The 60,948-nt window shown below is 43.8% G+C and overlaps 3 protein-coding genes across 4 annotated transcripts; 1 reads left to right on the forward strand and 2 right to left on the reverse strand.

Annotated features, from left to right (window-relative positions):
* Nucleotides 1-5,085: 5,085 nt before the first annotated feature.
* LOC121583290 (prolactin-releasing peptide receptor-like) lies at nucleotides 5,086-6,689 on the forward strand. Its single transcript, XM_041899470.1, has 2 exons — nucleotides 5,086-5,531; nucleotides 5,747-6,689. The coding sequence occupies exons 1-2, from the start codon at nucleotides 5,086-5,088 to the stop codon at nucleotides 6,381-6,383; spliced, it is 1,083 nt and encodes a 360-aa protein (XP_041755404.1). The 3' UTR covers nucleotides 6,384-6,689.
* Nucleotides 6,690-28,224: 21,535 nt separating this feature from the next.
* On the reverse strand, nucleotides 28,225-31,138 carry brf2 (BRF2 RNA polymerase III transcription initiation factor subunit). Its single transcript, XM_041899469.2, has 4 exons — nucleotides 30,873-31,138; nucleotides 30,457-30,516; nucleotides 30,002-30,323; nucleotides 28,225-29,867 (listed from the first exon to the last, which is right to left on the reverse strand). Exons 1-4 carry the CDS (start codon nucleotides 31,027-31,029, stop codon nucleotides 28,997-28,999), a joined length of 1,410 nt encoding a protein of 469 aa, XP_041755403.1. The 5' UTR covers nucleotides 31,030-31,138; the 3' UTR covers nucleotides 28,225-28,996.
* A 319-nt stretch (nucleotides 31,139-31,457) lies between these two features.
* On the reverse strand, nucleotides 31,458-56,502 carry LOC121582382 (rab11 family-interacting protein 1). Of its 2 annotated transcripts, XM_041898124.2 has the most exons (6): nucleotides 55,997-56,502; nucleotides 49,356-49,789; nucleotides 47,208-49,233; nucleotides 44,063-45,709; nucleotides 42,993-43,107; nucleotides 31,458-32,927 (listed from the first exon to the last, which is right to left on the reverse strand). In XM_041898124.2, the coding sequence occupies exons 1-6, from the start codon at nucleotides 56,344-56,346 to the stop codon at nucleotides 32,730-32,732; spliced, it is 4,770 nt and encodes a 1,589-aa protein (XP_041754058.2). In that variant the 5' UTR covers nucleotides 56,347-56,502; the 3' UTR covers nucleotides 31,458-32,729. The 2 variants fall into 2 exon arrangements, with proteins under 2 accessions (XP_041754058.2, XP_041754059.1); XM_041898125.2 differs by lacking the exon at nucleotides 44,063-45,709 and having other exon boundaries at nucleotides 55,997-56,497.
* Between the last annotated feature and the right edge of the window lie 4,446 nt (nucleotides 56,503-60,948).

A 60,948-nucleotide genomic window follows, 5' to 3' on the forward strand; every position in this document is an offset into this window, starting at 1 on the left:
TTGGTAACAACCCAATAGTTTGGCAGTACACAAATAGGTACCCATGGAAACATGAAATACGTGTTATCAAATGATAAGTGAGGACCAGTGAAATGGAAACGGCATTACCTACACTTTGGGTAATACTGACCGACTTTTTCATTATACTGAAAGGTATGAAATAAGGTAAAACCCACCCAAGTCTAACCCAGGAAAGGAAATAGGAATTGTACGTGTTTAGTTTGCCTGTTCTGTTCCATTCTCCTCTGCTGTGTTTGAGAGAGGTATTAATGCTCTCAACCTGCACTTCAGACATGATGTGGGTTGGAGAGGTCTGAATAGACACAGACACAGATATCTAGACATCTTCGAAAAAAAGAGACAAAACACTGAAATAACAACAACATCCTTTAGTGCACTGAGTAAACAGGTAGGCTGTTCTCAGTGAAGAGAGGATTAATTATAAATGGTAGTCCTCTGTAGCTCAGCTGGTAGAGCACGGCGCTTGTAACGCCAAGGTAGTGGGTTCGATCCCCGGGACCACCCATACACAAAAATGTATGCACGCATGACTGTAAGTCGCTTTGGATAAAAGCGTCTGCTAAATGGCATATTATTATTATTATTATATTATATTATTATAAATCTGTCTGCAGCTCACAGAGATCATCTCCAGCCTGGCCTTCATCTTTGGTCTCCATATTTACAGATGTAGGATCTTCATGTGATCACTCGTTTGTTGCTGAGAATTTTCCTGCATGGCAGGAAATGCAAACTTGTACTGTACTAGAGGTTTAAAAAAGCTTCTAAAGTTTGTAATTTCCACTTAGAAATTTCAGGCTTGATTTGCCCTAACGAAAAGTATATCAACCCCTACAAAAATGTGGATTTCCTGTTGCTGCAGGATTATTTTCTTGCTGTAGCAAACTGGCTCAAATGAAGATCCTACATCTGCCTCAAAACATCCAAGTCATCCTGTGCAGGCAATTTGTCTATATTTCACAGATCAGTAGAGCAGAACAAGGCAGATTTAAAGCTATAATCCTTAGTTTCTTCATCCATTTTTGGACGTATAAATGTATGATATACTGTATACCCATTGAAGAATATAACTTATAAATGCCTAATGAGCGTAGTTCAACTGTCATACCACATCAGAACACAAAATATAAGATTGTTTTACTCCAATGTTTGTAAACAATGTAAATGTAAACACATACTGTATAGTCTCAAAACATGGTTAAAACTATAATTTTGATATCATGGATGGTCAGTCCTTGCATCCATAGCTCTGTCAATGAATTTGAGAGTGGTAACATTTCTCCAGGCTCATACCTCAGCTTTTTACCAAAACAGAGGTGGGGTGTCCGCTTTGTTATTGTTTCAATTAAGGACTCTAGCTTTAAACAGGCAAATGGAGTTCAACCTCTATCCTGTTGTAAAGTCTTACCAATCTATCTAGATTATATTGTACTTCATGGAAAACATGGGAGGCATGTTCCCAATAATTCATGAATATGCAAGTGCAAAACATTTCCTTGGAACATCTATGGGCCCTAAACCCCATCCTGGACTGACAATAGGTGAGCCAGGATTAGATTGCCATAGAATAGTTTATAAAATACACCTTTATTCATGTAATTTACTGTTGAGGCACATTGTGTATGTGCCTATATTCAAATGTGTCCCTTTCACCTGAGCATTGCAGTAACAGCTTGTATTTGCCAGGAGCATTCTCCAACCAACTGAACAATTTGGACAACAACTATGTCACCCTGCACATGGACGACTGACACAGGAGGACCACGTGGTGTCTGTAAGTAATGGACTTGAAGAGATAAATCTTGACCAATCAATTGGTTTTCTTCAGAACACATCCTGCTCTGTAACCAAGTTAATTTCCAGGATGCCCATTTTTTTCTGGCTATTATTTTATAGCCTATGGGCAGCCAATTACAGGTAGGCCTACAAAAATTATAATAAAATGTATAATTGAGTCTGACATTGGAGAAAATAAAATCTCCACCCCTGACTGGGAGATAACCGCCTGTCTCTCGCTCTCTCTCTCTTGCTCTCTCTTTCCATATCAGCAGCAGTGGCTCCGCAACGTGCTGTATACTCGCCACTGTTCAGGAAGGATATGAGTGTGTCGAGAGCGCACTTGACGGAGGTTCTCAGTCTTTCAAGGAGTTCACTTCACCTTTTGCTCGTCAGCACTTGAGGTACCATGCCTTTGATCAAATATATTTGTTTCCTTATTTTTAAAATAATAACGACTTACATTTTTACTTCATAAGCAAGGTAGCCGAAGAGTTTTAGGATAAGTTCATTTCTGATTTACTGTTATTAATTGCTATCATTACTTTACTATAAAACGTGTTTGATCAAGTGTTTTTTTCCCCAAAATAATTTGTTGTTGATATTAATCAGGATATTACTGTGGTTATCATTATGTTGTGTAGTAAGTTGTTGTTGTAGTAATAATAGAAGTGGTAGTAAAAGAAGTATAGAAAAAGTACACTAGTATTTTTTGACACGTTTATTAGAACAAGATTCCACATTGAATGAATGTCTAAACCTTTATTTCCTTCACCCTGCAGTTGTCCTTTTAGCAAATATGAAAAAAGATCCCTGGAAACAATTACTCCAAATTGAATAAAAATGACTAGCAGGCAAGAAATAATAAAATACATTAGTTCTCATGAACCCATACTTTATTGGAGCCCAAGAGGCCATTGGCATAAATATATTGGGAACAGATCTATTGAATGCAGGTTTTAAAATAATTGCATATTATTGAGTTGCAGCCAGGTAGCCACTAGATTTATTTCCAAAAATAGAATGCGTACATTTCACATTGCATCTCACATTGCGGAATCATATCCATCTTTATCCCTATATAGTTGTCTCTGTGGCTTAGACAATGGGTGTAATTCTTTTATGAATAATTGTCTAGATTCTCTACTTTGTCTCCAATCAGCCAACATCGTATGCCCTAAACTAGTGGAAGTGGGTACGCAGACCCACGAGCCACTGCGGCCCTCATGATAAGTAAAAAAAAATGTGTGGCCCCCACCCCTATCAAAGTTGCCCATCGCTGCATTATATCATGTTAATTGTATATATTCATCATTATAACACTCATTATTAACCAGAGGTACTTGTACATCAAATTGAGGGTCATGTAGGCATGTCAGCAATCTGAACTGTTTCATTTCATCAAAGCCAAAATTGTCAAAAATATTTTTTGAAATAGCTTCTTAGCAAAGAGCAATTTCTCAAGCAACAATTTAGCTAGGACTGTCTGGCAGTGATCTGAGTTAGGAGGGGAAAACCGAAAACTAGCTGTTATTGGCAGAGATTTGGAACTCTCTATCTTATTGGTCTATTAACCAATTTACCGCCTGGTGATGTCACCAGCATGCCAAAACTCCATCCCACCACAACAGGCTGAAATTTCAGGCAGTCTTTTCAAACAGCTCTTACACTAAAAGGGCATTATCATCATTTTCACAATTTCACAGTATTATTCCAGCCTCATAGTGTGGAAATATATATAAAACACAAGAAAATCACGTTTTTGACTGCACTGGGCTATGAAGTGGCCATGCATGCACTTCTACTATAAGATATTTTAACATCAGTTTTGTAGAAAATTCTTTACGTTTCACAAGAGCTTCCCCCCATAATGAAAAATACATTACAGACAAAAAAAGACTTTACAATTTACATACTCTACCGTTCAAAAGTTTGGGGTCACTTAGAAATGTCCTTGTTTTCGAAAGAAAATCAAATTTTTTGACCATTAAAATAACATCAAATTGATCAGAAATTGGCAATTTCTCGCATGGAATATCCTTAATTTCTCAGAACAAGAATAGACTTATGAGTTTCAGAAGAAAGTTATTCGTTACTGGCCATTTTGATCCTGTAATCGAACCCACGATTGCTGATGCTCCAGATACTCAACTAGTCTCAAGAAGGCCAGTTTTATTTCTTCTTTAATCAGCACAACAGTTTTCAGCTGTGCTAACATAATTGCAAAAGGGTTTTCTAATGATCAATTAGCCTTTTAAAATTATAAACTTGGATTAGCAAACACAACGTGCCATTGGAACACAGGACTGATGGTTGCTGATAATGGGCCTCTGTACGCCTATGTAGATATTCCATAAAAAATCTGCCGTTTCCAGCTACAATAGCCATTTACAACATTAACAATGTCTACACTGTATTTCTGATCAATTTGATGTTATTTTAAATGACAAAAAAATTGCTTTTCTTTAGAAAACAAGGATATTTCTAAGTGACCCCAAACTTTTGAATGGTAGTGTACATTAAAGAATATGAACATGTAGTTTGTGTGTGTGTGCATCTATCAGATACACATACAGAGTACATGTCAGTACATACACACAACAAGTAGGTCACATGGGGAGAGGCATTGTGCGGTGTGGTGTTGCTTTATTTGTTTTTTGAAACCAGGTTTGCTGTTCACTTGCGCTATATAAGATGGAAGGGAGTTCCTTGCACTCATGGCTCTGTATAATACTGTGCGTTTCCTTTAATTTGTTCTGGACCTGGGGACTGTGAAAAGTCCCCTGGTGGCATGTCTGGAGGGGTAAGTGATCTATTGAGTGTGTCTGTGTTGTGTGGTGACTACCTAGGGGTCATCTAAAACATGGCTGTTGGCCATCAATGATCACTTTAATAGTCTGGAGCATACCACAAGCATTAAACTCAACCATTAAACCATTCAAATATCATACGCGTAACCAATCATGGTGAGACTTTCATTTTCATGCAGCATAGAAGGAAATTAAGGAAAGGAAAAAGTAACATAAAAGAAAAAGTAGGTCAGTTTGGCTTTGTTAATGAATATATACTGTACATTAATGTATGATCTACTGTATAGCATTCACTTGTTTGAATGCCATTCATTTCCAGTTATGATGAATATACCGGTAGTTAAAACACATGAGCAATTATTGCTTATTGTTTGTCACTAAAACTTTCCCAACCCCTGTGCTCTGACTATTTCAGGGTAAGGTGCTAAGAGGCTGGTACCCAGGGCTCCCTACTGCTGTGCTGGTAATCAGATACAGTATGGACGGCAGTGGCTGGACTGGAGGTCTGCTGCCCTCTGTAAGAGAGGAGACAACAGAGGGGCACTCAGTCTTTGAGATGGCTGTTCAGAACGACTCGGCCAACCACAGCTCCCTGTTTGCAGATGTGGCTCTGCTGCAGAGCTTTAAGCTGCTCATCATCCCCTGCTACTCCCTGGTGGTGGTGGTGGGTGTGTTCGGGAACTACCTGCTGCTCTATGTCATCTGCCGCACCCGCAAGATGCACAATGTCACCAATTTCTTCATAGGGAACCTGGCCTTCTCAGACATGCTGATGTGTGTGACCTGTGTACCCTTCACCCTGGCCTATGCATTCAACCCTCGTGGCTGGGTGTTTGGGAGGTTCATGTGCTACCTGGTGTTCCTGATCCAGCCGGTTACCGTCTATGTGTCTGTCTTCACCCTCACCGCCATCGCTGTTGACAGGTGAGTGTACCCACTTTGACTCGAGAGAACGAAAAACCCATTGGTGTTCAAAGGACAGTTTCAAATGAAGTGAAACATGAAATGTGAAGAAAACCCCCCACAAAAAACACATCTGAAATAATGACATTGGAATTGTTGATCTATATCTATGATTTTTTTTAAACTCAATTAATTAAAATGAATACTGCTGTCCACTTACAGTATTTCCCTGCCAGGTACTACGCCACTGTGCATCCTCTGAAGAAGCGCACCTCTGTGTCCACCTGTGCTTACGTCCTGTCAGGGATCTGGCTGCTGTCCTGTGGCCTGGTGGCTCCGGCCGTGGCCCACACGTACCATGTGGAGTTCAGAGAGGAGGGCCTCACCATCTGTGAGGAGTTCTGGCTGGGGCAGGAGAAGGAGAGGCTGGCCTATGCCTACAGCACCCTGCTGGTAACCTACGTCCTGCCACTCTCCGCCGTCTGCACCTCCTATCTCTGCATCTCTTTCAAGCTGAGGAACTGCGTGGCACCGGGACATCGGTCCCGAGACCAGGCAGAGGCACAGCGAGCCCGAAAGCGGAAGATCTTCCGTCTGGTGGCGTTGGTGGTGGCGGCCTTCGGGGTGTGCTGGCTGCCCATCCATGTGTTCAACGTGCTGCGTGACATCGATATCCGCCTAATCAACAAGCGCCACTTCCTGCTCATTCAGCTGCTGTGCCACCTGTGTGCCATGAGCTCGTCCTGCTGTAACCCCTTCCTGTATGCCTGGCTGCATGACCGCTTTCGTACTGAGCTGCGCAAGATGTTCACCTGCCACCACCGCATCGGCATCCCCGCCAACCACTGTGCTATGGCCAGTGTGGTCCTCTGACTGTGCAGGGACAAGGAGATAGAAGAGACACAAGGCCTCTGATACCTGTGTAAGCATGTTGTAGGTCCAATTTCCTGATACTGTTCATGTTTGTTGTTGACCTAACGTAGACATGACAAGAGATCATCATGAACAATACAGGAAATCTTGGATTTACAGCTGATTACAGAGATATGAGGTGGTTTCCTCATCGTTCATAGGTAAACAAATCAATTGAACATACATTAGGTGATTGACTGGAGATAATCCATAAATGAGCAGATTGAACAACAATAAAAAGGTGAAATACAAGAGACAAAAAGAGCAAGAGAGGGGGAGAGAGAGAGAGAGAGAGAGAGAGAGAGAGAGAGAGAGAGAGAGAGAGAGAGAGAGAGGGAGAGAGAGAGAGAGAGAGTGGGGGGAGAGAGAGGGGGGAGGGAGAGAGAGAGAGAGAGAGAGAGAGAGAGAGAGAGAGAGAGAGAGAGAGAGAGAGAGAGAGAGAGAGAGAGAGAGAGAGAGAGAGAGAGAGAGAGAGAGCGCGAGAGAGAGAGAGAGAGAGAGAGAGAGAGGAGAAAAGAGGTGGCAGGACCACCAAACAGATTTCCGTTTGAAGTTTGGGAACATAAAAGGCAATTATGTATACAGTCAATGTTTAACTAATCTCAGTTACCCATAAGTAAAATTCTAGCGAAAGTTGTCACTTCCCGTCAATCTGTCCACGAGACATTAATGTTTAACACAAGGAGAACAGTAGCAAACAGGAAAATCTGAATCCACAAAATGTTGTCTATGCTCATAAGAGGTCTTGTAGATAATACCATTAGTTAAGTAATCATCACAATAGTTGCTACAGGAAGACATCTTCCATTCATCCAGATGGACAGCTGTCTGCTGAGGTTAGAGGGAAGCACTCACTGGACAGACAATACAATGTCAATGAACTCAGTGTCCTGTATGCTTCTGACTGCTGTGTTAATAGTCAACTGCAGGTTTGGCCCCCAGACTGGTCAGCCTGGTCTCATAGACTAGACGTAACATAGTAAATGTAAATCCGGAAGAACAAATTAGTATGATATGTTACGTTTGGTATGGTTACAAAAACGAAGGTAAGGTGGTTGGTCGGGGTGGATGGGTTCTAACGCAAATGTCTAGCAACCCAAGGATACGTGTTCGAACCTTACCACGGACAACTTTAGCAATTTAGCAACTTTGCAACTACTTACTACATTTTAGCTACTTTGCAACTACTTAGCATTTTAGCTTCCCATAACCCTAACCTTAACCCTTTAACCTAACTCATAACCCTCACCCTAACCTTAACCCTTTAACCTAACTCCTAACCCTAACCTAAACTTAACCCCTAACCCCTAGCTAACGTTAGCCACCTAGCTAACGTTAGCGTTAGCCACCTAGCCACCTAGCTAATGTTAGCCACAATAAATTGGAATTTGTAACATATGGTAAGTTTTGCAAATTCATAACATATTGTACGAATTGTAATTCATAACATATTGTACGAATGGCAATTCATAATGCATCATACGAATTGTAATTCGTAACATATCATACAAAATGGATAAAGGACATCCACAAATTAATACATACAAATACACAGAAGTAAAATACCACACTAATTTATTATCTCGGAAATACATTTACTATGTTACGTCTACCCCTGAGTCCAGGTTGGACTGGTATGTGGCAGTGGATGACAGAGTTGGGGGGCGGTGGGTGTGTGCACATCCCTGGAGCACTGCTGAATGATGTGAATACAGATATCTCTGTCTGCACCCTGTGAATAAACATGCTTAATAAAACAGTAGCTGAGCTTTGTTCCCCTATGGTTAAATTCCTCTTTTTATTGCAGTCTTCTCAGTCTCTTACATATCTTTGTTTCTGGGGAACGTACCACGCCTCTGAAAATAGTCATTCAGCATTTGCTAAGGTCATGCTTGCCACTGCATGATTGCATTATTGACTGATTACCATAACTCCAGAAAGTTTCACTGAGGTGTTGATTCTCATTGCTTTTTTAGACCAACAACAAGAAATATCCACACTTTCAATACATTTAAGCTAAATGTCATGGTGGTTTGCTGGAGTTGTTGTGTGTCCCTTTGTAATAAATGGCCTTCTGTGGTTTGTGTCATGCCATATAAAATCTGTGTCCTTATTAAGTGATTGCATGCAATTATGTGTAATATTCTGAATAAACAAACACTGAGAATTGGCCAATTGTTGATTGAATTCCCTTTGGAAGTGCTAATAAGCTTAAAGGGGCAGTGCACTCAAAAATGTGATTTTCAGGATATTTCCACACAAGAGTTTGAAATAACACAGAAATTGTGAAGATTATGATAATGCACTTTTTGTGTAAGAGCTGTTTGAATGCCTGGAATTTCTGCCTGTTCAGGTGGGATGGAGTTTTTGGCCCAGATCTGATCAGATTACATTTTTGATTTACATTTTAGTCATTTTAGCAGACGCTCTTATCCAGAGCGACTTACAGTTAGTGAGTGCATACATTTTTTATACTGGTCCCCCGTGGGAATCGAACCCACAACCCTGGCGTTGCAAGCGCCATGCTCTACCAACTGAGCTACAGTACTGACCAATGACCAGTCATCTTTTATTTGTATATGTACCCAAGGGGTAGCCTAAGCGGGGTATTATCAACCAGCTAATTATTAGAATCAGGTGCGCTAGATTGGAGTTGGAGCAAAAACCTACAGGATGGTAGCTCTCCAGGAACAGGTTTGGAGACCCCTGGTCTAGAGGATCCTATCCGCCAATCAGGGTTGTGTATGTAAATATGTTTACATTTGTATCAACACGCCCACATGATCAGACTGAGCATTTCAATGGCAGAGGCTCAGGGAAATAAATGATAAAAAATATATTTGTAGTTATTTTCATTAAATAAAAACCCAATGATTATTAGACATTATTAGTGATGATTAAAAAATAAAATTGAAAAGATGGTTAATGTATTACAGATGGCAAATGTCTTAATTAATAAAGACTTAATGAAATCACATAGACCAACACCACAGAACAATATTTACACAGGACTAATTCATATACACTTTAATTAGGCTATTCCACCAATAGAGTGCCTTTTGGGTAGTTTAATTTGGTAATTTATTTATTTCACAAAATTTTAGCATTCTGTCATAAAGAGCACCTGCTTTTACACTATGATTTGACCATTAGATGTTCAGTGTTTCTTGAAAAATAATTTTAAAAGGAATAGTTTCACCATATTAAAACGAGAGTTCAATTCACATAAAAGGGTTGACCTTAAAATGAGGGACAAATGTAAATTAATCACATGAAATACATTTACATTTTAGTCCTTTAGCAGATGCTCTTATCCAGAGTGACTTACAGTTAGTGCATTCATCTTAAGATACAGTGGGGGAAAAAAGTATTTAGTCAGCCACCAATTGTGCAAGTTCTCCCACTTAAAAAGATGAGAGAGGCCTGTAATTTTCATCATAGGTACACGTCAACTATGACAGACAAAATGAAAAAAAAAATTCTCCAGAAAGTCACATTGTAGGATTTTTAATGAATTTATTTGCAAATTATGGTGGAAAATAAGTATTTGGTCAATAACAAAAGTTTCTCAATACTTTGTTATATACCCTTTGTTGGCAATGACACAGGTCAAACGTTTTCTGTATATCTTCACAAGGTTTTCACACACTGTTGCTGGTATTTTGGCCCATTCCTCCATGCAGATCTCCTCTAGAGCAATGATGTTTTGGGGCTGTCGCTGGGCAACACAGACTTTCAACTCCCTCCAAAGATTTTCTATGGGGTTGAGATCTGGAGACTGGCTAGGCCACTCCAGGAACTTGAAATGCTTCTTACGAAGCCACTCCTTCGTTGCCCGGGCGGTGTGTTTGGGATCATTGTCATGCTGAAAGACCCAGCCACGTTTCATCTTCAATGCCCTTGCTGATGGAAGGAGGTTTTCACTCAAAATCTCACGATACATGGCCCCATTCATTCTTTCCTTTACACGGATCAGTCATCCTGGTCCCTTTGCAGAAAAACAGCCCCAAAGCATGATGTTTCCACCCCCATGCTTCACAGTAGGTATGGTGTTCTTTGGATGCAACTCAGCATTCTTTGTCCTCCAAACATGACGAGTTGAGTTTTTACCAAAAAGTTCTATTTTGGTTTCATCTGACCATATGACATTCTCCCAATCCTCTTCTGGATCATCCAAATGCACTCTAGCAAACTTCAGACGGGCCTGGACATGTACTGGCTTAAGCAGGGGGACACGTCTGGCACTGCAGGATTTGAGTCCCTGGCGGCGTAGTGTGTTACTGATGGTAGGCTTTGTTACTTTGGTCCCAGCTCTCTGCAGGTCATTCACTAGGTCCCCCCGTGTGGTTCTGGGATTTTTGCTCACCGTTCTTGTGATCATTTTGACCCCACGGGGTGAGATCTTGCGTGGAGCCCCAGATCGAGGGAGATTATCAGTGGTCTTGTATGTCTTCCATTTCCTAATAATTGCTCCCACAGTTGATTTCTTCAAACCAAGCTGCTTACCTTTTGCAGATTCAGTCTTCCCAGCCTGGTGCAGGTCCACAATTTTGTTTCTGGTGTCCTTTGACAGCTCTTTGGTCTTGGCCATAGTGGAGTTTGGAGTGTGACTGTTTGAGGTTGTGGACAGGTGTCTTTTATACTGATAACAAGTTCAAACAGGTGCCATTAATACAGGTAACGAGTGGAGGACAGAGGAGCCTCTTAAAGAAGAAGTTACAGGTCTGTGAGAGCCAGAAATCTTGCTTGTTTGTAGGTGACCAAATACTTATTTTCCACCATAATTTGCAAATCAATTAATAAAAAATCCTACAATGTGATTTTCTGGAATTTTTTTCCTCAATTTGTCTGTCATAGTTGACGTGTACCTATGGTGAAAATTACAGGCCTCTCTCATCTTTTTAAGTGGGAGAACTTGCACAATTGGTGGCTGACTAAATACTTTTTTCCCCCACTGTAGCTAGGTTGGACAACCACATATCTCAGTCATAGTAAGTACATTTTTCCTAAATAGAGTAGCAATCAGCAAAGTCAGTGCTAGTAGGGGGAAAAGTCAAGTGTTAGTTCAAGAAAGGCAAGTTGTTTGGGGGTGGGAGGGGATGGGGTGAGGAGGGGGTGCGAGGGGGGTTGCTGTGGGATTATTTATGATATTCTTTGAAGGAGCAGGGTTTCAGAGAATAGCTTTGACTGGGCTGAGCGGGAGCTGCCCTCCCATAGGGGTGGGATGGCCATGAGACCAGAGGTGGCAGAACGACTCGGGATGGGGTGTAGGGTTTGAGCATGGCCTGAACGTAAGGAGGGCCAGTTCTGCTGCTCCGTAGGCAAGTACCATGGTCTTGTAGTGGATGTGAGCTTCAACTGGAAGCCAGTGAAGTGTGCGGAGGACCAGGGTGACATGGGAGAACTTGGGAAAGTTGAATACCAAATAAAATAAAATAAAATTGTATTTGTCACATGCGCCGAATACAACCTTACCGTGAAATGCTTAGTTACAAGCCCTTAACCAACAATGCAGTTCAAGAAATAGAGTTAAGAAAATATTTACTAAATAAACTAAAGTATAAAAAAATATATATAAAAAGATAACACAATAAAATAACAATAACAAGGCTATATACAGGGGGTACCGGTACCGGGGGTACAGGTTAGTCGAGGTAATTTGTACAGGTAGGGTAAAGTGACTATGCATAAATAATAAACAGCGAGTAGCAGCAGTGTCAATGTAAATAGACCGGGTGGCCATTTGATTAATTGTTCAGCAGTCTTATGGCTTGGGGGTAGAAGCTGTTAAGGAGCCTTTTGGTCCTAGACTTGGCGCTCCGGTGCCGCTTGCCGTACGGTAGCAGAGAGAACAGTCTACGACTTGGGTGACTGGAGTCTTTGACAATTTTTTGGGCCTTCCTCTGACACCGCCTAGTATATAGGTCCTGGTTGGCAGGAAGCTTGGCCCCAGTGATGTACCGGGCCGTACGCACTACCCTCTGTAGTGCCTTACGGTCAGATGCCGAGCAGTTGCCATACCAGGCGGTGATGCAACCGGTCAGAATGCTCTCTATGGTGCAGCTGTATAACTTTTTGAGGATCTGGGGACCCATGCCAAATCTTTTCAGTCTCCTGAGGGGGAAAAGGTGTTGTTGTGCCCTCTTCACGACTGTCTTAGTGTGTTTGGACCATGATAGTTTGTTGGTGATATGGACACCAAGGAACTTGAAACTGTCGACCCGCTCCACTACAGCCCCGTCGATGTTAATGGGGGCCTGTTCAGCCCGCTTTTTCCTGTAGTCCACGATCAGCTCCTTTGTCTTGCTCACTCATTGAGGGAGAGGTTGTTATCCTGGCACCACACTGTCAGGTCTCTGTCTCTCATCATTGTCAGTGATCAGGCCTACCACTGTTGTGTCGTCAGCAAACGTAATGATGGTGTTGGAGACATGTTTGGCCACGCAGTCGTGGGTGAACAGGGAGTAGAGGAGGGGACTAAGCCCGCACCCCTGAGGGGCCCCAGTGTTGAGGATCAGCGTGGCAGATGTGTTGTTGCCTACCCTTACCACCTGGGGGTGGCCCGTCAGGAAGTGCGATTGAGATTGCATCATCTGTGGATCTGTTGGGGTGGTATGCGAATTAGAGTGGGTCTAGGGTTTCCGGGATGATGATGTTGATGTGAGCCATGACCAGCCTTTCAAAGCATTTCATGGCTACCGATGTGAGTGCTACGGGCGGTAATCATTTAGGCAGGTTACCTTTGCTTTATTGGGCACAGGGAATATGGTGATCTGCTTGAAACATGTAGGTATTACAGACTCGGTCAGGGAGAGGTTGAAAATGTCAATGAAGACATTTGCCAGTTGGTCCGCGCATGCTTTGAGTACACATCCTGGTAATGCATCTGGCCCGCGGCTTTGTGAATGTTGACCTGTTTAATGGTCTTGCTCACATCGGCTACGGAAAGCGTGATCACACAGTCGTCCAGAACAGCTGGTGCTCTCATGCATGCTTCAGTGTCGCTTGCCTCAAAGTGAGCATAAAAGGCATTTAGCTCGTCTGGTAGGCTTGCATCACTGGGCAGCTCGCGGCTGGGTTTCCCTTTGTAGTCCATAATAGTTTGCAAGCCCTGCCACATCCGACGAGTGTCAGAGCCGGTGTAGTAGGATTCAATCTTAGTCCTGTATTGACGCTTTGCCTGTTTGATGGTTCGTCTGAGGGCGTAGTGGTATTTCTTATAAGAGTCCGGATTAGTGTCCCGCTCCTTGAAAGCGGCAGCTCTAGCCTTTAGCTCGGTGCGGATGTTGCCTGTAATCCATGGCTTCTGGTTGGGTTATGTACAGTGGGGAGAACAAGTATTTGATACACTGCCGATTTTGCAGGTTTTCCTACTTACAAAGCATGTAGAGGTCTGTCATTTTTATCATAGGTACACTTCAACTGTGAGAGACGGAATCTAAAACAAAAATCCAGAAAACCACATTGAATGATTTTTAAGTAATTCATTTGCATTTTATTGCATGACATAAGTATTTAATACATCAGAAAAGCAGAACTTAATATTTGGTACAGAAACCTTTGTTTGCAATTACCGAGATCATATGTTTCCTGTAGGTCTTGACCAGGTTTGCAACACTGCAGCAGGGATTTTGGCCCACTCCTCCATACGGACCTTCTCCAGATCCTTCAGGTTTCGGGGCTGTCGCTGAGCAATACGGACTTTCAGCTCCCTCCAAAGATTTTCTATTGGGTTCAGGTCTGGAGACTGGCTAGGCCACTCTATGACCTTGAGATGCTTCTTACGGAGCCACTCCTTAGTTGCCCTGGCTGTGTGTTTCGGGTCGTTGTCATGCTGGAAGACCCAGCCACGACCCATCTTCAATGCTCTTACTGAGGGAAGGAGGTTGTTGGCCAAGATCTCGCGATACATGGCCCCATCCATCCTCCCCTCAATACGGTGCAGTCGTCCTGTCCCCTTTGCAGAAAAGCATCCCCAAAGAATGATGTTTCCAACTCCATGCTTCACGGTTGGGATGGTGTTCTTGGGGTTGTACTCATCCTTCTTCTTCCTCCAAACACGGCGAGTGGAGTTTAGACCAAAAAGCTCTATTTTGTCTCATCAGACCACATGACCTTCTCCCATTCCTCCTCTGGATCATCCAGATGGTCATTGGCAAACTTCAGACGGGCCTGGACATGCGCTGGCTTGAGCAGGGGGGACCTTGCGTGCGCTGCAGGATTTTAATCCATGACGGCGTAGTGTGTTACTAATGGTTTTCTTTGAGACTGTGGTCCCAGCTCTCTTCAGGTCATTGACCAGGTCCTGCCATGTAGTTCTGGGCTGATCCCTCACCTTCCTCATGATTATTGATGCCCCACGAGGTGAGATCGTGCATGGAGCCCCAGACCGAGGGTGATTGACCGTCATCTTGAACTTCTTCCATTTTCTAATAATTGCGCCAACAGTTGTTGCCTTCTCACCAAGCTGCTTGCCTATTGTCCTGTAGCCCATCCCAGCCTTGTGCAGGTCTACAATGTTATCCCTGATGTCCTTACACAGCTCTCTGGTCTTGGCCATTGTGGATGGGTTGGAGTCTGTTTGATTGAGTGTGTGGACAGGCGTCTTTTATACAGGTAACGAGTTCAAATAGGTGCAGTTAATACAGGTAATGAGTGGAGAACAGGAGGGCTTCTTAAAGAAAAACTAACAGGTCTGTGAGAGCCGGAATTCTTACTGGTTGGTAGGTGATCAAATACTTATGTCATGCAATAAAATGCAAATTAATTACTTAAAAATCATACAATGTGATTTTCTGGATTTTTGTTTTAGATTCCGTCTCTCACAGTTGAAGTGTACCTATGATAAAAATTACAGACCTCTACATGCTTTGTAAGTAGGAAAACCTGCAAAATCGGCAGTGTATCAAATACTTGTTGTCACGATCGTTACAGGAAGCGGACCAAGGCGCAGCGTTGAAAGCAAACATATTTATTATACGAATGATCACACGATCAAAACAACGAAACGTGACGTCCTTGGTTACATAAACAAACCAACACGGAACAAGAAACCACAACACAAAGTGAAAAGACAGACAGTTAAATATGGCTCCCAATCAGAGACAACCAGCTGACACTCGTTGCCTCTGATTGGGAGTCACTCAGGCCAACATAGATATACAAACATAGAATCACACAGCCTGGCTCAACATAACATAGTCCCCAGAGCCAGGGCGTGACAGTACCCCCAAAGGCGCGGACTCGACCGCGCCAAACAACCACAACAGGGGAGGGACCGGGTGGGCACTCCGCCTCGGCGGCGGATCCGGCTCCGGACATGACCCAGGCACGGGTTGTGCTGGACTGACGACGCCGCACCCCTGGCTTGGTGCGTGGAGGAGGAACGGGCCTTACCAGGCTGACGACGCACACCGTGAGGCTTGGTGCGTGGAGCAGGGACAGGCCGGACTGGGCTGACGAAGCACACCACCGACTTGGTGCGGGGAGCAGGAACGGGCCGAGCCGGGCTGACGAAGCGCACCACTGCCTTGGTGCGGGGTAAAGGAATGGGCCGGACCGGGCTGACGAAGCGCACCACTGCCTTGGCGCGGGGAGCAGGAATGGGCCGGACCGGGCTGACAAAGCGCACCCCTGACTTGGTGCGGGGAGCAGGAATGAGCCGGACCGGGCTGACGACGCGCACCACTGACTTGGTGCGGGGAGCTTGGATGGGCCGGACTGGGCTGGCGACGCGCACCACAGACTTGGTGCGGAGAGCAGGAACGGGCCGGACAGGGCTGACGAAACGCACCACAGACTTGGTGCGGGGAGCAGGAATGGGCCGGACTGGGCTGGTGACGCGCACCACAGACTTGGTGCGGGGAGCTTGGATGGGCCGGACTGGGCTGGCGACGCGCACCACAGACTTGGTGGGAGTGGCAGGAACAGGCCGGACCGTACTGGGAACACACACCACTGGCCCTACGTGGGGATCAGGAACAGGCCGGACCGGACTGGCAACACACGCCAGTACCTCTCGCCGTGCCTCTACAACCTCCTTCCCCCTGGTGACCAGTGACTCCCGTAACCTGGCGGCCTCTTCTGCCAACCCGCTGGACCGCTCTATCGCGGCCTCCTGCTGCCCCGACGTCGTGAGCCCCCCCCTGAAAATTTTCTGGGGGTCTCTCCTCCCCGTGGGCCAGGCCTCCATCGTTCTCGCCAGACTCTCACCCCACTGCTCCAAAGTCCAACCTCTCTCCTCTTCTCTTGGCTTGGCCCAGTCGAGACTCCTACTCCACTGCTCCCAAGTCCATCCTCTCTCTTCTTCACGCTGCTTGGTCCTGTTATGGTGGTTTCTTCTGTCACGATCGTTACAGGAAGCGGACCAAGGCGCAGCGTTGAAAGCAAACATATTTATTATACGAATGATCACACGATCAAAACAACGAAACGTGACGTCCTTGGTTACATAAACAAACCAACACGGAACAAGAAACCACAACACAAAGTGAAAAGACAGACAGTTAAATATGGCTCCCAATCAGAGACAACCAGCTGACACTCGTTGCCTCTGATTGGGAGTCACTCAGGCCAACATAGATATACAAACATAGAATCACACACCCTGGCTCAACATAACATAGTCCCCAGAGCCAGGGCGTGACACTTGTTCTCCCCACTGAATGTACAGTCACATTGGGGACGTCGTCGTCGATGCACTTATTGATGAAGCCGGTGACTGAGGTGGTATACTTCTCAATGCCATTGGATGAATCCCGGAACATATTCCAGTCTGTGCTAGCAAAACAGTCCTGTAGCGTAGCATCCGTGTCATCTGACCACTTCCGTATTGAGCGAGTCACTGGTACCTCCTGCTTTAGTTTTTGCTTGTAAGCAGGAATCAGGAGGATAGAATTATGGTCAGATTTGACAAATGGAGGGCGAGGGAAAGCTTGGTATGCGTCTCGGTGTGTGGAGTAAAGGTGGTCTAGAGTTTTTTTTCCTCTGGTTGCACATCTGACATGCTGGTAGAAATGAGGTCAAACGGATTTAAGTTTGCCTGCATTAAAGTCCCCGGCCACTAGGAGCGCCGCTTCTGGATGACCATTTTCTTGTTTGCTTAAGGCCTTATACAGCTCGTTGAGTGCGGTCTTAGTGCCAGCATCGGTTTGTGGTGGTAAATAGACGGCTACGAATAATATAGATGAGAACGCTCTTGGTAGATAGTGTGGTCTACAGCTTATCATGAAGTACTCTACCTCAGGCGAGCAATACCTTGAGACTTCTTTAATATTAGACATTGCGCACCAGCTTTTATTGACAAATAGACACACACATCCGCCCCTCGTCTTACCAGACGTAGCTGCTCTGTCCTGCCGAGGCACGGAAAACCCAGCCAGCTCTATATTATCCGTGTCGTCGTTCAGCCACAACTCTGCGAAACATAAGATATCACAGTTTTTAATGTCCCGTTGGTAGGATAGTCATAATCGTAGATCATCCAGTTGCACATTGGCCTATAGTCCGGATGGTCGTGAAGTTCTACTTACTCGCCTACGAATTCTCACAAGGCATCCAACCCTCCGCCCCCTTTTTCTCCGTCTTTTCTTCACACGAATGACGGGGATTTGGGCCTGGTCTCGAGAAAGCATTATATCCTTCGCGTCAGACTCGTAAAAAAAAAAATCTTGGTCCAGTTCGAGGTGAGTAATCGCTGTTCTGATGTCAAAAAGCTATTTTCGGTCATAAGAGACTGTAGCAGCAACATTACGTACAAAATAAGTAACAAACAAGGCGAAAAAACTAACAAAATAGCACTGTTGGTTAGGAGCCCGTAAAACTGCAGCCATCCCCTCCGGCGCCATTACTACCAGGCGGGCTGAGCTTACTGAGCTTGAGGTGGTGGGCCGACATCTAAGCTGAGATATCTGCCAGGCAAGCAGAGATGCGTGTCGCCACCTGGGTGTCAGAAGGGGAAAAGGAGAAAAGTAACTGAGTGTCATCCGCATTGCAATGATAGGAGAGACCATGCGAGGATATGACGGAGCTGAGTGACTTGGTGTATGGAGAGAAGAGGAGAAGGCCTAAAACCAAGCCCTGGGGACACCAGTAGTGAGAGTGAGTGGTGCAGACACAGATCCTCTCCACGTAGGTAGGATGCAATCCAAGAGTGTGCAGAACCTGAGACGCCCAGCCCTGAGAGGGTGGAAAGGAGGATCGAAGGCAGCGGATAGATCTAGGAGGATGAGAACAAAGGAGAAAGAGTCCGCTTTGGCAGTACGGAGAGCCTCCGTGACACAGACGAGCGCAGTCTTGGTTGAGTGACCTGTCTTGAAGCCTGACTGGTTAAGGTCAAGAAAATCATTCTGAGAGAGATAGCGAGACAGTTGGTCAGACACAGCACGCTCAAGTGTTTTGGAAAGAAAAGTAAGAAGGGATACTAGTGTGTAGTTTTTGACAGAGGGATTGAGTGTAGGTTTCTTGAGGAGGGGAGCGACTCTAGCCATTTTGAAGTCAGAGGGGACGCAGCCAGGGATGAGTTGATGAGGGAAGTGAGGAATGGGAGAAGGTCTCCAGAGATAGTCTGGAGAAGGGAGAAGGGAATGGGGTCGAGCAGGCAGGTTGTCGGGCGGCCGGTCCTCACTCATCTGGAGAGAGAGGGGAGAAAGAGGTCAAGGCGTAAGGTAGTTCTGTGTGAGTGGGCCAGTGGACTCAATAGGCTGAGTAAATAAGGAGCAGATGACATAAAACTTATTTTCAAAGTGGTTGACAAAGTCGTCCGCAGAGAGGGAATGGGGGGGGTGGAGGATTAAGGAGGGAGGAGAAGGTGGAAAAGAGTTTCCTAGGGTTAGAGGCAGAATCTTGAAATTGAAAGGTATAGAAAGTGGCTTTAGCAGCAGATACAGAGGAAGAAAAGTTAGAGGGGAGGGAATTAAAGGATGATAGGTCCTCCGGAAGTTTAGTTTTCCTCTATTTTCTGTAAACTCGCAATGAGTTACTCAGCCACAGAGCAGAAGGGGAGGGCCGAGCCGGCCAGGAGGAAAGGGGACAGTGCGAGTCATAGGATGAGGAAAGGGAGGAAAGTAGGGTCGAAGTGGCAGAATTAGGAGACAGGAGGGAGAAGGATTTAGCAGAAGGGAGAGATGATAGGATAGAAGAGGAGAGAGTAGTGGGAGAGAGATAAAAAATTGTGATGGCTCATGACCATCTGGGTAGGAGCTAAGTGGGCAGAGTTGGAAGAGAGAGAGACAGAAAAGGAAACAAAGTAGTGATCAGAAACCTGGAGGGGTCACTATTCCGGTGCCAGTGGCATGCATTGAAACACGTGGCTTTCTTTCGCAAAATAACTATGAATTAACTGACTTATTTTCAAATAATTGTCATCATATAACACCATATTAAAGTGTGGGACGTTCACTGTATTACAAGGAACAATTAGCAGGTCTATATTGCTCCAGCAGCTAGCATAATCTGTCTGTTCACAATTCACCTGTGAGAACATGGTGGCTCTCAACACCCGACAACAGTGAGAGTTGGCCGCTACTATTGAATCTCTTGCACTGCTCACTTCTAAAGTGGATACCTACTCAACTAAAGTGGAAAGTTTGGAGACAGCGGCCAATGTGACAAATGGGCGACTCCATGACTTGGAAACCGCATGAACTAAGCTAGAAGGGGAAATCAATCTCCTAAAAAAGAAAACAGAGTCACTCGGAAATCATTCCCTCATCACTGCGGGTCACAGCACATGCATGGTACTGTAGTAGGTTCTGGCTGGCACACATTTACATAAGTATTCAGACCCTTTACTCAGTACTTTGTTGAAGCACCTTTGGCAGCGATTACAGCCTTGAATCTTCTTGGGTATGACGCTACAAGCTTGGCACACCTGTATTTGGGGAGTGTCTCCCATTCTTCTCTGCAGATCCTCTCAAGCGCTGTCAGGTTAGATGGGGAGCGTTGCTGCACAGCTATTTTCAGGTCTCGCCAAAGATGTTTGATCGGGTTCAAGTCCAGGCTCTGGCTGGGCCACTCAAGGACATTCAAAGACTTGTCCCAAAGCCACTCCTGTGTTGTCTTGGCTGTGTCCTTAGGGTCGTTGTTCTGGTGGAAGGTGAACCGTCGCCCCAGTCTGAGGTCACGAGTGCTCTGGAGCATGTTTTCATCAAGGATCTCACTGTACTTTGCTCCGTTCATCTTTCCCTCGATCCTGACTAGTTGCCCAGTCCCTGCCGTTGAAAAACATCCCCACAGCATGATGCTGTCACCACTATGCTTCACCATAGGGATGGAGCCAGGTTTCCTCCAGACGTGACGCTTGGTATTCAGGCCAAAGAGTTCAATCTTGGTTTCACCAGACAGAGAATCTTGTTTCTCATGGTCTGAGAGTCTTGAGGTGCCTTTTGGCAAACTCCAAGCGAACTCCAAGCGGGCTGTCATGTGCCTTTTACTGAGGAGTGGCTTCTGTCTGGCCAATCTAACATAAATGCCTGATTGGTGGAGTGCTGCAGAGATGGTTGCCCTTCTGGAATGTTCTCCCATCTCCACAGAAGAACTCAGGCACTCTGTCAGAGTGACCATTGGGTTCTTGATCACGTACCTGACCAAGGCCCTTGTCAGTTTGGCCAGGAGGCCAGCTCTAGGAAGAGTCTTGGTGGTTTCAAACTTCTTCCATTTAAGAATGATGGAGGCCATTTTGTTCTTGGGGACCTTCAATGCTGCAAAAACGTTTTGCTACCCTTCCCCAGATCTGTGCCTCGACACAATCCTGTCTCGGAGCTCTATGGACAATTCCTTTACTCTGAGATGCACTGTCAACTGTCGGACCTTATATAGACAGGTGTGTGTCTTTCCAAATAATGTCCAATCAATTTAATTTACCACAGGTGGACTCAAATCAAGTTGTAGAAACATCTCAAGGATGATCAATGGAAACAGGTTGCAAGATGGCGCTGACAGACATGGCAGATCTGCTTATAGCTCCTAAGTAACATTGCAGTATTTTGTTTTTTTGTGTGTTATTTCTTACATTAGTAGCCCAGAAAGTTTTTTGTGTTATTACATACAGCCGGAAACAACTTTTGGATATCATAGCGGCGGTAACTCACCAGCATTACGACCAGGAATGCGACTTTCCCGAATTGGATCCTTTGTTTTGGAACCCCAGGGCAACTTAAATTATCCCAGAGGCTGCTCCAAGTCGCCGCCGGCGGAGAAGAGGTATTCTGAGTGGACTTCTAGTCCGACTCAGGAGGCGGGCACACCATCCACTGCTTCCGAGTATATTACTCTCTAATGTTCAGTCTCTGGACAATAAAGTAGACTAGCTCAGGGCGAGGATCTCCTTCCAGAGAGACATCAGGGACTGTAACATACTCTGTTTCACGGAATCATGGCTCTCTCGGGATATACTGTCCCCGTACATACAGCCAGCTGAGTTCTCAGTTCATTGTGCAGACAGGAATAAAGAACTCTCCGGGAAGAAGAAAGGCAAGGGTGTATGCTTCATGATTAACTACTTATGTTGTGATTGTGATAAAATACAGAAACTCAAGTCCTTTTGTTCACCCAACCTAGAATACCTCACAATCAAATACCGACCGTATTACCTCCCAAGAGAATTATCTTCGGTTAAAGTCACAGCAGTGTACATTTCCCCTCAAGCCGATACCACGATGGCCCTCAAGGAACTACACTGGACTTTATGCAAACTGGAAACCAGATTTTAACAAAGCAAATTTGAGGAAAACGATACCGAAGTTCTATCAACACATTGACTGTAGTACTCGCTTAGGAAAAACACTAGATCACTGCTACTCGCCTTTTCGAGATGCCTACAAGGCCCTCCCCCACCCTCCCTTCAGCAAATCAGATCATGACTCCATTTTGCTCCTCCTTTCCTATAGGCAGAAACTCAAACAGGAAGTACCCATGCTAAGGTCTATTCAACGCTGGTCTGACCAATCGGAATCCATGCTTCAAGATTGTTTTGATCACGCAGACTGGGATATGTTCCGGGTAGCCTCTGAGAATAACATTGACGCTTACACGGACACAGTGACAGTTTTAGCTCAATTATCCACGAAATCCCTAGTTTGAAAGCGACTATTTTCTGGAAGCTGTGTGGTGCCATTTTGATTACTTTAAGCTTGGCCCACGTGGGCCAGCCCCCTAGCAATTCGAGTTTCAGCCAATGAGCTTCAGCCCCTCACCATTTGAGTGACAGCTAGAAAAATGCACATTGACTAGTTATAATAATAATAATAATAATATGCCATTTAGCAGACGCTTTTATCCAAAGCGACTTACAGTCGTGCGTGCATACATTTTTGTGTATGGGTGGTCCCGGGGATCGAACCCACTACCTTGGCGTTACAAGCGGCGTGCTCTACCAGCTGAGCTAGTTGCACAGTGAAAGAAGGCTGGCCCAGCCCTGCCCACCATTATCCAATGAGGTTGCAGGGCGGGCACAACGGCTCAGTGACACAGCATAGAGAGAACAACGACGTACTGCACATACAGTATCTGCACATACAGTTGAAGTCGGAAATGTACATACACCTTAGCCAAATACATTTAAACTCAGTTTTTCACAATTCCTGACATTTAATCCTAGTAAGAATTCCCTGTCTTCGGTCAGTTAGGATCACCACTTTATTTTAAGAATGTAAAATGACGGGAATAATAGTAGAGAGGTTTTGGAGCAGTGGCTTCTTCCTTGCTAAGCGGCCTTTCAGGTTATGTCGATATAGGACTCGTTTTACTGTGGATATAGATACTTTTGTACCCGTTTCCTCCAGCATCTTCACAAGGTCCTTTGCTATTGTTCTGGGATTGATTTGCACTTGTCGCACCAAAGTATGTTCATCTCTAGGAGACAGAACTCCTTCCTGAGCGGTATGGCGGCTGCGTGGTCCCATGGTGTTTATACTTGCGTACTATTGTTTATACAGATGAACGTGGTACCTTCAGGTGTTTGGAAATTGCTCCCAAGGATGAACCAGACTTGTGGAGGTCTGCAATTCTTTTTCTGAGGTGTTGGCTGATTTCTTTAGATTTTCCCATGATGTCAAGCAAAGAGGCACTGAGTTTGAAGATAGGCCTTGAAATACATCCACAGGTACACCTCCAATTGACTCAAATTATGTCAATTAGCCTATCAGAAGCTTCTAAAGCCATGACCAAATTTTCTGGAATTTTCCAAGCTGTTTAAAGGCACAGTCAACTTAGTGTATGTAAACTTCTGACCCACTGGAATTGTGATACAGTGAATTATAAGTGAATTAATCTGTCTGTAAACAATTGTTGGAAAGATTACTTGTGTAATGCACAAAGTAGATGTCCTAACCGACTTGCCAAAACTATAGTTTGTTAACAAGAAATTTGTGGATGGTCGAAAAACGAGTTTTAATGACTAAAACCTAAGTGTATGTAAACTTCCGACTTCAACTGTATATGATGTAGTATGCACATTTCGGGGACCCATTTTGGCACTTGAGCACTACTTTCAGAACTACTGGCTATGAAGTACATTGGGGAGAACAAGTATTTGATACACTGCCGATTTTGCAGGTTTTCCTACTTACAAAGCATGTAGAGGTCTGTAATTTTTATCATAGTGATAAATCATCTTCAACTGTGAGAGACGGAATCTAAAACAAAAATCCAGAAAATCACATTGTATGATTTTTAAGTAACTCATTTGCATTTTATTGCATGACATAAGTATTTGATACATCAGAAAAGCAGAACTTTTTTAATATTTGGTACAGAAACCTTTGTTTGCAATTACAGAGATCATACGTTTCCTGTAGGTCTTGACCAGGTTTGCACACACTGCAGCAGGGATTTTGGCCCACTCCTCCATACAGACCTTCTCCAGATCCTTCAGGTTTCGGAGCTGGGTTCAGGTCTGGAGACTGGCTAGGCCACTCCAGGACCTTGAGATGCTTCTTACGGAGCCACTCCTTAGTTGCCCTGGCTGTGTGTTTCGGGTTGTTGTCATGCTGGAAGACCCAGCCACGACCCATCTTCAATGCTCTTACTGAGGGAAGGAGGTTGTTGGCCAAGATCTCGCGATACATGGCCCCATCCATCCTCCCCTCAATACGGTGCAGTCGTCCTGTCCCCTTTGCAGAAAAGCATCCCCAAAGAATGATTTCCACCTCCATGCTTCACGGTTGGGATGGTGTTCTTGGGGTTGTACTCATCCTTCTTCTTCCTCCAAACACGGCGAGTGGAGTTTAGACCAAAAAGCTCTATTTTGTCTCATCAGACCACATGACCTTCTCCCATTCCTCCTCTGGATCATCCAGATGGTCATTGGCAAACTTCAGACGGGCCTGGACATGCGCTGGCTTGAGCAGGGGGACCTTGCGTGCGCTGCAGGATTTTAATCCATGACGGCGTAGTGTGTTACTAATGGTTTTCTTTGAGACTGTGGTCCTAGCTCTCTTCAGGTCATTGACCAGGTCCTGCCGTGTAGTTCTGGGCTGATCCCTCACCTTCCTCATGATCATTGATGCCCCACGAGGTGAGATCTTGCATGGAGCCCCAGACCGAGGGTGATTGACCGTCATCTTGAACTTCTTCCATTTTCTAATTATTGTGCCAACAGTTGTTGCCTTCTCACCAAGCTGCTTGCCTATTGTCCTGTAGCCCATCCCAGCCTTGTGCAGGTCTACAATTTTATCCCTGATATCCTTACACAGCTCTCTGGTCTTGGCCATTGTGGAGAGGTTGGAGTCTGTTTGATTGAGTGTGTGGACAGGTGTCTTTTATACAGGTAACGAGTTCAAACAGGTGCAGTTAATACAGGTAATGAGTGGAGAACAGGAGGGCTTCTTAAAGAAAAACGAACAGGTCTGTGAGAGCCGGAATTCTTACTGGTTGGTAGGTGATCAAATGCTTATGTCATGCAATAAAATGCAAATTAATTACTTAAAAATCATACAATGTGATTTTCTGGATTTTTTTTTAGATTCCGTCTCTCACAGTTGAAGTGTACCTATTATAAAAATTACAGCTCTACATGCTTTGTAAGTAGGAAAACCTGCAAAATCGGCAGTGTATCAAATACTTGTTCTCCCCACTGTATGTACATCTTCTGGAAAGTACCTTTAAATGGCATGGCATTTTAAACTCAACTGATGCTTTTGTCAAAAAAAACAGTTGCGTTATAAAGCAAATGTGCCCACTCTGGTCTTGGCACGTGAGCTCTAGCCAATAGCTCGCAGATACAGTGCGGGTAGACTACCTACACAATGAGATTATTATATATAATTTAATTTGTCAAACAGCAACCAAGCATCGATCATCATGTCACCAGAATAAGACCCTCAATATTTATTGGAAAGGAGCATCAAGCTCATCACCGTGCACATTCACCACCCTGTGAAGTTCATCATAATTTATTTAAACTGTAGCCTAATAAACTGCCAGCTTTCCCGAGTTGTGACTCCAAATGCAATTCGATTTGATGGTTATTATATCAATATTTGCGCATAAAGGCATTTCCACCGCCATTTCTCGCATAACTGATTTTACCGACACAAAAAGATCCCACCATGTCGAACCAATGTCTGTCGACATTTATAAAATTCAGTGGTGGAAAAAGTACCCAATTGTCATACTTGAGTAAAAATAAAGAAAATGACTCAAGTACAGTGAGGGAAAAAAGTATTTGATCCCCTGCTGATTTTGCACGTTTGCCCACTGACAAATAAATTATCAGTCTATAATTTGAATGGTAGGTTTATTTGAACAGTGAGAGACAGAATTACAACAAAAAAATCCCAAAAAAACACATGTTAAAAATGTTATAAATTGAATTGCATTTTAATGAGGGAAATAAGTATTTGACCCCCTCTCAATCAGAAAGATTTCTGGCTCCCAGGTGTCTTTTATACATATAACGAGCTGAGATTAGGAGCACACTCTTAAAGGGAGTGCTCCTAATCTCAGTTTGTTACCTGTATAAAAGACACCTGTCCACAGAAGCAATCAATCAATCAGATTCCAAACTCTCCACCATGGCCAAGACCAAATAGCTACCAAGGATGTCAGGGACAAGATTGTAGACCTACACAAGGCTAGAATGGGCTACAAGACCATCGCCCAGCAGCTTGGTGAGAAGGTGACAACAGTTGGTGCAATTATTCACAAATGGAAGAAACACAAAATAACTGTCAATCTCCCTCGGCCTGGGGCTCCATGCAAGATCTCACCTCGTGGAGTTGCAATGATCATGAACACGGTGAGGAATCAGCCCAGAACTACACGGGAGGATCTTGTCAATGATCTCAAGGCAGCTGGGACCATAGTCACCAAGAAAACAATTGGTAACACACTACGCCGTGAAGGACTGAAATCCTGCAGCGCCCGCAAGGTCCCCCTGCTCAAGAAAGCACATATACAGGCCCGTCTGAAGTTTGCCAATGAACATCTGAATGATTCAGAGGAGAACTGGGTGAAAGTGTTGTGGTCAGATGAGACCAAAATCGAGCTCTTTGGCATCAACTCAACTCGCCGTGTTTGGAGGAGGAGGAATGCTGCCTATGACCACAAGAACACCATCCCCACCCTCAAACATGGAGGTGGAAACATTATGCTTTGGGGGTGTTTTTCTGCTAAGGGGACAGGACAACTTCACCGCATCAAAGGGACGATGGACGGGGCCATGTACCGTCACATTTTTGGTGAGAACCTCCTTCCCTCAGCCAGGGCATTGAAAATGGATCGTGGATGGGTATTCCAGCATGACAATGACCCAAAACACACGGCCAAAGCAACAAAGGAGTGGCTCAAGAAGAAGCACATTAAGGTCCTGGAGTGGCCTAGCCAGTCTCCAGACCTTAATCCCATAGAAAATCTGTGGAGGGAGCTGAAGGTTCGAGTTGCCAAACGTCAGCCTCGAAACCTTAATGACTTGGAGAAGATCTGCAAAGAGGAGTGGGACAAAATCCCTCATGAGATGTGTGCAAACCTTGTGGCCAACTACAAGAAACGTCTGACCTCTGTGATTGCCAACAAGGGTTTTGCCACCAAGTACTAAGTCATGTTTTGCAGAGGGGTCAAATACTTATTTCCCTCATTAAAATGCAAATCAATTTATAACATTTTTGACATGCGTTTTTCTGGATTTTTTTGTTGTTATTCTGTCTCTCATTGTTCAAATAAACCTACCATTAAAATTATAGACTGATCATGTCTTTGTCAGTGGGCAAACATACAAAATCAGCAGGGGATCAAATACTTTTTTCCCTCACTGTACATTTAACATTTTAGTCATTTAGAAGATGCTCTTATCCAGAGCGACTTACAGTTAGTGAGTGCATACATTTTCATACTGTAGCACTTTAAAGTATTTTTACTTATTAAGTACTTTACGACACTGATAATTTCCTGTTTCCATCAGCCCAGTCGTGACTTTTTTTCCCCATGCGTCAAGTAATTCATTTGCATGAAATGTTTGGATCAGGTATGGGCAACTTTGATGGGAGTGGGGGCAACAATACATCTGAACTCATCACGAGGGGCCGCGGTGGCTCGTGGTTCTCCATACCCGCATCCATTACCCACACATAGTCAGAGCTGGCCCTAGCCTTTTGGGGGCCCTAAGTACAATCTTGTCAATTCAACATCTATTCCAGGTTGGTTCAACGTAATTTCATTGAAATGACGTGGAAACAATATTGATTCAAGCAGTGTGTGCCCAGTGGGATATGAATGGACTGACAAGAGGAGTAAATTGAAGATTTGGAGAGGCAAGACTGTAGCTAGACAATAACTAGAGTGCACTAATCCAAGTAAAACAAATATGTATATTTTATATATGGTAATATGTTTATTTTTTGCTATGGTAACAATCCTCTCACCACAACATCAGTTAACATCCGGAGGGCAAAAAAAACACACACTAGAGAACAATGTGGCTTCAGCAACAGAGTTCAAATCTAGATGACTAATGCCTAACTTCTGTAAAAACTAAAATTCCAACAAAAAAATACAGAAATATTTTAGGCTGACAGCTGTAGACAACAGTATTGACTGTTTCAAAAAATAATTTTAGGCTACAGGCTGTGCTGTGACAACATTGACACTAATTAGGCGAATGTGCTCTAAAATCACTGACAGCCGGCCTGAGACAATGAACTGGGTTTAGGCCACTGTAATTAGTCAAATAGATAATTTGCAGAGAACCACAAAGCAGAGGAATCCATTTGGCCACTTCAAACAGAAAAACATGCCCATATACTGTACTTGAAGTACAGACTGTTTAGTAACATAGGTGTGTGTGCATCCAAATTCAATGCAATAAATTGATCAGCCAAAGAAGAACCTTTCAATTAAACTAACAAATTAAGGATAAAATCACCATCAAAATGAATATAGTCCTCAACACTGTTGGTGACTGTTTTGAAATCAGTAGATTTAATGTGTAGCCTTATGACCTGAAGGGTACAAGAGATTATTCAATATTCATACAAAATAAATAGTTAGCCAAATAGTTGCATATTTGTACATTATAATGCATTACAGATCAGACAGTGCAGTATAACTAAATCACCTGGTTACAAGGTGATCCCTTCCTGTCAGAACTCATCATCAGAGGAAGCTAATGCCTCTTTAGCCTCAACGTAGTCTCTGATCTCCTGAGGAGTACGGATGTAACTGTCAATCTCACTGTCTGAGATCTCCTCATCACCTGTCACCTCCACCACCGGGACCTGCACCCTCCTTATCTTAGCGTACCTCACAGAAGGGGGTTCAAACAAACTCCTCTTGCCAGAGTTTGGTGCTGAGGGCTGGTTGTGCTGAGAGTCTGTGTCAGGCCCAGTATGGGACAACCCCTCCATTACAACAGTGTATGTCAGGTCAACATCTCCTTGTTGCTGGATGCTCCCTGTGTCTGGTTCCCCCACAAAGGGTTCTTGAGGGGTCTGCACTGGGGTCTGGGATGAAGCTGCACCCTCCAGGCAGGGCGTGTTGTTGTGGGGTCCAGGTAGGGAGCCCTCTAAGCTTGGTGGGAGTTTTGATTCAGAGGCCAGGGCTTCCTCGTGGCTGCTCAGGGCCCTCCTCAGTAGGGTGAGTCTATGGTTCAGGATGTCATCCACCATCTGGATCACAGTCTGAGGTGTCACCTCATCCCCCCTCAGCCAGGGCAGCTCCTGGCCCAGCTTACACAGCACCTCCTTCAGCTCGGTCACCCGCTTCGGAGCTATGGAGGACTTGGTCACCTTGGCCATCTGGCAGAACCTGGCCAGTGTGTATTTGAGCCGGGTCTGGGTGGGTTTCAGGGACTGCCAGGCCAGGAAGATGGAGGCCGTGAGGATGGGGATGGGCTGGCGGCCAGTCACCAGCCAGGCATCTGCAGCCAGCTCCAACAGGACAGCAGCTCGCTTTGTCAAATCCTTGGAGGACACCGACAACTCTTCATGGACATGTTGAGAGCTTAGTTTGTATCTGACAGTGAAAGCAGAGAAAATACAGTTTCTCAATAAGCATCAAATGTCTACCAAATAACATTTGTCAGGCAATTTATTTATCAGGCAATCAAGGCTAATGTTTTTAGTTGAGGTGATTGATTACACACTTACGCCTGACAGTGTGTCTCCAGTAGGTCAATGATGCTGGAGGGGGGAGCCTCTATCTTCAGAGTCTTCACCATCTCCTGGTAGACCACACCTATCAGCCTGGGGTTCGCCTCCAGGAGACAACTAATGGTTCCCATGGCGATGGGCCAGCTGTGCTGCCTGCAGGTCGCCAGCACACAGCATCCTGCCAGAACCTCTTTCTTCTGCAGGCTGACCCTGATGAAGTTAGGGTGCTCATAGGCCTGCTTGAAATAGGTCTCTGCAGTCTCCTCCATGAGGAAGGTGAGTCTGAGAATACGACAGAGAGCACGCACCCGGTGTATGCCTGTTTGGAAGAAGTGATACAGTATTGCCAGCCAGACATGATTAAAATACACAGTATTTTGTGATATCCAACCCTCACATTGTGTCAGAAATAGGTAGTCAGTAGTTCTACAGGGAAACTGTGCAGTTCCTACCTTTGATTTGATTCCGGCATGGCTTCTTGTCTACTTCTGTGCTATTACTGTATCTTACATCTACAGGACCAAAACAAGCAGACAAGGAAATACAAACAAAGTGTTCAATTAAATCACAGTCACAATATAGCCAGCAGGCATGTTGATAGCCTTACAGAAGACTGCATGACCAACACTCAGTAGGAAAGCACATTCTTCCAGGCAGCTGCATAAATCATTGTGCTAAGAAGGTGACAGATCAATAATATAATATGCCATTTAGCAGACGCTTTTATCCAAAGCGACTTACAGTCATGCGTGCATACATTTTTGTGTATGGGTGGTCCCGGTGATCGAACCCACTACCTTGGCGTTACAAGCGCCGTGCTCTACCAGCTGAGCTACAGAGGACCATAGTTAGTTAGCTAACTAGCTACCTGTGCCCTGTGTCTCTTCACTTCGGGTAGTGGTGAGTAGACCTTCGGATACCACAGCGCCACAATCTGCACATACAAGTTGTGGCTGTGAATAATGTTGGTCGTCCACTACGTCGATCGAGCCACACTCTGGACACATCAGACCGACAGTAGCCATCTTCACTTTGATGTATGTTAGTTAACGTTAGCTAGCAAATCATAAACTTGTGAGCTAGCCAGAACCTACTATAGTACCATGCATGTGCTGTGAACGACCAATGAACGTTTCGAAGTCTTATTGTGAGCTCTGCCTTTATAATCCGTGTAGAAACAAGGCACCGTTAATTTAGTTCCGCTATTGAAAGGGACTGCAACTTTTTACTTGTATTGGAAGCGACTGCAACTTTTTACTTGTATTGGAAAAGCGCATAAATCCATACGTTACGTTCATAGCGTGGAATCGATGCGTCAAGCTTTATTTGAAACTTTATCACAAGGTATTAATACACACTTTACAGCTGAGAGAGAGAGTGTGCTAGTGAGATACAGAAAGAGAGCGAGAGAGAGGGGGGGGGAGTGGGAGTGTGTGCTAAATAAATTACATGATTGATTGAAAATAACTCTTTATTTTATCATTGTAGAATAGGCTATACATGGACCAAATAGACACTTTCTGACTTTCACCTATCTCTCGTGGACAGATGTAATTGAGCATCTGACGCAATTACGTGAGATTTTAGTTCTGGGTGTCTGAGATTAACTTTCACCCAACTATACAGTAATCCTTCTTATGACCAAAGGCAGACCAACATACTCTGACACATCTTGCTATCTACCTATGGCCAGTGGTAGCTGGTGTAAGAAAACAGTCTCTGAATCCCAATAGCTTTCTTCATAAGGAAATGCCACTTTGAACAGTGTCTATAGGTTACACCCATGCAATTTGTTTCTGGAGGTGCACCTGTCAGTGAGATAGCAATGAATCGAGTGCATTAATCAAAAGGCATAGTCCACACATCCCAGTAAACCTGGTTTATCTGTAGTCTAAATTGTATTAATTATCAATCCATGTTTATCTCAGACTAGCAATTTGTCAATTATTTCCTCTTCAAAGTGATTCAACATAAAGTTGACAATATAGGAAAAGGACATCTCAATATGTACAACATTTTACATGAGTTATACAGTATCAGGGAATAATATCTGTACCTCATAGACAAGCAATACAAAGTAAAACTTCACCGGCAGGTATTACTAATTATGTGATTATAATTAATTGTAATACTTGTCATAAGCATGTATGACCCCTTATTATACCGGTCTGTCTGCTTTACATAAAGTGTTACCAAATATGCAAACTCTACTGTTCTGTTGGAGCTTTCATTATTCATTTTTTTATTCATTACTATTCAATTCATTCTTCAGTGTCGTTGCTCTGGATTTAACCTTCATATCATACTCATCTCAAGAAAATCAAAACATTAATAGAATATCATACTCATGGAAAGAAAATCAAAACGTTAATACTAAGAAAAAACTAACTGTCAAAAATGTAAAGCAACTTCCCACAGGCCTATGTAGACTTGTGCTTGGTTTTGTTCTTATACTGTCTTTACAAACCATAAAGTTGTAGTTTTTAAGAAACCCTTTAGACAAAATGTAATGAACAATCAAAAGTACATATGTTCAGTAGGAACAGACAAATCCAGTGCTTGGTATGGTATACATGGGTGTCAGGTGAATTCAAAGTTATTTGGGACGAAAGCCAGAAATCTTCAAACAGCCCAATACATGGGCATTGAGGAAGATAAACATTTTAGGAAAGCCCTGCTCTGAAAGATTAGGAACAGGATGGAGTAATATATATTTCTAGAGTTCTCATTTGAGTGAGTTCATGGACATCAGGATACTGGGTTGTTCCTCGATGATGCGCACCAGCAGGTTGTCAATATACTGCTCCAGCTCCTTGATCTTGTCATCCCTTTTGGAGAGCTGCTCCTGCTGCTTCACCACCAGGGAGATCAGCTCTTCCTGGGTCAGCTGGGAGTAGGGACCTTTGACCCCTGTGTCTTTGCCCTAGAAGGAAAGGGAGAGAATGGAGGTGGTACTATCAGACTTCTCCAAAGATACTGTATGCCATGCATTATCGATAATGTATGGCGGCAGGTAACCTAGCGGTTAAGAGCGTTGGGCCAGTAACTGAACGGTCACTGGTTTCAATCCCCAAGCCAGCAAGGTGGAAAAATCTGCCGTTCTACCCTTGAGCAAGGCAGTTAACCCCGAACAACAACTGCTCCCCGGGCACCGATGACGTCGATTAAGGCAGCCCCCCACGCCTCTCTGATTCAGAGGGGTTGGGTTAAATGTGGAAGAAACATTTTGGTTGAATGCATTAATTTGTGCAACTGACTAGGTATCCCCCTTTCCCTATAAAGCAATGTTTTAACTATGCACAAACCCTTACAAAGAGCACCTTAAAAAATATAGCAAAACTTGAAAACACCCAACCAGTGCTCCTGTCTGTTTCTTTACATTAGCAGAAAACATTCAAGTTCTAGCTTTCAAACACTTATAATGGAGGGCATTGGGTGGGTGCAGTGTTACCTAAATCTCCATTATAAAAAGTAATGGTGCCTATGATGTGGGCACAGCGACTCAGAGAGAGGTTTGTGAAATCTGTGAGCTCTGACAGCTTTGTGAGAACTCTGTTAGACCTCTTATGTCTCAGATCCCAACATGATAGGCAAAGCCCAGTGTTATTCACAGTGAGCTTAAGGTGCGTCATTGAAAAGAGAAAGAACGTGTTTGCAAGGGTTGTAGAATAGATACATTAATCTGTGGCAATTCTTTCCAGGGAGCATTTGGTGGGAGGGCTTGTTGCGACTGTGTTTGTGCGTGCTACGCGTGTGCCCGCGTGCACGTAGCAAGAATGGGAATTTATTGTACTAATGTTTCATTAAAACCAACTGTGCATCAAAGAACTTGTTGGATAATTTGAAACAGCAGCACAGGACATTTGCATGAGGTGCCTGAGGGGTTGATTTCAAATATATCCTGGTACCTTAATTGCATAAGATTATTATGATCATACTATCAAAAAGAGCCCCTGCTGTGCATATTAACACATGAACAGTATGAAAATGTATGCACTTACTAAACTGTAAGTCGCTCTGGATAAGAGTGTCTGCTAAATGACAAAAAAAAAAAAAAAGAAAAAAAAAAACATGCACACTTTTCCCACACTCTTAGAAAAAGGGGTTCCAAAAGTGTTCGTCGGCTGTCCACATAGGATAACCCTTATGGGTTCCATGTAGAACCCTCTGTGGAAAGGAATCAAAAAGGGTTCTTCAAAGGGTTCTCCGATGGGGACAGCCAAAGAACCCTTTTAGGTTCTAGATAGCACCTTTTCTTCTTAGACACAATGGGGTCTGATTATTCAGTACACATACAGAGGGGTGTAGTGCCATTCTTTTAGGTGCGGGAACGCATTCGTTTTTTAAAATGACGTCATCATTTCTCAATCAAAGTTTGTAAGACAGATGTAGCCGATTGAATATCATTATAGAATAATGCATCCTCCAATTGCAACGTGTCCCTATGCCCACACATATTGTCTCAATAAATGCTTCTATTTTTAATACCCTCAAACACCAAGTTAGGCATACCTATTTCAAAATATGCCATCACCACTGTCAATCGTGAAGGATAATTATTCAAGTTTTACCGGTGAAATGTCCAAAATCCATGCCAATCATTTGATCTCAATCTGTTTCATGGAATATGCATTTAGATCTTCTTGAATTACTGTTCCGTAAACTAATTAGAGCAGATGGTGTTAAACTATTAGCCTTTCTTGTATTTTGTTTCTATCTAAGCATACATCCTGCCTAGTTGCGCGCTCTGTTGAGTTTTGGCCGCAAAAGGAAAAAAACTAGACTGACTATTCAGCGAGAATCCTAAAAGTCATAAAAAATGACTGAGGAGGTGTTTTTGGTGTAACAGTAATATAGGCCTACTACTATGCTATTATATTCGGTTCTGTAAAATACTAGGCCTATGTGATCTTGCAAAACAAAGGCTACACTCGGACAGGGCAAGTTCATTAAGTGCGTTGTACATGAGCCCAAGTCCATAACAAACTGTTTTGAGGACAGACGTCTTAGCAGCCTGGTCTCATAGACGTAACATAGTAAATGTAAATCCGGGTCACTCAAATTAGTATATGTTACAATTGGTATGGTTACATAAGACAGAAGGTTACTTAAGGCAAAAATAAAAGTAAGGAAGCTGGTCGACTGTATAACGTGAACGTCTAGCAACCCAAAGGTTGCTTGTTCGAATCTCATCATGGACAACTTTAGCATTTTAGCAACTTTGCAACTACTTTTTAGCTACCTTGCAACTACTTAGCATGTTAGCTTCCCCTTCCCCTGCAAAGTAGGTGCAAAGTTATGTGAGAATGCTGTTCATTGACTACAGCTCAGCGTACAACACCATTGTTCCCTCCAAGCTTAGGACCCTGGGACTGAACAACTCCCTCTGCAACTGGATCCTGGACTTCCTGACGGGCCAACCCCAGGTGGTGAGGGTCGGCAACTTCACCTCCGCCACGCTGACCCTCGGGACCCAACAGGGGTGTGTGCTTAGTCCCCTCCTGTACTCCCTGTTCACCCACGACTGTGTGGACACAACTCCAACACCATCATCAAGTTTGCTGACGACACGACAGTGGGGTGCTGGGACAACAACATCTCCCTCAACGTCAGTAAGACCAAGGAACTGATCGTGGACTACAGGAAATGGGGGGCGCGAGCACGCCCCCATCCACATCAACGGGGCTGCAGTGGAGTGGGTCAGGAGCTTCAAGATCCTCGGTGTCTAAATCACTAAGGACTTAAAATGGTCCACTCACACGCGCACAGTCGTGAAGAAGGCGCAAGGTTGAAAAGGATTTGCATGGGCCCTCAAATCCTCAAAAGGTTCTACAGTTGCACCATTGAGAGAATCTTAACTGGCTGCATCATTGCTTGGTATGGCAACAGCACCACCCTCATTCGCATGGTGCTACAGAAGGTGGTGCGGACAACCCAGCGCATCACTGGGGCCGAGCTCCCTGCCATCCAGCACCAGTGGGTCAGAAGTTTACATACACTAAGTTGACTGTGCCTTTCAACAGCTTGGAAAATTCCAGAAAATTAGGTCATGGATTTAGAAGCTTCTGATAGGCTAATAGACATCATTTGAGTCAATTGGAGGTGTACCTGTGGATGTATTTCAAGGCCTACCTTCAAACTCAGTGCCTCTTTGCTTGACATCATGGGAAAATCAAAAGAAATCAGCCAAGACCTCAGAAAAAACATTGTAGACCTCCACAAGTCTGGTTCATCCTTGGGAGCAATTTCCAAACGCCTGAAGGTACCACGTTCATCTGTACAAACAATAGTATGCAAGTATAAACACCATGGGACCACGCAGCCATCATACCGCTCAGGAAGGAGACGCGTTCTGTCTCCTGGTGCGAAAAGTGCAAATCAATCCCAGAACAACAGCAAAGGACCTTGTGAAGATGCTGGAGGAAACATGTACAAAAGTATCTATATCCACAGTAAAACGAGTCCTATATCGACATAACCTGAAAGGCCACTCAGCAAGGAAAAAACCGCTTTGCAACTGCACATGGGGACAAAGATTGTACTTTTTGGAGAAATGTCCTCTGGTCTGATGAAACAAAAATAACTGATCATAATGATCATAGTTATGTTTGGAGGAAAAGGGGAGAGCTTGCAAGCCGAAGAACACCATCCCACCGTGAAGCACGGGGGTGGCAGCATCATGCTGTGGGGGTGCTTTGCTGCAGGAGGGAATGGTGCACTTCACAAAATAGATGGCATCATGAGGAAGCAAAATTATGTGGATATATTGAAGCAACATCTCAAGACATCAGTCAGGAAGTTAAAGCTTGGTCGCAAATGGGTCTTCCAAATGGACAATGACCCCAAGCATACTTCCAAAGTTGTGGCAAAATGGCTTAAGGACAACAAAGTCAAGGTATTGGAGTGGCCATCACAAAGCCCTGACCTCAATCCTATAGAAAATGTATGGGCAGAACTGAAAAAGCGTGTGCGAGCAAGGAGGCCTACAAACCTGACTCAGTTACACCAGCTCTGTCAGGAGGAATGGGCCAAAATTCACCCAACTTCTTGTGGGAAGCTTGTGGAAGGCTACCCAAAACGTTTGACCCAAGTTAAACAATTTAAAGGCAATGCTACCAAATACTAATTGAGTGCATGTAAACTTCTGACCCACTGTGAATGTGATGATAGAAATAAAAGCTGAAATAAATCATTCTCTCTACTATTATTCTGACATTTCACATTCTTAAAAGAAAGTGGTGATCCTAACTGACCTAAGACAGGGAATTTTTACTAGGATTAAATGTCAGGAATTGTGAAAAACTGAGTTTAAATGTATTTGGCTAAGGTGTATGTAAACTTCTGACTTCAACTGTAATATATATATACACAGTGGGGAAATTTTTTATTTAGTCAGCCACCAATTGTGCAAGTTCTCCCACTTAAAAAGATGAGAGAGGCCTGTAATTTTCATCATAGGTACACGTCAACTATGACAGACAAAATGAGAATTTTTTTCTCCAGAAAATCACATTGTAGGATTTGTAATGAATTTATTTGCAAATTATGGTGGAAAATAAGTATTTGGTCAATAACAAAAGTTTCTCAATACCCTTTGTTGGCAATGACACAGGTCAAACGTTTTCTGTAAGTCTTCACAAGGTTTTCACACACTGTTGCTGGTATTTTGGCCCATGCCTCCATGCAGATCTCCTCTAGAGCAGTGATGTTTTGGGGCTGTCGCTGGGCAACACAGACTTTCAACTCCCTCCAAAGATTTTCTATGGGGTTGAGATCTGGAGACTGGCTAGGCCACTCCAGGACCTTGAAATGCTTCTTACGAAGCCACTCCTTCGTTGCCCGGGCGGTGTGTTTGGGATCATTGTCATGCTGAAAGACCCAGCCACGTTTCATCTTCAATGCCCTTGCTGATGGAAGGAGGTTTTCACTCAAAATCTCACGATACATGGCCCCATTCATTCTTTCCTTTACACGGATCAGTCGTCCTGGTCCCTTTGCAGAAAAACAGCCCCAAAGCATGATGTTTCCACCCCCATGCTTCACAGTAGTTATGGTGTTCTTTGGATGCAACTCAGCATTCTTTGTCCTCCAAACACGACGAGTTGAGTTTTTACCAGAAAGTTCTATTTTGGTTTCATCTGACCATATGACATTCTCCCAATCCTCTTCTGGATCATCCAAATGCACTCTAGCAATCTTCAGACGGGCCTGGACATGTACTGGCTTAAGCAGGGGGACACGTCTGGCACTGCAGGATTTGAGTCCCTGGCGGCGTAGTGTGTTACTGATGGTAGGCTTTGTTACTTTGGTCCCAGCTCTCTGCAGGTCATTCACTAGGTCCCCCCGTGTGGTTCTGAGATTTTTGCTCACCGTTCTTGTGATCATTTTGACCCCACGGGGTGAGATCTTGCATGGAGCCCCAGATCGAGGGAGATTATCAGTGGTCTTGTATGTCTTCCATTTCCTAATAATTGCTCCCACAGTTGATTTCTTCAAACCAAGCTGCTTACCTATTGCAGATTCAGTCTTCCCAGACTGGTGCAGGTCTACAATTTTGTTTCTGGTGTCCTTTGACAGCTCTTTGGTCTTGGCCATAGTGGAGTTTGGAGTGTGACTGTTTGAGGTTGTGGACAGGTGTCTTTTATACTGATAAGTTCAAACAGGTGCCATTAATACAGGTAACGAGTGGAGGACAGAGGAGCCTCTTAAAGAAGTTACAGGTCTGTGAGAGCCAGAAATCTTGCTTGTTTGTAGGTGACCAAATACTTATTTTCCACCATAATTTGCAAATAAATTCATTAAAAATCCTACAATGTGATTTTCTGGAGGAAAAAATCTCAATTTGTCTGTCATAGTTGACGTGTACCTATGATGAAAATTACAGGCCTCTCATCTTTTTAAGTGGGAGAACTTGCACAATTGGTGGCTGACTAAATACGTTTTTTCCCCACTGTATATACATACATGCATACACACATACACCTGTTCTGAAAGGCCCCAGAGTCTGCAACACCACTAAGCAAAGGGCACCACCAAGCAAGCGGCACCATGAAGACCAAGGAGCTCTTCAAACAGGTGTGGAGAAGTACAGATCAAGATCGGGTTATAAAAAAAAATATCAGGAACTTTGAACATCCCACGGAGCACCATTAAATTCAATATAAAAAAATTGAAAGAATATGGCACCACAACAAACCTGCCAAGAGAGGGTCGCCCACCAAAACTCACTGACCAGGCAAGGGGGGCATTAATCAAAGAGGCAACAAAGAGACCAAAGATAACCCTGAAGGAGCTGCAAAGCTCCACAGCGGAGATTGGAGTATCTGTCCATAGGACCACTTTAAGCCGTACACTCCACAGAGTTGGGCTTTAAGGAAGAGTGGCCAGAAAAAAGCCATTACTTAAAAAAAAAGAAGAAGCAAACACGTTTGGTGTTCGCCAAAAGGCATGTGGGAGACTCCCCAAACATACGGAAGAAGGTACTATGGTCAGATGAGACTAAAATTGAGCTTTTTGGCCATCAAGGAAAACGCTTGTCTGGCGCAAACCCAACACCTCATCACTCCGAGAACACCATCCCCACAGTGAAGCATGGTGGTGGCAGCATCATGCTGTGGGGATGTTTTTCATCGGCAGGGACTGGGAAACTGGTCAGAATTGAAGGAATGATGGATGGCGCTAAATACAGGGAAATGCTTGAGGGAAACCTGTTTCAGTCAGCCAGAGATTTGAGACTGGGACGAGGTTCACCTTCCTGCAGGACAATGACACTAAGCATACTGCTAAAGCAACACTTGAGTGGTTTAAAGGAAAACATTTAAATGTCTTGGAATGGCCTAGTCAAAGCCCAGACCTCAATCCAATTGAAAATCTGTGGTTTGACTTAAAGATTGCTGTACACCAGCAGAACCCATCCAACTTGAAGGAGCTGGAGCAGTTTTGCCTTGAAGAATGGGCAAAAATCACAGTGGCTAGATGTGCCAAGCTTATAGAGACATACCCCAAGAGACTTGCAGCTGTAATTGCTGCAAAAGGTGGCTCTACAAAGAATTGACTTTGGGGGGGTGAATAGTTATGCACGCTCAAGTTCAGTTTTTTTGTCTTATTTCTTGTGTGTTTCACACAAAAATGTTTTGCATCTTCAAAAGTGGTAGGCATGTTGTGTAAATCAAATTATACAAACCCCCAAAAATCAATTTTAATTCCAGGTTGTAAGGTAACAAAATAGGAAAAATGCCAAGGGGGGTGAATAGTTTCAAAAGCCACTGTTTCCCCAAGCCAATAGCTAACAGACTGGCTGCACGGACTGAGTTGACCCTCTATGCACACTGACACTCCAACACACACATAACATGCAGACACATTTATACTGACTCCACACACACACTCACATACAATCATAATTTACACTGCTGCTACTCTGTTTATCATATATCCTGATGCCTAATCACCTTACCCCTATACATATCTACGTCTATCACTCCAGTATCCCTGCACATTGTAAATATGGTATTGGAACTGACCCTGTATATAGCTTCTTTCTTTCTTGTGTGTTTTTGTTCTACCTTATGTTATTCTTAGTGCTTCATTGATATTGATTACTGCATTGTTGGGTTTGAAGCCTGCAAGAAAGGCATTTCACTGTACTTGACATAAAAAAAAAAACTTGAAACAGACTACTTTTTAGCTACTTAGCTTGTTAGCTAACCCTTCCCGTAACCCTAACCTTGACCCTTTAACCTAACTCCTAACCTTAACATTAACCCTTAGCCTAGCTAACGTTAGCCACCTAGCTAACGTTAGCGTTAGCCACAACTAATTGGAATTCGTAACATATCATACGTTTAGCTAATTCGTAACATATTGAACAAATTGCAATTCATAACATTGTACGAATAATATAGAGTTACATCCCCTTTTGGACTGAGAACAGCCTCAATTCATCAGGGCATGGACTATACAATGTGTCAAAAGCGTCCACAGAGATGCTGGCCCATGTAGACTCCAATGCTTCCCACAGTTGTGTCAAGTTGCATAGATGTCCTTTGGGTGGTGGACCATTCTTGATAAACACGCGAAACTGTTGAGCATGAAAAACCCAGCAGCGTTGCAGTTTTTGACACACTCAAACCGGTGCACCTGGCACCTACTACCATACCCCGTTCAAAAGTACTTCAATCTTTTGTCTTGCCCATTCACCCTCTGAATGGCACACATACACAAGCCATGTCTGAATTATCTAAAGGCTTAAAAATCCTTCTTTAACTGATCTCCTCCTCTTTCGTGTGGCGTCGACCGGTAAGACGCTTCAGGAGGGCGGTCACGTGGTTCTGGGTTTGAGCCTCGGTGTGAGATGAATCAGGAGGAAGTGGTACTTGCTAAGCAAGTAGCAAGACATATAATAGCCTACATAGAGAGTCAGTTCAACGTCTAGTTTTTATTTACATTTGGCTGAGTTGTCAACTAACGTGAAATCAACAAAAACAATCACCATGTCATTGGATTCAGGTTAAAAGTAGAGTAAAAAAAAGAAGGGAAAAAAAGCCTTTACTTTGATGATTTTTTTCAAATCCAATCAGTTTTTCACGTTGATTCAACGTCATCACATATATTTTTGGGGGTTGAAATGACATGGAAACGTTGATTCAACCAGTTTGTGCCCAGTGGGAAGTGGATGTCTGCTCACTGTTTTGCTGCTGACAAACTTGAACTTTTAATACAACTTTGGTGATTGAGATTTATTTAAAAGTGGTCTCACGAGCAAAACCCTTAATCAATAGTCTTGACTACTTGGCGAATTGGGTATGACACATTATTTTCCTTCATTGAGAGGAGGGGAGGCTATGCTGATATTGGCACTTTGGGGCACGTTTTTAAGGACACACCTCAGATATTGCCACCCCTCCCACCTAAGCGCAAGCGAGCTCAAATAAGACAGGTAAATTACCAATCCTGGCACTTGGGTTCAAAAATAGAACAGCGTTGACTTTAACAGTTCGAAATTGCAAACAAGCGTGCGTTTGACAATTGTGCTGGCTTAACGCCAGCCTTAAATAGAGCCAATCATAGAACATTCCTCCATACAGAATCTTGAGGTACTTTTCTGCATATGCTTCTGTTATTCAATGCCAAACCCACCACTGGTGTGCGTGGCCAAAGAGCTGTATTTTCGTGTCATCCAACAAATGTCAATGCCTGGAGTTTGATAAACAGCATTGGCACTTGGATTGAAACTGGTGCTATGGTCAGATGACATGAAAATAGAGCTCTTTGGCCACGTACACCAGCAGTGGGTTTGGCATTGAAAAACAGAAGCATACACTGTATGCAGAAAAGTACTTCTTACCTACGGTAAAAGATGGTGGTGGATCTTTGATGTTATGGGGCTATTTTGCTTATACTGGTCCTGGGGCCCTTGTTAAGGTCAACGGCATCATGAACTTTACCAAGTACCAGGACATTTAAACTAAAACACCTGGCCGCAATTGGATCTTCCAGCAAGACAACCTCAAGCACTAATCAAAATCCACAAAGAAATGGTTAATTGACTGCACAATCAACATTTTACAATGGCAATCTCAGTCTCCGTACTTGGAACCCATTGAAAACCTGTGGTTTGAATTGAAGAGGGCAGTCCATAAGAGCAGACGAAGGATATCAAGGATCTCGAAAATATTCTGTATAGAGGAATGGTCTAAGATCCCTCCCAACGTGTTCTCCAATCTTATAAAACATTTGAGAAAAAGCCTCATTATCTTCACAAGGGGAGGGCGCTAAAGTATTGAAAATATGGGTGCCAATGATTTTGACCCCTATCTTTTTTTATAGATTTTTTTATTACTTGTTAAACAAAATCGCTTTCTCTGAGCAAGCGTATTAATATAATACAGCTCAGTATTTGTATTATTTATTTTATACAGTATTTTTTGCTCATCTTTATCAAGGGTGCCAATAATTATGGAGCTGACTGTATATTTCTTTAAAATACCTTCATCTTCTCTTGAAGGCCACCGAGGATCCGTGTAGATTTGCCAGCCTGTCCCTCTTGGATGTCGGAGGCTGGCTGGTTTTCCAGGGAGCGCAAGGGCTTTACTGGGTGTGGCCTGAATCGAGATAGACAGGAAGACAGCGACAGTGAGAGAGGCTCAAACTTTTCTGAAAAGTATTGTGTTATTAGAGGGGATGCAGCAGGTGGATGTGGGGGATATCTGGATAATTGCCTTTTCTCAAAAAGCAGGTCTAATTATTATCGGTCTCCTAGCACAGAAAAAAAAGAGCTGAAGCTTGCTGCCAACAGTGGGAAATGATTTGTTCGATCAGTTAGACATGACAAGAAATCCGAGCAGGGTTCTTCTTTACAATTGACTCATTCCCATCATACATGACACAATGACAAGCGTATCTGTACTCTTCTATCCCTCTTAGATAAGGTTAGACTGCAGAGGAGCCACAGTGTACACACGCTCTCAGTAATGGCATTTTACAGGCTCCACTGAGCTTTGTCTGAGATTCTACAGGAAAAATAACATGACAAAAAGCAATGAAAGCTAGAAAGGCTGGCATTTCTATAGACATGATTCATACTGGCCGAGGGCATTGTGTGAATGACATCGCAATTAAACAACTAGCAGAGAAAAATTACATCTGCAGTAATTACTTAGTAGCTAAGTGCTATTTGATGACATAATATACTGCTAATTTCTCTTGGAAGCTATGTTCCTTTTGCTTTATGCTAAACTCCATAACAATTATAGTATTATATAATAATTAATAAAGTAGTACCAGCTATGATTTTGTTTGCATAATGAAAGTATTGCAAATACAACCTAGTCATAAGTTAGTGTTTTAATTCAGGAAAGTGCAGCTAAACATTTGATAAGAGAGTAGAAGAGTTTTACCAGGGTCACATTCATTAAGTGTTCTCGAACAATGCATTTTACAAGCGATTGGGGAGGTTTAGTAATTCTAAATACAGTACATTCTACAGGAGACAGGAGAGGTTTGGTGGACAGTACATAGCTGCTACACGCTACAGGAAAAGGCTGAGATCTCTCTCACCTGCGTGTGCTTGAGGCAGGCCTGTCCCCACTCCCTCCCGCCTCCTCTCCACTGCACTGCTCTGCAATGGAGGGCAGAGCTCCAGCATGAAGCAGGGTCTTCTGGCCAGGGACAGAGCTTGTTGTCTGGGGAGGGCAGTCTCTCCTGCCCCCTGATCCCTTCAGGGGCTCGGGGTGGGGTAGGGAGGAGGGGGCCGGTGAGGGTACACATGGGGGCTGGGCAACGGTAACACATGGTAGTGCCACACCCACCCCGCCACTCTGCGTTTTTACTGAGATACCTGAGGAAAGCTTACTCGAAGTGGGAGCCCCTGGGCTTTGTAGTTTTCCAGAACTCTGTTTACCAGTTCCTTCCTCTCTAAAGGTGGATGTTTTCTTCACTGGAGGCAAGGGAGCACGGACCCGTTTCGCTGATGTGCTTTTGTTGGGACAGGAGCCATCCTCAGCTGGCAGAACATCTGGTGTTGGAAGCTCAGTTGTGTCCCCAACCACACTCTTCTGAAACAGACCTAGATCTGCATCTGTGGAGGTACAACTCTGTTGATTGTGAGAGTCCAGGCTCTCCTGACGCTCACCAGTTAGACTCTGTTCTTCACCACGTCCAGAGGACTTCTCCATTCTGCAGTCTTCTGCAAAGGGATTATTTGGATCAAACTCAAACTCAACCGAAGATTCATGTTCATCAGTATTTGATTGCTCATCTAACACATCAGCTTTTGGCATCGTCTTCCCTGGAGGGTGCTGGGGCCTCGAGGGTGCTGGACCTTTATTGTGTTTCGCAACAATCAACCCCCCAATGGCAGATGGCATGGATTCCCCTGCTTGGTTCCCATGGTGGGAAGAGCTCTGGCCTCCACTGATGTGTTCTGTTGTAGCTGTGGAGGAAGATGTCAGTGGTGTGATCATCTGTACCACACGTTGAGAGACCTTGGACATGGAGGCACCCACTCTGTCCTTATGTCCCTGATTCACACTGGTCATACTCTGGTCCCTCTGTGTCTCGCTTGGAGCCTGGTTTGGTCTGTCAGGAGGCAGTGGAGCAGGACGCTTGTCCCTCCTGACACTGGAATCATCCTGACTAACACTCTCATTTAAGTGCTGGTCATGTTCACTTCCCACCATGGACGTGGCAGAGTTGCGTCTTGGAGGAGGGTGCGGTTTTGTTGGCTTTATTTGGGTGAGGGTAGAATTGGCAGAATCTGGGTTGGACTTACTAGGCCAGTTGTCCTTACGAGCCCATCGCTGGTTGTCTGGAGGCAGTGGAGCAGGACCCTTATCCTGTCTGACACTGGAATGGTCCTTACCACTAACACTCCCCTGGTCATCCCAACTTCCCACCAATGACGTGGAAGAGTGACGTCTGAGGGGAGGGGGCGGTTTTGTTGGCTTTGTTTTAGTGAGTTTAGGTGTGGCACAATGAGATTTGGCCTTACTAGACCAGTTGTCCTTACGAGCCCAGCGCTGTTTGTTGGGGGCAAGAGGGGTAGGGACTTTCTTCTCCATCAGCTCAGTAGACGGGTCAATAGCATCTCTGGTTTCCCCATCGCCTCTGGGGGAGTCCATAGAACTCTCCAGTTCAGGAGACGAGGACGATAAGAAGGGGTTGGAAGATATAACAGGCTTTGAAGGGTTCCCCCATGAAGAGGGTCTGGAAGAGCAGGGTTAGGAAGGGTAGGGTGCAGTGAGATTTTTTGTTGTTGCTGATGACAATATCGAACTACCACACATTGAAAATGGAAAAACCTTTACAACTTTTTAAAGAACATAGAATTTGTTTCTAAAAATAAATGATGAAATGTTATGAAATAAAAAATGCTAAATTGAAGTTATTCCATTTTTTTCTTTTTCTTTTCTCAACAAAAACAAAAGTCTTGTTGGAATCCACACACAGACACATTCCAGTTAGCGGACAGGTAGACAATGCAAACTACAAACTACAGATGTGTTACATAAAAGTTGTTACTAGTTGCTAGTAACTCAACAGACAAGAGAAAGTGGGAGGAATTTCATTTTATTAGGTCTTATGAGAGGGACATGAAGGTTAATTATAATGGTTAGTAACACAAACACACAGAAAGGTTTTACATGTAGATTTAAAATAACAAAACATGAATGAAACCTAGATCAAAATGAGAAATAAAAAAGATAAAGCATCTTTACAGCCTCTGAACCATTGCCTGTTCACATTACGAAACAACCTTGCTTCACTACACTGAGTCATATCATCCTGTTGGTTTGTTTCAGCCTTATCAGCATACATACTCATGAGTCATTCAACATCAACACCCTAGTTAAAAACTTCAATCACCTAATGCTTTGTGTCTCGCTGTAACACCTTTAATATGACATCTGTAGAAACTGTATAACAAGCTATGATTCATGGGAGTAGCAGCCAATACTAGCTGAGCCAAAGGTTTCCAAAACGAACACGCACATCCACCTTTTCCACTGCACCGCAATTTTCATGAAGGTGTTAGATTACTTGAAGGGATTGTGCTTTAATGAGATGTGCATGTTGGAGTAGTGTCAAGCACCACAAGCCAACAGATACCATGACATCTTGCTTACACACTCCCTTAACACCAAATGGCCATGACGCCAACACACTGAGACTAACTTAATATTCTCTACAGAACACTATCCTATACCAAAGTCTTTGATAAGGCAACAGGTTTTCTGCTCAAATCTCAATTTTGTACGACAGCAGTAAACATCCAATAAAACCATCCCAATTACATCCAGCTGAGTCTCTACAAGCAGCTACACTGTGCCACAGCCATAAAGGGCTTGTTGCCTCCCTTGATTAACTGGTGGTATAAAAGTCTATCTCAGACAAGTTGGCAGGTTTTCCACATATATCTGACTTGTGCCACCCTGCTCTGACAGCACAGAGGAAAGAGAATGTTAGCATAATTGACATTGTTTTGTTAGATGATGAAATGAGATGTCTGAATCAGAGAATCTGAGGATATGAGAGAGGGAAGGTTCGTGTGTGTGGATGAGAGGAGAGATCTCAGGGGGTTCCAGAAGAAACTTGGGTGTTTTCCCCCTGCTGCTTTTGGAGACTAAATAAATAGTGCATCCATAATTTATGGCACCCAAGGGCTAAGAGACAGTGTGTGTGTGTGTGTGTTTGTCTGACTGACCTTGGCTTGACTGCTGATCCTTTATTTATCCGGCAGCTGATTGGTCCAGTAGAGGAGGTCATAGGGCTCTCCTCAAACAGGTTATTTGAAGAGGTGTCATCAAATGAACTGGTGGGAGAAACTTCCTCAAAAGGATTATTGCACAAGGTGGCCTTTGCCTCGCTATTCTGTTCCATCTGTTTCTCAACTTCCTCCAACGGTACACTCTCCTTCTCTTCCTCCATCTGTGCATTTCTCCTTTTCTCTTCCTCTCTCATCCTCTCTTCCTGTCTCAACTCCTCTTTTTTCATATTTTCTTCCTCCACCCTAAATCTCTCTTTCGCCTCCATCAGTTCTCTCTGCTCCTTATCCCTCCTTCTCTCCTGTTCATTTTCCCTTTCTTCTTCAAGCCTCACTCTTTCTGCTTCCTCCTTCCTCAGCCTCTCCTCCTCTAACATTTTTATTATTTTTTCCTCCTCCCTAATCTTCCTCTGCTCTTCTTCCTTTCTCTGCATATCATCCTCCTCTTCCCTCCTTAGCATTTCTTCCTCCTCCCTAATCTTCCTCTCCTCTTCCTCCTTCCTCAGCCTATCCTGCTCTCTCGTCACTCTTTCTTCTTCCTCCCTCATCCTTCTATGTTCCTCTCTCAGCCTATCTTCCTCATCGGCCTTCCTCACTCTTTCTTCCTCTTCCCTAATCTTCCTCTCCTCTTCCTCCTTTCTCAGCCTATCCTGTTCTCGCTTCACTCTTTCTTCCTCCTCCCTCATCCTTCTCTCTTCCTCTCTCAGCCTATCATCCTCCTCGGCCTTCCTCACTCTTTCTTCCTCCTCTCTCATCCTTCTCTCTTCCTCCTTTCTCAGCCTATCCTGCTCTTGCTTCACTCTTTCTTCCTCCTCCCTCATCCTTCTCTCTTCCTCTCTCAGCCTATCATCCTCCTCGGCCTTCCTCACTCTTTCTTCCTCCTCTCTCATCCTTCTCTCTTCCTCCTTTCTCAGCCTATCCTGCTCTTGCTTCACTCTTTCTTCCTCCTCCCTCATCCTTCTCTCTTCCTCTCTCAGCCCATCATCCTCCTCGGCCTTCCTCACTCTTTCTTCCTCCTCCCTCATCCTTCTCTCTTCCTCCTTTCTCAGCCTATCCTGCTCTCTCTTCACTCTTTCTTCCTCCTCCCTCATCTTCCTCTCCCGTTCCTCCCTTCTTTGCATATCTTCCGCTTGTTCTCTCCTAATCCTTTCTTCCTCCTCCTTAACCCTCTCCTCCTCCTCCTCCACCTCCCTCATTTTCCTCTCGTCCTCCTTTCTCAGGCTATCCTCCCTCTTCATTCTTTCCTCTTCTTCCCACCTCTCTTGTTCCTCTATTTCCTCCTCTAACCTACTCATTTCCTGTTCTTTCTTCTTCACCCTCTCCTCTCCCTCCTCCTTCAGTCTCCTCTTCCTCTCTTCTTCTTCCATCATTCTACTTTCATCCTCAACCCTAATATTTTCCTCCTCAATCCTCTTTCTGTTTTCCTGTTCCTCCTTCCTTCTTTTCTCTTCCTCCTCAAACCTCATCTTCTCCTCTTCAATCCGTATCCTCTCCTCCTCAAACCGAAGTCTTTCTTCCTCCTCCCCAATCCTCCTTTTCTCTTGTTCCTCCTTCCTCATCCCCTCTTCCTCCTCTAACTTCTTTCTCTCCTGCTCTTCCTTTCTCTTCATCTCCTCACCCATCTTAAATCTTTCTTCCTCCTCCTCTTCCTCCTCTGCCCAGGGTGAGGGCTGCTTCAGGGCCGTGAGAGAGTCCATGGAGGTGCTGGAGCTCTTACGGCCCTGGGCCCTGCGCAGGTCTTCCATGGAGCCGCGGCCTGAGCTGGCAAGGCTGAAGGTGGAGCCGGTGCGTGCGCTCCGGGACTGGGGCTCTTCTGTGTACACGTGACTGCCGTTGATGCACAGGTTACTCTGTTCTGCAAGCGGGGCAGGGACCTTAGAGCGCCCCAGAGACAGGGAGCCCTGAGAAGCCTTACTGTCGGAACTGCCTGTGCGCTTATGGGTCAGAAACTTGAATTTATTTTTACCTGTGGATGAGAAAGAAAAAACAGGGGGGAAAGTTTGATTTGTAAACACATAGTGTAACATAGGTTTTCGAATAGATAATGCTATATTTAAAAATGGAAGGACAGTCTGTGATGATGCTCACCTTCAGAGGAGTCCACATTGAGGCCTGAGGAGCGGCTGCCACTCAGTGAGGAGTTCTTCTCAGGCAGAGGGCCCAGGACAGACATGGACTGAGACAGTCCATGACGCTGCAGGTTAGACTTGGGAGAAAACAGAGACTTCAGATTGTTCTTCTTCTTTTTCTCTCCTTTATCTGCACCCCCTTCCCCCTCTCCCTCGCTGTCCGTCAGAACCTGGGTGAAGGACGGCACCACGGCAGACGCAGAGTCCGACAGACCCTCCTTCTTCTTGCCTCGAACCTTGTCCTTGAACTTGCCCAGGCGGGAGCGCGGCTTGTCTGTAGCAGAGAGGTCGAACATGCTGGCTGTCAGGTTATTCTTCATAAACTGGATGTCCACTAGCACCTCTCCCCTGTCTTTGTCTGGCTTGCCTGCCTTGTCCAACAGCTTATGCCATCTGTTAAGAGAAAGTCTGTATTATTTATCAAATAATTTCATTGAATAGAATTGGTATGAAACACATGCTGTTCTTATCTGAGAGATGTCTCAAGAACTCAAGGTGTATGAATGTGAGGCAGTGAAAGAAAGAACCAACATAATGTTTTATTTGTTTAGATTACTGCTGAGCTTCTCCAATAACTTGTAAGGGCGCTCAGAAATAATTTGACATTTGTAATCATTCATCACCCTTTTCAGATAACACACACTGTGCAGACTGATCTGTCTGAACAACCACAGCCTGCATAAGCAGTTGGAAGGCTGATGATCAAAGAACGTGTCATGTATTCAACAGCCCCTGGGCCTCACCACCAAGAGAATAATTCCAGTAAGTTGGGGCTGCTGCTATTTTTCCTTTGAAATGTTAAAGAGTCCTTCCATGGAAACAGTGATCAGTACAGTAGACTTTATTTTTTTGGGCCCAAGGCTGGAGGAGCCAGGGGAAATGACTGATGATGTGGTAAGCGATCTGGTGAGTCAGTGTTTGAGCATTCTACTGGTCACCACCAGGAACATTGTGTCTGTCTTTCTGTTTTCATCATTTCCATCCTCCTAAGTTGTAGCACACTACTCTTGTATGTTAAGACTGAACACCATGCCTTAAAATGTACTGCATAGACTACTACAGGCCAGGAGTGGAAATGGGGGGAACCGGGTTCTGGGAGTGAAATCATTTTGCAATGTGAAAATGCGGATTTCTACACTGAATTCATGGACTTTACATTGGAGGGTTCTAGGAGTGATTTTCTTTCTCAATTTCCACCCCTGCTACAAGCTATGCATGTAAAATATAGTTGGAGTCTGTTACAATTACACTCAATTTAGGTTCATATTTAATTAATGACTTACAAAATCCCCAGGCACTTGTCTTTTTATGAATGCAGTTCGTTAAATATAAAATCAGAACATCACAAAATGAGTGGTTATTACTGGTTCACTTGTATAGAACATGCCTTCTGAGAAAAAGAAGGCCAGAGTACAAAGAGATAGGCTCATTGTAAGAATTGTTCAACAAAGAATTGCATCAAGTCATTTCTTGTCGTGCTGATTGGTTCAATGACCCTAAAAAAAATCCCTGTTGTATAAAACAAAAAATGCAGGTTTGTTTGACTATGTATTTTACATATCATTATTATGTTATAAAGAAGGTACTGTTCATACATCTGTATGTTTCAGTTGTACATATATTGTGATAACAGTCAAAACAATCATTCATTTATAGTTTAGAATGGAGCAATGCAGAGCTGGGTCAGCGTTAAAAGTCTCTTTCAAGCAAAACCCATAAGGCCTGAGGTTGTCTGTTCCTCGACAACCCAGCTGAAGTCTGGAAGGAAATGAGTGTTGGAGGCAGGAAGAGAGTCAACCAGGGGTCTCAGCCCTGTGAGGTGTGTGTGTGACCATGACTACCCTCTTGGAGGTTACAAAATAAACAATGCTGTGACTGCAGTTTCTTATCTTCAGTGAAGCACTCAATGTGAATCCAAACAGAAAGGCAATAAAAAAACAGACCGGCTGCTCACAGAATGACAAATATGATGAATAACTGTATGGGGTGAGAGAGCATCACCTCACTATTACTGCAGTGTTGTTGTTGAGAGGACAGCATGGGGAAACGTAGGGCAAGGTTAGTAGTGGTGGCAGCTTGCATTGTTGTCCATTGTTGTTGTTAATTCACAGAAAAATAGAGCAATACATTTGGGAATCGTAAAACAATGTGGTCAGGCTTGTTCAACCTGTCCCTCCATTCCATTGAGTCAATTACTGTGAAATGTAAATAGAGAAATTACATAATTGATGTACCTTACTGTGTGGGTAAACAAGTATTCTGTTTAGTTAACAAATATATGCCTTTATAAGGGAGGCCATTGAGTCTAAAAATACTGATCCAGTCTGGAATATTTGGCAGGTTCACACACCCTCCTTTCATGTTCCTGAGTGACTGACAACAACCCAAAGACTCATGCTTTCCTTCTACACCTCCCTGCTAGTGTTTGGAGTACTGAGCCAGCACGTCAGGGAAATACATGCCTGCTTGTGGAATCTACTTAGGGGCCACATAGCAGTCACAGCCGTTATACTGTACGCAGTACCTTAAACTTAGTAGCTCAGTAGTTTTGTAAACATAAACATTCTAAACCAACTCTCTGGCCTTACCTCTGGCCTTACAGCTGCACGATCACAAGTTACATTGCCAAAGCAGTAAAGATAGGACACTTCCAGGAAGCCAATTATTATTTCATCCCAATATAGCTCTGTAATTCAATTGACGTTAGACAACAAAGGACAGTTCATTCTTCTCTCTGTGAAAATGTCAAGTTGTTTTAAAAGTTTCTCAGTGAACAGGACACACCCAGACAATCCTTGTAGTTGTTCACTGATGCCTGTGTGGACGTCATATCACGCCTCTCAACAGACCCTTGTGAACAACACCCTGCTAGGGAAGGGCCGGGCATTGGAGAAGAACTAGAGGAGAAGTAACTTTACTGAGCATCAGTAAAAAGGAAGTTACAACAGCTACAGTTAACTGTAGTGGTGTTAGCTGACTAAGAACAGGATAGAACAGTCAATGAAAGGGTAATTTAATATGAAAAGGCCCGGCATCAACGTATCATCTGAACGCAGCAGTCTCATATCCCAGTGTGTAGCACAATGTGCAATACTACTGCTGCTCACAGACAGGATAGACTAATGGGAAGAGATGGAACAGTGTGAGTCAGCATTTAAGCTATTATTATTCTAACGCCTCTTTCAGCACATACTTCTTCCTGTGTAACCCTGAATGGCTGATAAAACAATGCCTTCCTTGACACAAACCTTTCTTATCACAATATGCAGCAGTCTCTCCCTCACACACACACGCACATACACTCACAGAGAGAGACTTAACTGAAAGCCTTTTCACTGTATTCAAAATATGGCCACCATATTAAGGTTGCAGATGAAATTGTGTTTGGTGCAGTCACTCTTATAAAGTATCTGTGTATGAACAGCCTTGCCCTTGACACAGAGGAGGTACTCCATGTACCTTCATTGTGATAAAAAAGAGATGAAGAAAAATGTGCTTTAACTCTAAGGCGTTTACATGTACTAATAATTCGAAAGATTGCTCAGAAATCCATGTGTTTAATCGGCGTATGCTTACTTAGATTATGACTTTAGGCCGATTATGATAAACAGAGTAAGGTGTTTCCATGACTAAATGCCATACTCTGCCTACTGCCATAATCAGTTTAATATTCAATTATTAATGTGCATGTAAACAAACTCGATGTTATATTAATACAATATGCAACATGAGGCATTAATATTCAAGAACAGTCTATAGTTTATGGTCCCCATTGTACATCTGCCCTACATCTATCCATGTGTCAGATCAGTAACATACACGGAAGGGATTTGACGCTGATATCTCTAAGAAATCAATGCCAGAGTGATATTTGTGCTGTGTCAATGTATGAAACTGCTCTTTGAATAAAACATTTTATTTTTCAAAGGCAAATCAGCTGGTCCTTTAGAAAAAGACAAAACTAAATGTCTGAATGAATCTGAATCAACTGCATCTGTTTGGGAGAGAGGTAGAAGCTCGCTGCAGCTGGCAGGGGTTAGTGAGAATTGGAAATGAGGCTGTGTAAACAGTAACACTGAGTTCTGCTTTAAGTCAAACATAACACGGTCTGTTTGAGAGCTGGTAAAGCCACCAGAGAGAGGGGGAGTACAGGGTCAATAATTGGTTTGTTTTTCACGTTAAACACTCTGGAATGCGAGGCTAAGTCTGGATTTGGCCTCCGCAGAAATCAGGTACTCCATAGTCAACCTTGAGAAAGCAGAGCAGATCACACAATGAGAAAAACCCCTTAATACTGCTCATAGGTTTTAAAACATTTTCGGAAGAACTCAAAACGAAGGTTGATAGTATTGTATACAATGCATAAGGTGTATGAACCAGGTTTTATTTACATTTTAGTCATTTAGCAGACGCTCTTATCCAGAGCGACTTACAGTTAGTGCATAGATTTTTTCATACTGCCCCCCTGTGAGTTACCATGGACATCCTTTCACCAGACATAGAAAAACAGTTTTGAGAGGCTATGAAGATGGCATATGAAAGTAGCTCTGGGAAGAATTCAGGTCTGAGAAAAAAATATATTCTGCTGAAGTTTGGCATTTGAGCTAAAGGGCAACGATAACAATAATGTCACATGAACCTATCATTGTCACACAGGGGGAAAAAACGATCAGCCGTGGAGATCCTCAGCCCTGTCTCCAGACTAACTCCTACTCAGATAAAGCATGTAGCATGAAACCAATTATCATCGTGGAGAATGCACTTTATATAGGACATGAGAAGTCTGATCCTATATAAGGAGATGGCAAATCATGATGGATCTTTTTATAGGTCATCAGAAAGATGAAATAACCAAAGGAGATGTATTCTAATACAGTGACCAAGAAGTGCTCTCCTTACACATTACAAGACCCAGCAATATCCACTTTCAAGAGTGTCCACTTACCAGACGTAAGTGCGTGCACTGCACATCACCTGGTGCTGTGTATAGCAGCGAAATAAGACATGGGCACATGTTGTGTGAGGACTGAAATACCCAGAGACAGCTTAGTGAGATGTAATATTTCTCAAGAAGTTGCTAAATAAATAAGCCTGCAGCCTAATTACTAAACCCCCGCTGCTATACTCTCTAAAGGCGTCCCCATACATAGGTTTGGCTTGCTCCTTGCAGAACGCGGCTAGGCGAAGCTAACGTCTGTGCTCGCATACTCTAAAGTGCTTCTAACCCTAATCAAGCGCACCTGATTCTAGTAATTACCTGGTTGATAAGCTGAATCAGGTTAATTACAACAGGAGGGTAGGTCTCCAGGAACAGGTTTGGAGAGCCCTGAACTAGAGGGACTGGTTGAACAAGCCTGACCACATTGTTTTACGATTCCCAAATGTATTGCTCTATTTTTCTGTGAATTAATAACAACAACGGACAACAATGAAAGCTGCCACCACTACTAACCTTGCCCTACGTTTCCCCATGCTGTCCTCTCAACAACAACGCTGCAGTAATAGTGAGGTGATGCTCTCTCTCACCCCATACAGTTATTCATCATATTTGTCATTCTGTGAGCAGCCGGTCTGTTTTTTATTGCCTTTCTGTTTGGATTCACATTGAGTGCTTCACTGAAGATAAGAAACTGCAGTCACAGCATTGTGTTCATTGTTCATTTTGTAACCTCCAAGAGGGTAGTCATGGTCACACACACCTCACAGGTCTGAGACCCCTGGTTGACTCTTCCTGCCCCCCTCCCGCTAATTTCCTTCCAGACTTCAACAGGGTGTTTTTTCTAGAACCGAGCGTCTCGGAACAGATGACCGCAGGGCTCAGCTTTTGCTTGACAGAGGCTTTTACTGCTGACTCAGCTCTTCATTACAATATATATACAACTGAACTATACAGATGTATGTAACGTTCCCTTTTTTATAACATGTAGAATACAGTCAAACAAACCCCTCTTTTAGGGCTTCAGTACTGCAAACCAATGGTTAGGAGAGAAGGCCTGTGATCAACTAAATTAGTTCCTTTACAAATATTCATAAAGGGAGAGTACACTGCTATGAACTAATGACTCACAGGAGACAGGCAATTTGTGAGGTATTGGTAATGGTCTTAAATGGGGTGTTGTGCTGCTGGCATACTGCACTGTTATGAGCTAAATCAGTAGGCTGTCAAAACAAACAGTGTCACTCAATGGGAGGCAAGAGGAGCGAAATGAAAAAGCAACAGGGCAGAAATCAATATTATTCCATAGGCTCTAACAACAGGTTGCACTATATTGAGTGAATTGACAGAGTAAAACCATGTGGGATAACACTTTAGGCCTATAGCCTGCTCGTTTACTGTAATGTTGTAATTATTATATAACATTGTTGTTGCATGTTGAGTTGGGTGATTATTACACAAGTGGAATATGGAGCAGTATAATTACAACCCCTATTGAAGGCCAACAGTGACATTGTGGTGTTCCATTATTGTCTTAGATCGGCTATTACAACTACAGAGATAATTCATTTAAAAGGAATTGTGTAACTAACGGCAAACACTTTCTTGAGCAATGTAGAAATAGAAAACTGTGATTATTACTGGACAGAGAAGCGAACACTCACTCAGTCTTATTGCGGGATGTAACCTCGCTGAGCTCCAACAGGTTGATGACTGCGTGCCCGAGCAACTTGTCCGGTCCCACGAGAGCCCGGTGCATTACGTGGACGTGCAACGTACACTTCTCTGCGTTACCGTTGTGGAAGAGCGGCAGCTCGAACGTGGCCTCCTCTTTCCACACCGGTGCCACGCTCTTTTCTACCACCGATGTAGAGAATTTATCCTTGGCCACTTGCATGATGGCGTATGCGTCGTTGGTGCCATTTTTTCCCTTTATCCTCAGGCTTCTTGCCTGAAGCACAGTTACCTGTACGCTGGTGGGATACCACTGTTGGCTTTGGTCCGATAGAGACATGGCTGACACATACGGAGGTTTGGACGAGTGGGCCTCCGAATACCGTCTACAAACGCTTTGGTGTGTTGAATAGAAGTAGATAAATTAGCGTAGCGCGACAGAGAAGAACTTTACCTATTGACGGTTAAGGAAACAGCTGAGTGGGCGTGGTATGTTGGCAGACTTGCGAGACAGGTCATTTGCTGAGCCAAGACACTCCCACAGATTAACAAAGCTCGATTTTCGACCGGATGCCTGAGAAATATACCCACATCATTAGTAAACAGTCTTTAGGATGACCCGGTCCCCAACGGTCTCCGTGCCCTGCCAGTGTAAACGCAACATGTAAAGTGTTGGTCCCATGTTTCATGAGCTGAAATAAAATATCCCAGAAATGTTCCATACACACAAAAAGCTTATTTCTCTCAAATGTTGTGTACAAATTTGTTTACATCCCTGTTAGTGAGCATTTCTCATTTGCCAAGATAATCCATCCACCTGACAGGTGTGGCATATTAAGAAGCGGATTAAACAGCATGGTCACTACACAGGTGCACCCATTTTGTAATTAAAAACAATGCCACAGATGTCTCCAGTTTTGAGTGAGCGTGCAATTGGCATGCTGACTGCAGGAATGTCCACCAGAGCTGTTGCCAGATAATTTAATGTTAATTTCTCTACCAACATCGTTTGAGAGAATTTGGCAGTATGTCCAACCGGCCTCAAAACCACAGACCACGTGTAACCACGCCAGCCCAGGACCTCCACATCCAGCTTCTTCACCTGCAGGATCATCTGGAGGGAGGGGGTGCTGAGGAGTATTTCTGTCTGTAATAAAGCCATTTTGTGGGGAAAAACTCATTCTGATTGACTGGGCCTGGCTCCCAAGTGGGTGGGCCTATGCCCTCCCAGGCCCACCCATGGCTGCACCCCTGCCCAGTCATGTGAAATCCATAGATTAAGGCCTAATTAATATATTTCAATTGACTGATTTCCTTATATGAACTGTAACTCAGTAAAAATATTTGAAATTGTTGCATGTTGCATTTATATTTTTGTTCAGCATAGTATATGCTTCATATTAAAGTAGTAGGGTTTTAATAGTCACAACAATTTTTACTTTAATCTCAATTTCCCACTGAATGCTGAAATTGGTTTGATCATGGTAGGCTACGCCTACAGTAAACGAGAGGTAGGCCTAAATTAGGACTTATTCCGTTAAAAATATATTATTTTCGAAATAATTCCTGTCAAGACTTTTCTCAGTGTGCAGACATTTCCCTGCATCCTCTTTAAAAGTTTTGTTGTGACATTTATGCTGCAATATGGAGAAATATAATATTATGCATGCACATATAACATAACACTATATTTTTGTCCATGTCTTCACTTAATGCCAAACTAGACAGTATAGGCCTACTCATGTGAGACTTCGTAGCTACTACCAACCTGTCCCTGATAGTTGACCAACCTGTGTCAGTTAAGTCGTCATGGCTTTAATGACAGATCCAGCCTCACCAGGACAGGTCTATTGAAGCAGGAGCCTGTAGGAAATGGGCGCGTTCCCCTCCCCAGGTGTTGCTGACGCCTGCTAGATCTTGCAACGCCTAGATAGGTATTTTACGTATCAGCAAACCACATCATGTGTTATAGCAATCTGTCAGTCAATGACGTGGTACGCAACCATTGGTTGATGCATGCAACATCGGAGCAGGGGAACGTGACCAATATCTACCCAGACACTCAGACCAAGTAGCAGCGAGGAGGGACAATGAATCTCTGCACAGACAGCATCATCTCCTCCAATGTACCTTACCCATCTTTATTTACATCAAAGTAATTGTCATTCCAGTAGAATTGACTCTGAGCAGAATTCAAATGAACCACATTTTCTCTCTCTCTCTCTCTCTCTCTCTCTCTCGGAGAAGATTCATTTTGTCTGTTGGAAGAGGACTGAATTGCCTTTTTGTGACAAACAAACAAAACACCCTATCATGGTTTGAGTTCTAAAGCTATACAATAAAAAAATATTCTCAGTGTTATCCTGGAAACCCAGTGGCCAGTTATGATTGAATGCTTGAGGCATTCAGTATTGAAAGAAGTGGTTTATAATCATTTTGGCTTCTGGCCCCTGCTGAATGTTGAATGTCCATTTTCCACATATACCTTCAGGGCTTTCTTGTATCTCTCATGAAAATGTCTCACCTCTTATTCAAAAGTGACCACTTTATTGTTTATTTACATAATAACAGCATGATTTTTATTTAGATCATTCTATTTAAACTCATCAATTTGATATAACAGCCCAATATCTAAATTCAATTCATAGCATGGTTACACATAATTAAATGATGTAGTTTTATCATAATAAAATCGCACACACTTTGGGTAAACTAACTCAGCCAGCAAATGTGTAAAGGTTGCCCCCTACCGCTTCATTCTGTAGCTAGAGGACTCCTGATATCTCCAGGAGTGATAAGTATCATTTTTGTCTTTATCTGTTGTTGTCTAGTACATTCTTTTTGCTAGATGGGGCCATCTACTTTAAGTGCTGCCTGTCTTCTCATTAGCCTACTTGGTGTGTGAACTGCTGACTGCTCATAACTTGCAGATGATTGTTGACACAACAACCAGGATTACGGGGCAGGGCAATATGTGACTGTTGTTGTTTTGGTAATCAGTGGCTGTATTGGAGGGGGAGTGGTTTCTCCTCTCCTAGGCAAGTAGTACTGGGAAGTGTGCTCTAAACCTTTGCAAGGCAATTAGGAATTAGTATTAGTACTTCAGTCTCCTCTGATTTCTCAGCGGCAGCTGTAAGCAGCGGTCTCGTCGCAAAACTAAGACCGTCACCGAAACAAAGACGGTTCTGCAGAGTTATTCGAGGATGGAAAGAGAGGAAGGCTCCACACCACTCTCTCACTTTAGTATCTTACCTAGTTATTTTCAGATCTCATTTTGCTCTTTTGTAGCTTTGGCAACTACAGTGGGGAGAACAAGTATTTGATACACTGCCGATTTTGCAGGTTTTCCTACTTACAAAGCATGTAGAGGTCTGTAATTTTTATCATAGGTACACTTCAACTGTGAGAGACGGAATCTAAAACAAAAATCCATGTATGATTTTTAAGTAATTAATTTGCATTTTATTGCATGACATAAGTATTTGATCACCTACCAACCAGCAAGAATTCCGGCTCTCACAGACCTGTTAGTTTTTCTTTAAGAAGCCCTCCTGTTCTCCACTCATTACCTGTATTAACTGCACCTGTTTGAACTTGTTACCTGTATAAAAGACACCTGTCCACACACTCAATCAAACAGACTCCAACCTCTCCACAATGGCCAAGACCAGAGAGCTGTGTAAGGACATCCGGGATAAAATTGTAGACCTGCACAAGGCTGGGATGGGCTACAGGACAATAGGCAAGCAGCTTGGTGAAAAGGCAACAACTGTTGGCTTTCATGGAAGAAGTTAAAGATGACGGTCAATCACCCTCGGTCTGGGGCTCCATGCAAGATCTCACCTCGTGGGGCATCAATGATCATGAGGAAGGTGAGGGATCAGCCCAGAACTACACGGCAGGACCTGGTCAATGACCTGAAGAGAGCTGGGACCACAGTCTCAAAGAAAACCATTAGTAACACACTACGCCATCATTGATTAAAATCCTGCAGCGCACGCAAGGTCGCCCTGCTCAAGCCAGCGCATGTCCAGGCCCGTCTGAAGTTTGCCAATGACCATCTGGATGATCCAGAGGAGGAATGGGAGAAGGTCATGTGGTCTGATGAGACAAAAATTGAGCTTTTTGGTCTAAACTCCACTCGCCGTGTTTGGAGGAAGAAGAAGGATGAGTACAACCCCAAGAACACCATCCCAACCGTGAAGCATGGAGGTGGAAACATCATTCTTTGGGGATGCTTTTCTGCAAAGGGGACAGGACGACTGCACCGTATTGAGGGGAGCATGGATGGGGCCATGTATCGCGAGATCTTGGTCAACAACCTCCTTCCCTCAGTAAGAGCATTGAAGATGGGTCGAAACTAGGTCTTCCAGCATGACAACGACCCAAAACACACAGCCAGGGCAACTAAGGAGTGGCTCCGTAAGAAGCATCTCAAGGTCCTGGAGTGGCCTAGCCAGTCTCCAGACCTGAACCCAATAGAAAATCTTTGGAGGGAGCTGAAAGTCTGTATTGCCCAGCGACAGCCCCGAAACCTGAAGGATCTGGAGAAGGTCTGTATGGAGGAGTGGGCAAAAATCCCTACTGCAGTGTGTGCAAACCTGGCCAAGACCTACAAGAAACGTATGATCTCTGTAATTGCAAACAAAGGTTTCTGTACCAAATATAAAGTTCTGCTTTTCTGATGTATCAAATACTTATGTCATGCAATAAAATGCAAATTAATTACTTAAAAATCATACAATGTGATTTTCTGGATTTTTGTTTTAGATTCCGTCTCTCACAGTTGAAGTGTACCTATGATAAAAATTACAGACCTCTACATGCTTTGTAAGTAGGAAAACCTGCAAAATCGGCAGTGTATCAAATACTTGTTCTCCCCACTGTATGTGTGTGTTTTCTATACCTGTTCGCTCCTCTCCCTGTAGGCTTTACATACGCT

The sequence above is a fragment of the Coregonus clupeaformis genome, chromosome 15, assembly GCF_020615455.1.
Source record: "Coregonus clupeaformis isolate EN_2021a chromosome 15, ASM2061545v1, whole genome shotgun sequence".
Taxonomy (NCBI): Eukaryota; Metazoa; Chordata; class Actinopteri; order Salmoniformes; family Salmonidae; genus Coregonus; species Coregonus clupeaformis.

Bases quoted from the DNA above. Each gene is read 5' to 3' on its own strand.
- LOC121582382 (XM_041898124.2), bottom strand. From the start codon at position 56,346: ATGTCTCTATCGGACCAAAGCCAACAGTGGTATCCCACCAGCGTACAG. The intron at 45,710-47,207 runs GTCAGTCAGACA...CTGCTCTTCCAG, and splicing joins GGATCAGCAGTCAAGCCAAG to ACCCTCTTCATGGGGGAACC. The intron at 32,928-42,992 runs GTATTTTAAAGA...CTTTCCTTCTAG, and splicing joins GCCTTCAAGAGAAGATGAAG to GGCAAAGACACAGGGGTCAA.
- LOC121583290 (XM_041899470.1), top strand. From the start codon at position 5,086: ATGGACGGCAGTGGCTGGACTGGAGGTCTGCTGCCCTCTGTAAGAGAG. The intron at 5,532-5,746 runs GTGAGTGTACCC...TTTCCCTGCCAG, and splicing joins ACCGCCATCGCTGTTGACAG to GTACTACGCCACTGTGCATC.
- brf2 (XM_041899469.2), bottom strand. From the start codon at position 31,029: ATGGCTACTGTCGGTCTGATGTGTCCAGAGTGTGGCTCGATCGACGTA. The intron at 30,324-30,456 runs GTAGGAACTGCA...TCTTCCAAACAG, and splicing joins ATGCCGGAATCAAATCAAAG to GCATACACCGGGTGCGTGCT. The intron at 29,868-30,001 runs GTAAGTGTGTAA...TTTCACTGTCAG, and splicing joins CTGGAGACACACTGTCAGGC to ATACAAACTAAGCTCTCAAC.